This window comes from Saccostrea echinata, unplaced genomic scaffold (genome assembly GCF_033153115.1).
Source record: "Saccostrea echinata isolate AGI-Se365-2 ecotype Australia unplaced genomic scaffold, CSIRO_AGI_Sech_v1 ptg000016l, whole genome shotgun sequence".
NCBI lineage: Eukaryota > Metazoa > Mollusca > Bivalvia > Ostreida > Ostreidae > Saccostrea > Saccostrea echinata.
Window position 1 is genome coordinate 21,071,443 of NW_026889765.1, and position 71,254 is coordinate 21,142,696.

Consider the following 71,254-nt stretch of genomic DNA (forward strand, 5'->3'; position numbering starts at 1 on the left):
TCATCTTGTGGTTTTAACATAGAAAGTGATTATGTGTAGGTATATATATTGGGGATTATTCCTGGAAAGTGTATTTTACATGAACCATGCAGTAAAGTGGATCCACTGGAATGAATAAATAACTATCTATAAGAAATCCTAACATCAAAGAAAAAAAATTTAACGCAGTTTAAGACACCTCGTAACCCCGTAATAGTGAGTAATTTATACGTTTACCCCCCCCCCCCCCAAAAAAAAAAGTAGAAAATAAGAAATTAATAGCGCTGCCATTTGTTGTTAAAAAGGGGAGTGGTGTTGATGTCTTTTTCATTGCCAAAAATCCAATTTTGAGTACTTTATATGGGACGTTCCAATTTTCTTTTTAATATTGATTCATGTATCTTTAAAAATTTTAATGTAACTTCATATATAGACAATGCGGAAAATGATTGAAGAAATCATTTTTACATAAAGAAATGATAAATTTGATACGAGCACAATTTTAAAAGAAGTAGTACCTTGTCTCGTCTGTATGGATGAATCAAGCTTCATTACTTGTCTGATGAAATCGTTTGTAATAAAATTATATTTTCCTTTAAATTATTATACTCCTTCCAGCTATCAAAGATACATTACGATGAATTGAAATAAAAGTTCAAAATTGTTTTCTTGAACATAAGGCAGGTTAAAGTAAATAGTTTCCAGTTCAGAGAATTTACAGATTTCTTTTAACGTAACGTTAAAATCAGTAACGCTGTGATGACGTTATCACGTCAAAATTTGTAATTTTTAAAGAAAACTCCCCACTTTTCGAGACCTCTGATGGAAAAACGGTTTGTGATAATTAAAAAAAATAAAATGATTTTGAAAAGACACACCGTAGGCATGTTTGTAAAAAAACTGAAATCAAATTTGGAGACAGGGCCGCTCTGTTATACTTAACGTACGCAGTTCTTTCAAATAGATATACATGCAGTAATATTAAAAAATAAAAAAAAACTCGCCCCAGTTTTTAAGCAAATTAGGATGAGAATCTGAACTGAGTTTAATTTGTATGTGCATGGCCTTATGTTATCGAAGTACTCTTACCATATTTACATGTATTAGTTGATAGTCATGGTTTCCTTGGGGTGAAAAATTTTCATTGTTTTGCACCTCGGGGAACACTGTTTTGCACCTCGGGAAATATCAAATTTATGGTTCCCCTCGGCAGGAAACTATTTCCCTCGGCGGCTTCGCCACCTCGGGAAATAGTTTCCTCCCTCGGGGAACCATAAATTTGCTATTTCCCTCATTGTATACTATAGACCGACGTGACGTCATTTGGGCTAAAACGAGTGATAAAATAAACAAAATAAATAGAAGAGGTACACCTCGTAGCTGTATAGGAAGAGCAACTTTGGCCATTTAACGATTTGAAGACGGAATAAAACATTCTCTTTGATTAAGCTGTGCCGGTGTAACGTAGTTTTGACCTGGGTTGAAAGTTAACCTGGGGGACCATTTTACCTACAGTCTTTCCATTTCTTTTCTGTGATAAAATCATGCAATGATTTGATTTAAATGCACTGGAAATCATACCAGCTTGAGAAAAAGATACATGTAGAAATGCAATGTATGTACGTTTAAAAATTTACGGTTTCCACCAATTGACATTATTCGAAAAATTAATGGCATAAAACGCAATTAAAACCGCAAATGACATTTTCCTTGTTCCCATAGTATATATAGTTTTTAAGTCTTAATTTGATTCTGTATATATATAATATTCATTTAAAATTTTATTATATGGGTGTAATAAAATTACCTTATATTATCCGACGAAAACATGCTTTTTGGTCGTGCGCCGTTACATGTAGGGACGCCAGCGCACATACAAGTGTAAAATTTGCTTATAGAATGTCAAATCTTAGAGCGCTTAGAACTAGATACGGTCTTATGTCTAAGAATTTAAACATGTAAGTCATACTTAAGCATTATCTTGGACTTAAGTACCCTTTACGTTACGACCATCTGGTGAATAATATTAACAAAATTTGTTACCCCTTTGTAATCGAAAACCAAGAAATTCTACAAATTTAAGTATATTTTGAGATTAAAGAATGTTATATATTCTGTCCGGGATATTCCTATTATTTCTGATGAAATCACAGGCACGTAGTATCGGATGGGGGGGGGGGGGACTCCTCCTTTTCCGAACCTAATCCTTTGCTGTTAATATTAATTTAGAATGAAAATATTCATTCAAAGACCCCCCCCCCCGCATTTTCTGCTGAGGTATAGTAAAAACATCCCCTACCCCCCCCCCCCAAGAAAAGTTGATAGAATAATTCCGATTTGTAGACTTAAAATGCATGGTTATATAATTTTAAACCAAATTAAACAAGAACAAAGACACTGAGAGATTTAGAAGGGGCGTTGGGGCGCATCCCCTCTTCCCACCTACAATTTCCAAAAATCATGTACATATTATTTGTGTATATATATATTTAGGGAAAAAACTGTCATGATATTAAAATAAGTATTATTAAAATACGTTAAAATTTGAAATTGATAATTTTATATAAAAAAAGTTATTTAAATAAGAAATATATAAATTTAGAAAAGAAAGAAAGAAGAAGCTTTTGACACTCTTGCAAAAGCAGCATTACATGGAAAGTGATTTCCTTAAACATCTATTTACACAAAACAGATCTGCCATCGGTTTTTGATACTATAAAATTCTAAAGACAATAACCCACAAAAGATGTCGACATTTTTGTATCAGAAATTCTTTTAACTTCGGAAAGTGAAGAAGAATGCATTGATTTTGTTTACGCGTGAAAATTGCAATCGTGGATCGGCAAGAATTAAATGCATTTTCTCTTCAATTGCTGATCAAGATACATATACAGTGTAACTTGAAGAATTTCTTGGAGAAAGTGACAATATCAGTAGTGAAAAGTCTTGAGAATGTTTAGCATAAACTACTCTGAGATGAGCCGTTTTAGGAAATCAAGTCCAAAAATGGCTCAAAAATTGCATGATTGTGTAGCTCTATGACCTGACGTCTTTTTTCCGTTAATTGTATACATGTATATCAGAAAGCAGTTTAGTTTGAATGTTTTTACATTTATAAGATATCGGAATAAAGATAAAAATAAGTATATACGAAACGTCCGAGTAAAATTATACTCATTATGATTTTAATTTTGTTATTCGAAAGTTTCACAGTTTTATGAAATTTAAAGACGCTGTAGATAATTTATGTGACTGTATTATTTTCATTTTCCTCGTCATTTGCACAGAAAAATCGTCGTGACACAGAAATCATGCACTTTTTAGTTAACATTCCCTAAAATCATTTGCAAGTCTATTGAAAAACTATAAAATGGAGTAGACATACACTAATGCAAGAAGTGTCATGTCACACGCGATAAAAAAAAGGGGGGGGGTGATTAAAGAGTGTGTGTGAAAAGATGAAAGACAGGGTAGTGATTTAATTACAAGAAATTAAATCACAGCTCATAGACGGGCAAAGAAGATTGACCCCCCCCCCAAATTCCTGGATCAAGCCCTGAAAAAACTATTATATAGAAAAATATCACGTAACAATATGTACATGTATATATGTACATGTATATATTATCTCGTACATGTAATTCCGAGAAAACCTCTCGTAATTACGAGATATGTTTTAATAATAACTTCGTGCAGCTTACTTTATATTCATTCTCCATTCTATGGGAGTACATGTACATGTAGTTTAAAAATCTCAGAGTTTATGCCAAATATAAACAGGCGGTGACAATAATTATTATATAATATTGAGACATACACAGTGGTTTTCCTGAGATTTTGTCATGTGATCGGAACATTTCAAAAACATTAGATCCGCTCCTAAAACCTCTACATATGCATGTATTAATAATATATACCTACTATGGTGTTTGATCATTCCTAGATACAGAAGAAAGATCCACTACAAATCCGTCGTCCATCTTGCAAGAACACGGACTAACTTTTGTACAAGATTTCCCTATGACACCATTAAGAATCATTTCAAACAAAATGAAAAGACTAAAAAAAAATCTGCTCCAATGGTCCGCCATGATTTAAGTGATAGCGTTATTATTCATGGTCTGATAAAACTAAGATGCTAGTTTTACACTTAATCAGGGTAAACTAATACGTACTGATAATGTATCGGGGATTGTACACGTATGTATGGATATACTTCAATGGTGCAAGGTTGAAAAATCAATAGCCTTTCTTTTTTATATTTACACAATTTATTTTATTTCATTTATTGATTTATCCAGCAAAAATTCGATTTTTTAAACAAAATTTGGTGCTTTATATTATACAGCTTGTACGTTAGTCACAGGAAAGCATTCCCTATGTTTTTCAAATTGAAAAATAAATATTTTGCTGTTTATTCAATTATAAAAATGTTCATTAAAAGGCTGGTTGCCCCCCCCCCCTTCCCCTCACTTTTTTGTAGTGTAGTGAAATCTGGTCATGTTAATGTTAAGAAAAAAATTTCTTTGGTAAAAAAAAAGTTTGAAGTCCCACTTACAGTGCAACTACTAGGTTAAACACTTTAATCTTTATCATATTTTATCAGATGTAATCATGGCAATAAATATAGCCTGATTTTACGTAAAATAGTTTAAATAATATCATGTATCATGGAACAAATCATACAAATTAATGCGCATAAATTCTTGTATGACATTTTTGCACTAAAAAAGGTATCAAAGTGTATTAAAAATCTAAACAGGCAATAAAATATATATTTTCTTGTATCAAACCTTTAATGACTTTAGTGCTGATTGGTTGGAAGTAGCCTGTAGTTTAAAATAATGAAAGAGAAAGTTGGGGTCAGTGATGTAAATTTTGAGATATTGGTCAAAATATGGGATTTTCAGGCAAAAAAAAAAAGTGTAAATTTTTTATATACATATTCATTTCTTGGCAAAGTCTGTTGAGTGAATGTGTAAAATTTCTTCTGAAAATAAACACTGAATCCTATATATTTTTTAATATTCCAAGCATATAATAACGGAAAATATTCTCTGAGAAAAAATATATGGGTATAAAGTTCCAAGATATTAAATGCAACAAATGTGCCGATTTTAACAGTTTTCTTCTAAATATCCTTCCACCACAAAAACAATAGTTCCCCATAGTTTCTTTGTGACTCTGTGAGCAGTTTTTAAATCAAATGTTGGGGTGGGGTTTCTCGAAGCAAAAGCGAAAGAGGTTCTGGGAAAGGTACCCTCATCCCGAGGCCAGAAAATTTGTTTTAAATTGGAAGCACTTTGGTTGGCTCTTGTGCAATTTGCAATCTGGCATGGTCGTCATCTACTCAAATGTTAAATAAAATCCAATATGAATTTATTATGTTTCAAAAATAGTTATTTTAACAATCCCTCTTCCAATGGTCTTGAGACAAGTGCATACTTTTCTCCTTAATGGGATACAGTGAATGAAGGCTATCATTACTGAAACAGAATTTTGTGTGATGAAGCTACATGTACATATATAAAGAAAACCAAAATAGTTCAAAGATTTTTGACGTTTTATTAAATTAATTAATAAAAATAACTAACACATATACAAGCTATTGAATTATTAGAATTGACCTCAATTACTAGTACACAATGCTTTTTAAATACACGAATTGGCTTCATTTACCTCCCTCTTATTCTTAACATATATTTCATTTCTGTCTTTAGTTCTGCGATGCCAGTACAGTAGAGAATTGGATGAACAACAGAACCTAGTTTGTATGCAATGGCTGCAAATGTTTTTACACCAGGAGATTCAGCATCAGCAAAGTTTACAATCGTGACTGGAAATGTAGAAATAATTAATGTTGAAATAATTACACCAACCAGTTTCAGTGATTGTTGCAATCTTTTTCTTTTCATGTTGAGGATTCCTTGCTGAACGATAGTCGATGAAGAAGAATCGCCGTTAGATATTCCCCTGTACCGTTTGTGAATTTAACCTTGTATAAATTAAGCACTTAAGTAAAATATAACAGTGAAAAACACTAATACCATGTTAAGAGAGAAAAACATTTTGCGAAATATGTATGAATTTTCACCGAATACAGAAATTAATACGCACGTCGAAGAAGGTTGTTTTAATGAAATAAACGATCCTACATAGATGGCTGCAGCGGCCCAGCTAATTGCAAGAACAACATAACTGCGCTTACCATTCCATACCAACGTATTTAAGCTGTTTTCAGCTAGAACAAGGTAACGATTTAAACTAATAAAAAACACCTGCAGAAAAGACATTTGCAATGCGACAAACAGTAGATAAACTACCAAAGCACACAAAATGCAAGAACTAATGTTTGAACAATATTCATATTTTTTTATACGTAGAACTCCACGCATAAAAAGAGAAATTCCAAGCACAAAATCGCTTGTCGCCAGAGATATGACTAAATTGTACTGAATATTGTTTCTCAGTTTGCTGTTTCTTCTGGCAGCAAGAAGAATAAGGATATTTGACGCAACAGTTGCAATAGCCACCGATATGTTGATAACGGCTCCAAATAGCCAAGAGGTGACGCTATCAGGGGGACTTCCGGTATTCAAAACCGTTGTTCTATTAGGATACTCTAGCCGCATGTGTGCTGTTGTATACATGTGCGTAAAATTCCAAAAAAGAAAATATTTTCAGACTGTACTTATGTTAACCCTAAAGCTCTTTTCTTTTCAATTTCTGCAAAAAAAGTGTAAAATCATTATGTTAAACAAGAGCAAAGTTCAATTGAATTCGATGTGCTATGGCATATAGACATTTTTTAGCTAGGTCTTCTGTAGTAGGTGGGAGAGAGAAAGAGAGCAGTTCTTATAGCTATATATCAAATCAGTTCATCATCGGATCTTTCTTACTGTTAAACCTGATCTTATTCCTACTTTACAATGTAATTCACATTTACATGTATATTATATTTATATTATAAATTATATTTATACATTATGAACATGATTCAGTGGGAAAGATATCATCAAATTTGAAGTTTTCTAATAAGTTCTATAAAATTCATAATTTTAAAACTTTAAACAACAAGAACATGTATACAACAACATATTACTTGTTACCTAGCTATGACACACATACCTTTCAATTATCAGGTGAGAGGACCTATAACAAAAACCAGCAGAAAAAAAATAACAAGCTCATCATAAATCATTCCCACAAATTAAATGTATCAAGCTCCCTTTTAGATCATATATATATATATATATATATATATATATATATATATATATATATATATATATATATATATATATATATATATATATATATATATATATATATATATAATCATGAGATAGGGAAAAATCAGTCAATAACAAAACATGAAAGGGAACAAATGGGATAAAATCCAACAGAACAGAACAATGAATTTCTCATTTGAGGTAATTCAATCCCAACTTTAAAAAGATATACGAGAACCAACATTGATGTATATTGACAATCAATTGTCCAGATGTCTTAAAGCCATCTTGAAACAGTCTTTACGCTATCATTCATTCAAAATATTTATTCAGATACTGGTGTTTTATGTATTGTCCCTACGTAGATTGAAGTTTTCTTAAAAAGAAATAATTCTGATTAGGAACTAGATGATAGACAAGAAGAATCAAACACATACATCTTCTTTATTGTTTTGAACTCAAAATCAAATTACAATTTTCCATAGAACTGATATTCAGAAGATCTTTAAAATAATAAGGTAGGTGTTCGGTTCAAGGAATTGAAAAAAAAAATTAAGAGAAAGTAATATTGAAACAATTGGAAAAAATTGCAACGCTATAAAACAAAATAATTAATAATAAATAATTAAAGGATTTCGTAAACGATTAATGAAATAAATGGCTCCCTCTTGCCTTATTAAAAGCGAGGAGGGGAAGTAAACTATGCTAGTATCCACGTAGATATCCACTGTCAATATTTATAAAATTAAGAATGGTTATGTACTGAGCAAAAAATTTAACGGCCCATGGAATTAAACTTACAGATGTGATTTATTCATATTTTTATAAGTGTTATATGGGTGGGTCTTTTGTACACCCATGGATAATTATAAAATCACGTATACAAGATATCCTTAATTCTTGTTGATTGTCTTATATATGGACAAATCAAACATTTCATAGCTTTAACTGTCACTTCTTTTTTGCTCTTTTGCTATAAATAATCTTTTTAATCGCCTGTTTTTGATTGATAAATTGGTCACTATTGATATAAATTTGTTATTATGGAGTGATGTTAATTTACTTTTACAGATTAAAAACACTATATTTTTGCTGCTGTTCATAAATTTATTGATAAAACTTCATCGATTTTAGATTGCTATGTTATCTTACTAAATTCCGCTCGTATTTCTTGTAAAATTCAGTTTTATCAGTTATTTTACATGTACATGATATATTTTTTAAGGAGAGGAACCAATAATTATATAAGTTGTAAGATCTTTTTCCACTCCTTTTATTTTTTCAATAAAATATGTTCAAAACGATCAACCCTCTGTCTTTCATCATGTTGCGCACACCATCATGTTACACACAACCTCTTACACCATGCCCCCCCCCCCCCCCCCCACCTTTTATCGCGTGTCATGACACCTCTTGACTCAATACATATCTTCTCATTTTTGTAGTAAATGATTTACTTTAATTTTAGAAATATTAGCCAAAAAATGCATGATATCTGGGTCAGAATGACTTTCTTGAGCAAATGACGAAGACAATTAGGAAAATAATAGTCATATAAATTATTTTCAGTATATCAATAAATTTCATAAAACTGAAGCTTTCGTATAAAAAAGATGAAAATATAATTAGTATCAGTTTGGTCGGACATTTTAATTATTACTTTCATCTTAATTATGATATCTTATGAATGTAAAAACATTCGTTTGAAAACTAAATTGCTTTTTGATACATTTGCTGCACAACTCGATAAAAAAAAAAAATAGATTGCAGATCATAGAGCTCCACTTGCAATACTGAATGTGTGCCACTTTTGTACTTGACAAGTTTTCCTAAAATCTGATGGAAGATCTGTATTGTTGAAACAGATGATTAAGGAAATCCTTTCTCCGATGATGTTGATTGCTTGAAAAGTAAAATCCATGTTATGCTAACTGCTTTTGCAAGATTACCATATTTCTTGTTTTATGCATTTATCTTATCTAAATTTTCAATGAATTTTGATATACTCATTTTAATATCGTGACAGTTTTTCATTTAAATACATAGTATGTTTACACATGTAACATAATTTTTGGGATTTTTGGGGGGGTGGGGTGGATGGTGGTGGTGCTGCACCTCCTACATGTATAGATTGATATGAATTTACATGTACATACATTGTACACTTGCCACTCAAACTCAATAAATGGGTGCAATTAGTGTCGTCATAAAATTATAAACAAATGAAAATCAGTGGAATTGTGATTAATATTGTAATATGATGTTGGGTCATAAACCTTTAAAAAAAAGCATAATTTTAAGATAAAAAGAAATCATTTATTTCCGTGGAGAAATCCAAACATAACATAGCTGAAAATGACATGTTCGTTACTGTCGCCATTTCGATATTAACATTTAAGAGAGGGATATTTGCTAGAATAACTGGTCAATGTGCACAGTTTGTACCCACATATCATTTTTCAGCAAGAAAACTTAATGATTTCAAAGGCAATAGCTTAGTACAGGTTTGAAAATTATTTTACATCTTGTTAAATTCTGTCGCCAGTTTCTATGTAATGCTTACTACACCATAAGAGTTGTAAATTTTTTCTTTAAAATGTAGAAAAGCTGATTTAAAACATCATTAGGCCGTTTTGTCTCGATAAAAGTCAAAATATTAAACACAATTATTTTCATCTATTCATATCACTAAGCAAACCAAAAAAAGCCTGTGCTGTAATATTCGTTACTGCCAAAAATGAGAAAATATATGCATGTAATGTTTGAAATCGTTTACGAATATATGTGCGGATTTGGTGCCATTAAAAATTTCCTTGATATATTTTAAGCAGACTAGGGGATTGATTGATAGGTTTCAAAATGTTCGTTACCGCATTTTACTAAACTCTCTACGAATTTAATCCTAGCTCGAAATGTGTGATGCAAATGAAACATGTAACAAGTTGTTGGTACATCAACATCCGCCATTAGTGCCAAGGACGATTGAACATTGTAACTCCTGCAAAAATCACCTAAAAGCCTGACCTCGTGAGTATGCATTTACATGCATAAAAGTAACTGATTTTGTATTAAGTAAATCAAACAATATTCAGAATGTACAAAATATTCAAGTCATATAGATCAGTTTTAATACATAGTATGTATTCACATGTAACATAATTTTTGGATTTTTTTTTTTTTTGGGGGGGGGGGGGTACGTGGTGCTGCACCTCCTACATGTATAGATTGATATGAATTTACATACACTTGCAAGCATTTTTTTTTTCAAACAATAAACTATTCACCGCGTTGAGTTATCTGCTGTTTTACTTAATAAATTTTATTTCTAACTACATATAATACGTCCATGCGCGGGTTTAGAGGGGAGTCGAGGGGGAGGGGGGCTGACCCCGCCTGGAATTTGCAGAGTAATAAAAAGTACGTGAATATACTGAAGCTAATAAACAAAACATGAATTTGGACCCCCTCCCCCATCACCACCACGAAATAGGTGTTTTCAACCTCAAGAAATTTTTGATATTTTTTTTGACCGGGATGGAACCTCCCCCCCCCCCCCCCCCCGGAAAAAATTCTTGGATCCGCGCCTGACGTCCCTCATATGATGGAGGGGGGGGGGTCACAACAAGCATTTCCTACATGAATATTACATTGTACCATGATTGCCAGATACATTAACTGAAGTGCGTGTTGTTTCAGATAGTTATTAAAACTCTCAGGACTCTTAACATGTTCAACGCATAACTGATAAGAAATGTACATGTATCGCTGGGCACCAACCAACAGACACGTAAACTAACTTGTCAAAGTTTGATTGGTGTTTAGTTTTTAAGTTTAACGTATTACTACGCAGAAATTAATCACTATTTACTCGGATATTTATATTTAAGTTTATCAAAATATTTGTGAATTGGGCAGTAACAACTCATTAAATCAATAAAGAAGAACAATGGTAAAAGTGAAATCGAATTACCGCTAGAGCTATATTCTATCGCGCACATATTTCCACTTTCATATTGATGGAAGCAGTAAAGCGACAAACTTCGGTGCAGAAAAAAAAACAAGTCGGCATGTTTAGTGTGAAGTTTCTGTGGCTCTTGACAGTTGCAGCTTTGTTAATGGTTGGTTATGTGAGATCAGATGGAGACGAAAAAGGTAAATGGAATTATGCCAGGGTTGCATATTTTGTTGAGCAAGCTCCTCGAGTCATTGCGAATTTCCTCGACACAAGAAATGTGTGCAACAATCTGAAGGAAAAGAAACTCTGTGGACGCGTAGAATGCTTTGTTTATGGCAATAGAAGGCAGCTTAATTAAAATAAATTAAAGCTAAAAATTTGAAAATGTAACAGGTAATGTCTTATAGCATTCATAACAGCTTCGTAACGGGTCCAGTCTGAGGACTGTTTCACCTACGTTGCTATAAGCTTTAATCTACATAGTAGGTAGAAATAGTCTTTTGACTCAACCTGTATATATTAGCCCGTTTGGGTCATAATATCTCAAGTTGAATATAAGTTTACAGTGCCAAAATTTAAAAAAAAAAAAAAAAGAAATACTTGGGTTCACAATTAAATTGTGAAATCCTCTGAAAGATTCTTAAAAACTTGCTTGCCAAAATTTATTGCATTCAGTGTATATAATTTTAAGCATAATAGTTTTTATCATTTTGCACACTGTAAATTTAAAAGCTAAAGCAAAAACAATGCAAAGTACCAGAGCTCTAAAAGCACTGCCCGGGCAAAAAGAAAATTCAGAATGTCTGCACATTGATTCAATGGAATTTTTTTGTTTTGCCCAGTAAACTCAGTACCCATAATCCTCCTATGGCACCCAAACAAATTCTCGTGATAAGCAAACAAAGGTTTATAAATAAGGAATAAACTATTAATCCTTGATTTAACGGATATTGCAGATAAATGGGAGTAGATTTAATGTTCTTTGTTAAAAAATTGCACATTTCAGAATTCGTTATGAAAATATGCAACTAACATATGACGTCGTGACGTCACAGTCTAAACCTTTCAAATGCCCCATGTGGTTTGAAGAGGTGGATCCAAGTTACACATGTAAAAGTGTCAGTGAATAGGTACAGGCTATCCATTAATACATACTGCGCTCGCCCCAATGGTCATACCATCAACATATTTTTGTAGTTTGGACACTATAAACCTTAATATAAGCTATTATATCTCACTGGGGCGAGTGATCCCTACCAGCTAAAAGCAATATTTTAATAGCATAACCAAGATAAATTAAGAGGTAACTCTGTAAATTTATAAGGTTTGTACTAAACTGTAAGATGTTAGGGTCTTTCAGTTGCTCATATTACTATAAATGTATTTATGTTGGTGGTAATCATATTTAAATGCTTTTCACACTGCTTCATGTCCAGTAATTCATATGCATGCTACATTTGTAAAACAATTTAATACATGTCCAGCATTTCCAGTGTAAGAAATGCCAATCCGCCCGCATACCAGAGATATAAATACAGTCAAATCTCGTTATCTCGAACTCGAAAGGACCGAGAAAATATTTCGAGATAACCAAGGATTCGAGATATCCAGAGTAAATTAAATAAGGAATAAGCAGTTGGGACTTCAAAATGACTTAGACATATCCATGGTATTCAAGATATCCGTGTTCGAGATACCGAAGTTCAACTGTAGTCATTATCTTCTATAAAAACATATTTACTGTGAAGTTGGACGGAATAAGATAAAATCAGTGTGCCAGGTGAGCTGATACGGAGTGAAATTTGAACATCCTCTCTGGATTTTATATGTCTTGGGGGCATGTTTTCCATTTTTTTCCCTCATTTATCTTGCAAGGTTCTGGTCCCTGCAGAGGAATGACTTTTTCATGCCAACCAATTTTGTGATTTCTCACAACTCACAAAAGCTCATGTAGGATAGTCAAACAAGAGGACAAGTTAGTTTTTTTTTGTTATTTAATAGATTGTCTTTGCTAAGAGTCTGTCCTTTTTTACAGCTGAGGATTCAGAGGGGGACACACCAGAAGGGGACACGCCAGAGGAGGGGAAAGAGGAACCTGATGTCTTAGTCCTGACCAAAGAAAACTTTGATGAGACGATTGACAAGCATGATAACATCATGGTTGAGTTCTATGCCCCTTGGTAAATACACTCTGATTGCTCAAATGCTTTCTAGTATTGTTAATCTTTCTTGACAGTTTTGTTATTAATAACTGCATGCAGCTCTGAAAGTTACAAAGAATTATACAGTAAAACATGTTTATAACGAAGTGCCAGGGATGGATGTTTTCGCTTTGTTATACTGTAAGCGTAATTCATTATATCCGTATATAGTTTACAATATATATTGAAGTCACGGGGGAATGAAAATCACTTCGCTGTAAGCGTTAATTCATTATAAGCATGTTTGATATAAGCGTGTTTTACTGTATCGGTTAGTTTCTGCTGGATCGACTCACAGCTTTCAACTTTATAAAATCAACATCTGAATTCAAATTCAATCATTCATGTTTTTTTTTCTTTGTATAAAGGTGTGGTCATTGTAAAACCCTGGAACCAGAATATGCTAAGGCGGCAAAAGTCCTTAAGATGTGGGACCCACCAGTTCCTCTGGCCAAAGTGGATGCCACAGTAGAGACAGAGCTTGCCTCAAGGTCAGTCAATGATATAATGTCTGAGTTGTTGCATAGATGTCTGTCAATCCCATGTAGAAACTTTTATGCTGTTTTATGACCAGCAGATCTATGCATACTGCATACTTTTCTTGTACAAAGGGTGATTAATAACAGAAATAGTACTTTATGATAGGCATGCATGTATCCTCTTTACCTTTGAATAGTTACATTAAAGGTTTTGCATTAAGGACATACGCAATGTACCTTACCTACTGATAATTTTTCAAGATATTCTTAATTTAAAATTAAAGTACCATCAGATGTTCATAGACAAAAAATCGGCATGCATTACCAGGGGTTTTGAAAAAATATCAATTGATGAAAATTCTTGTATAATTCAAAGAAAAATATACAAAAATTACTAACATATATGTTAGATGTTTTTTTCATCCAATTTTGTTTTCGAAGTGTCCAGCACCATATATGGACATTAAAAGAGTAACACACAGGTCCTTCAAGTACTGGAACTCTTCAATTCCAGGAAAAAAGACAGTAGAGTTCAGACTACCTTGCGTATGTCCTTAAATTGTGTTCAGAATAAAATTGTTGTGATTTCCGTATATTTCAAACTAAAGAAACTGAGACTATTTGACTGATTTTATTTCCTCATTCCTTCTTTCAATTCATTAAGAATGTCAATAAAATTGCTTATTTTTAAAAGTGCTACAAATATGTCACATGCCGTGGCCACTGACAAGAAAATGGTTTTCCAGCATACATGTTCTTAAAAGCTGTTATGCTACAGTTTGGTATAAAGCACCAGTAAAGATCTAGATAGATATAGTCTTAAGTCTCATTTCTTCAGAAGCTTGTGCTGTCTGGATAAACAAAGCATCCGAATTACTGAAACAGACTGTATATGAACCGTAGATATAAATGTTAATTCGATTTCCCACAAATTTTGTCCGAAAGGTGAAGCATCAGGATTGTTGACCTCTGGTCTATTGAGGTTCCATTGTAAATGTATTAAGAGAGAGAGGAAACTTAATGATCTTAAATATGTTGCTTTTTTTTACTCAGATTCGAGGTCAGCGGATACCCAACTATAAAGTTCTTCAAGAAAGGTGTTCCTTATGATTTTGATGATGGCAGAAATATGGAGGGTGAGTGCTTATATTTGAATCTTTACTTTCCTTTATGGAAGTTTCTTTAATATTAAAACATACACAATAGACAGGGTTCTTGCCTCAGAAAAGGTCTACCTCATCTAACAAATGTACAATTCCCAAGTATACTTAACACAGTTTTTATTTCCTCATGCATTTAAAGAAATATGAGTCAAGTGCACTACTTGTATAAGTACATGAATTATGATGTGATGTATTAGTGTTAAAAATGTTTTCTTTGTAAAATCTGTCACCATTATTCCAAATTGCTCTTGATTTGCAGAAATACAAGAGACTATTTCAGTGTTTCAATGCAAATGAAAAAAAGTACTGTACCACACATTAGACCTTTTAGATAATATCACTTACATGTGAGCTGTGTTTTAAATGTTTTAAAAAGGTGAACTTAAAAAAAAACCCAGCTACATGTCTTCCATTAGGGCTTTTATGATATATATGTACATCAGAAAGAACAGCCAGTGATATACCGTAATAGTGTCTAAGTATACAGCCCATGATACACATCTTTGCCTGTTTAGGCTTATTACTTATGAACTGATAAAAACATGTCTGTTAGATGCTTAGGACATGATTCACCACTCAATTTATTGCTGATATGGTACACATCACATTGCATTGCTTGATATGATACACATCTAAATATAACTCATGATTTAAGATATATCATGATATCATAGGTCGATCTGCACAACGCATTTTTGAATAGGATGTAAGAGGTACCTTGATAGTGTAGGACTAATACCTTAAGATTTAAAATACTTGAATTGTATTATTATCTTGTATGTTTTAAGATATATTGTGTTGTAGGTCTATACATTTTGATACTACCAATAGATGTATCATATTGTATGTTTGATACATTATGAATTAGGAATATTGTGATATTGTTTGTTTGATAGGATGTGATGTAGGACATATCATGATATTGTTTATCTAATATCTTATGATTAAAGACATATGATATCGTAGTTTATGACGTCATATGTATCGTGATATTGTAGGTCTGATACGTTACGTTAAGGACAGGGCGTCCCCAGACTGGAAACCTCCTCCTGATGCTGTGGTGACCCTGACTAAGGACACATTCAAGGACTTTATCAATAACAATGAGCTGAGTTTAGTGGAGTTTTATGCTCCTTGGTAAGTTTTCAATGTTCAGAGGTTATAGAAAGGCAAAGAAATCTTTGTACGACATTGTATAAGATTGCAAAATTTACTAATCAGATACAATGCTAATAATGTTTATTAAAACTGCAAGTTTATATTTCTTGTGCAAAGGTCAATACATGTAGTACATGTACTAGAATGCCAATTAAATTCTTTTGTCCAAATTTCAAATATACATGTATATTTCTTTACATGTATGTATATCATAACGTCATGCAATTTGTACATTTTTTTGTCATATATGATTATAACATGTGCATGTCATAAAACTGATCAATACATTCAATATTATTAATTATAAAACTTATAGGGAAGTGCCAGGGACAGACAATTTCCATTCATTATAAATGCAACTAATTATATCTATTAAGTTAATAATATTTTTTTTGTTTAATTTTCAAACTACACAGTATGAAAATCACTGCTGTAAGTGTGAAATCATTTAGCTCTAACCGTGTTTTACTGTATACTGTAGAATCAAATTAATTTGTGGAGCTCTATGTTTGTGGGCATTTATTGCCAAGCAAAATTTTACTTGTTTGTAGGGAAGTAATTTTGTGGGTTACTTACACTGTATTTATATGGTAGATTCAATGAATCAATATGTTTACAAAATAAAAAGTTATACGGTTGAAAAATCATGGGTAAGGGTGACCCCATGAAATCCATGAACATTGGTTCACCATGAAAAATGATGATTCGATCGACAGTATATTTTTGGTTCTAATTTTATCTTGTTTAGGTGTGGACACTGTAAGGCCCTGGCCCCAGCATATGAGAAAGCAGCCAAACAACTCAGCATACAGACTGATCCTATCCCCCTCGCTAAGGTGGACGCTACGGTGGAAACTGAGCTGGCCTCGGAGTATGAGGTCTCGGGGTACCCCACTTTGTTCCTTTTTAGGAAGGGGAAAAAGTATGAATATAATGGACCCAGGGATGAAAATGGTAAATATATGTATCCTGGTTTTATTTCAGAAAATAAGAGATCTGTAATGATATTAATTCGCAGCTAGGTTAAGGACTCCCATATATACGTCAGCCTATGCAGAGGTTCGGTAAAGGTATTATGACGTCACGTTAAAACAATACAAATGAATCTCGATGAATAAATACAATATGTTCTTTTTAAAACACACTAAATACTTTCGTTTATCATAAATATTATAAAGATAAATGGATGTGCAGCTTATCTTGCCATAATAGCACTTAGCGTAGGTAGAATGAAAGCCAGCTTGATCTCGCTGTACTTATTTAGATGACGTCATTTCTTAGTTTGACACGCAGTTTCTCTGTACTTGAGGCGTGGATCAAGCTTTTATCGTAGCTTGTAAAAATAAAAATAAATACGAAACACGCGTATTCGGACCAAAAGAGAGACATATTCTGAAATATATTAATCCACATTTCATCTTTAAACTAAATTGATAATGTGTAGACTTTATATAAAGTCACAGGGAGCAAATTTGTGCAGTAACGTGCTAGAATGACAGGTCCAGCCCCTCGAAAATATCAAAAGTTCAACGATATCCGCTTCACTATAAATTCTGATTTTTTAAACGCTTGTAGCTATTATTCCTACTATTCTGAAAAGTGCTGGGAGCTGGTTGTGCATTGTTGATTTATTCCGTAATGTACCATTATTCCAATGCGAATTACATTTTTGACTGGAGTTTATAGAAAGACGGCTAAATTTTAAACGATTCCCGAGCATGAGGAAGTTGCTCCCAGCACTTTTCGTGTTAAGGAATTTGTCTTAAAGAAAACAGAATAAATTTTATAGCCGAAAAATGACCGTATATCGTTGAACTTTTACGATCTTTAAAGTAGTGCATATATGTTCTAATTTTAAAACTGTCACGTGACAAACAGCTGATGTAAGCGATGTCACTTTGACCGCACTCAGCAGAGACCCGATATATACAAGTGCAAACACCACAAATCACATTTATCAAAACTAATGCTGTTTAAAAAAATATTAAAATTGTATTCATTTTCCCTGAATATATTACGGCGTATATTTCATAGGCGTCCTTAACCTAGCTGCGTTTTTCAAGAAGACTTCAGCATGAAAAAAAGCACTTTAGCAAGTGTTAAGGACCACAGTCCATAACATTATTATACACACTAGAACTTATTACTTCATATTTTCTTTCTATAACAAAAATTCACCAAATTATATTGCCAGAATTTTTTTTGTGTGAGTTGAGATCTGCAAGTCAAACTGAATAGGTATTTTTTGAAGACCTTTTCAGGAATGAAATTAATTTAAACACTTTGTGTTTGTCATTCTAGGTATTGTGAACTACTTGATAAAACAACAAGGGGAGGCATCCAAACTAAAGTTAAGTGTGAAAGATGTTAAGTCATCCATGAAGCCAAGCGAGATCTTTGTTATGGGGTTCTTTGACAACCTAAACGATCCTAAACTCCGGATATATATGGACGCAGGTAAGAAGGTTTAATTGGTTAAAAAGAGTTATCTTTCTTGCAATTTGAGGATGACTTTTCAACACTGTAGTCATGAGGACCTCACCAACCTGTGGCTGTCGGGCAGGTTTGATCAACAGTGGCCAGATAGCTCAGTTGGTAGAGCCCCTGACTAGTGATTCAGGGGGCCTGGTTTTGAATCCCTGTCTGATATTTCACATTTTCTCCTTTCCTGTTACATTTGGGAGTTCCACTTCTGGTTATACATTTCTAATGTTGTGAGGCCCCCAAATAAAATATGCATACAAACTTATTTTTATATAGAGCACTGAAATCGATGTTTCTACTTGGAAATTCTGCATTTCTGTGTGGTTTATTCAAGGATTAAAGGTCTATAAACTTGAGATTTTTCATATGACAATACAGTTGTATATCATGAAGAATTTCATCCCCATTTGATATAACATACATGTTATTTTATGCTGAACCAAATAAATCACAATTGTCTTGTTAAGGTGATTTTAATCAATTTTGTCAATTGAAGTGTATTTTGACATTGAAACCCACTGTCGAAGGAGTAGGCTGCAGTGCTGTAATTTTCTGTTTTCAGCCAACACCATGAGGGAGGAGTTTAATTTTGGTCACACCCTTGACCCAGCTATTGCAGATGCCTTCAAGACTAACCCAGGAACTGTCCTTGTATTCAACCCGGAGAGATTTTACACCAAATATGAACCCAAGTGGCACATCATGAAACTGGTCAGTGATGTTTGAATGTGTTTGATGAAAAGGTGATGGACCTTAGTTGAGGGGGATTGTAATTTATTGATACATTTATCTGCCATTTTAGATATATAAATGAGTTTTTAACAGTTTGGATTGTGATCGATTATTAAGTCTGCTGACTTTTTTTTACAACTGTGGAAATCATTTTAATTTGTGGACATGGTAGATTCAGTGAATCAATATTTGTAAAAACTTTGTGAGGATTTAAATTCGTGGGTAAGGGTGAGCCAAGAAATCACAAACATTGGACCTCCACGAAACAATGATGATGATTCCACAGTAGTTGCAAAATTCATAAACAAATTTAATTTTAACAGACTGTTAACCTAAGTAATGACTATTAAATATCTATAAGATTAAGTAGAACATTTTGCTTGGTTCTAAGACTTGTTGATATGTTTTGATTGGTTAATTAAAGGATGATGTTGAGGATGAAGGAGACATTGTGGAGTTTGTACGAAAGAGAGAAGTGCCATTAGTGGGTCAGTACACAGCTAACAACATCAAACAATACCAGAAGTACCGCCCTCTCTGCTTTGTCTTCTACACTGTGGACTGGAGCTTTGATCACAGAGAGGGTAAGTTGTTTTGATCCTGATAGTCAGAATGATCAGGCAGCAGATACACTGCTGTTAGGGTATTTACAAGTATTACTATTACTATTGAAACTTGTCTAATCCAGATTTTGTGTAATCTGAGAGCTTGTATATTACAATGAAAACTTTTAGTCTCTTTGGCTTAATTCAGTTGGTTTAAAATGTCTAATCCAAAATTTTGTCCAAACTGTCCAATTCTTATGGAACCAGTGGTATCCTGATTAGACAATTTTGACTGTATATTAAATGGATTTGAAGCACAGAAGCACAGAAAACTTTATATCTCAGTCTGAGTGACTGTATGTAGGGACGTTGTTGCCCCTTACTTCTTCCAGTCATTAGTGGGTGAAATCAACAGAGAAAGATTTTAGAGTTGTCTCTCTTTTGACACAGTTGTGTGTGGTCAAATTGAAAACGGGTGAAATTGTTGGCAAGAGTTAGCCTGTGCACAGTATTCTGAACAACCTTACCTCACCAAGGAAAAAAAATCAAAATACCAAAATTGGAAGTAAAAGTGAATTTAAGTGTTAATTTAACTTGAGGAGTTTATGCTACAGAAATAAAAATTATTTTGCCATATCTACATGTTTGAAGAAAAAGGTTAACATAGAAAGTAATGGGAAATATGATTTTACAGCAACCCAACTTTGGAGGAACAAAGTCGCTAAAATTGCCAACAACCACAAGGAAGTGAAGTTTGCCATTGCTGACGAGGACGAACACAGCCACTTGATAGCAGAGTTTGGATTGGAGGATTCTGGGGAGGAAATCAACATTGCTTGTTATGGCCCCGATGGAAAGAAGTACCCCATGGAACCAATGGAAGAATGGGAAGATGATGAGGTGGAGGAATTCATCACTAAAATGAAGAAAGGTAGAGTGGAAGTCCATAATGGGGGATGTAGATTTGGAGAGGGGGAGGCATGAAAATGTTGTTATTTTGGTTTTCATTTTTACATCGAGTATTTACAAGGGTCACTCAATTTTTTAAAAAAGTTTTTCAAAAAACAAACATCAAAAAATTAGGTAGAGATTTGTTAATTTTAAAAATGATATACTGTACAAGTTGAATTTTATCAAGATGCAAATTTAGTGATTCCTCCCCAAACTTCTGTGTATTATTTTAGCGAGAAGTAATTTTAGTGATTTGACAATATTTTGCAAGATAGCCTTACGTCCTTAGTGCTGAATAAATTGTTAGCGATATGCAATTTTAGCGATCTCAATATCCTCTCTAATAATGCCAAAATTGAATTTTTGCTAAAAATTATGCTTATATGATATATTGAATACACAGGAAACTTCCAATGGAATCGCCAGTCACCACTTTATTCTGATTACAAATTTCAACCTTGAACTCTTGGATATCTAAAAGTTTTCTGACACTCCTATTGTTTTCAGGATATTAATCAGTCTATCCTTTATTATGAATTAAATGCCTGATTTTTCCAATTTTAGGAAAACTGACACCACATTTAAAGTCGCAACCTGTCCCAAAACGCAACGATGGACCAGTAAAAACAGTTGTTGCTAAATCCTTTGACAAAATCGTGAAAGATAAATCTAAAGATGTCTTGATTGAGCTGTACGCTCCATGGTGCGGACACTGCAAGCAGTTAGAACCAATTTATAAAGACCTTGCCACCAAAGTCAAAAAGGAGAAAAATATCGTCATAGCCAAAATGGATGCCACTGCTAATGACGTGCCCGAGCTATATAAAGCAGAGGGATTCCCCACTATTTATTTTGCTCCATCTAATAATAAAGACGCTCCTCTAAAATATAGCGGGGGTAGAACAGTAGACGATTTTATGAAATATCTTAAAGAACATGCTACTGTGGCTTTTAAAGGGAAGGACGAGTTATAACACTTGTTCCTGGAATAGCATAAAAAATGAAAATCTCTCATAGTTTAATGAAGCATATTGTCCAAGTACAGATTTGTTTCTTAAGGTTGTTCATTTGAAAAAAGGATTTTTTTTCTTTTTTTCAAAATTTCTTTTGTCATAAATTTTGGCATGATATGAAATACAGTGAAACCTGTCTAATTTGACAAGCAATGGGAGAAAATTTTTGTATCGGAATAGATAGGGTGACAGATTACACAGTGTAATAAACTCGGAAAAAAAAAAATTAAATGGGTATGAAAATAAAGGTCGGAATTCACTGTGAAACAGATTGCACAGGTTTCAGATTAGACAGGTTTTCACTGTACATGTACTCTTCTGTACTCAATTATTATTTTTCATATAACGGGATAAAAACATTTTCCTCAAGCAAATCTGTACTTGGAGGATACCTCATCAAAAATTCATGTTTATTTTTATACTGTATGTGAGGTTGACAATGTATACAATCACAGTGTAAATGTTTCATAATTTATAAAATATTTCATCATCTCACTTGATTACTAGTAATATGAAATCTTTGAAGGTAAAAAAATAAACACTTGACATATACTAATCTAATAGTAATGTACATTTTGCATCAAGTGAATGTTTTAAACCATGGAAGTGAGAGACACATACATAGATCTGTTAACTCAAATGAACAGGGAATATTATAAATTATCATTTAACTCCTGTTGTTAACGTATTTCCTTTCAAAAAAAATATGCCAATTTGTTTTTTCTCCTCTAGAAACCTTGTTATAATGAAGAGAATGATGGTTTTGCATGCTTTAATTTTTTTTTGTCTGTAAACAGGAAAATCGAAACGAATGCTTCATTTTATAGAAGAAACTTAAAATGTTACATTATTTACTGTACTTAATGGTAATGGTAATAATCTACTTAGGTGTACTAGAATTCATATTTCAATCGACTTCACTATGTTACTGTAAGGTTAATATAAGATGTACTTGATATAAGTTATTTCTGGCATATATTCATAGCTGTTGTAGACTGGGTACAAATACCAAAATCATTTTGTTTATATAATTATTTTCTTTATTAGGAGATATATAGACCAAAGTTCATGCATGTACAGCATTTTTTTTCAATGAGGTATTGTCATTTTCATGTGTTAATCACACATTTTTTATGAGGGTTTGTATGAAGTTGATTTAAAATACTAATAGTTTTTGTGTAGGCATTGAGGTGTAATTTATTGTATATTTCAAACCAGAATGATCGTGTTTCTAGAATATTTTATAGGTTTCCTTTGTTAGCTGTACATTTTTCACATGGAAATATGTTAACTCTTATAAAAACATTTTAAGATGTGGTCTCAAAAATGATTGGTAAGCTTTGATTTTCTTTTACATGCACCTGCTTTTATTTCTAGTAATTTTTGATGCAAGATCTTTTTTTTTTTTGTATTAATCCTTGTTTAAAATTTCTTATTCAGTTTACATGGACGCCTTATTACTTAATGCAAAGTGATGGGAATTTCAGTGAAGATGGGGTGTAAAAATGAATACTGTAGATTCCTAAATATACACGAGGAATTAATTATCGCGTAATTACGCGAGAAGCACCACTCGCGAAATAAAATTACTCGCTTTTATTTTTATGGTGCTTTAATGTATGTAAAATCTCCAGATAAATCACCCATTCGCGAATTATTGCTCTCGCGATTTGACGCCATTGGGTCATTTCGCGATATTAAGTACTCGCGTAAAATAAGGAATCTACAGTAACAGAATGGCAAATAAATGGATGTAAAACAAATTACTGTAGTTTTGTGAAAACTTGAGTTAAGTGAATCATGTTCATATCTTATGAGGAAAAATGTCAACTTAAAACTCAGTGCCCTAAAACTAAACGCCCTAAATATTGATCAAGAACACGAATATTCCGTTGTCAAATGTAGTTTAAAGCAAAGACCTAACAATTGGTATGAAACGTCACCTAAAGAACGACCGAATGATAGACTATATTTGTTAACAAGGTCATTATAAAGATCATAGAATTGCAAAAATGAATTGCACGAAATGCAAACCTTAAATGAGGTTGTTGAAATCCCAGTAACATCCCCTTTTCTTTCAGTAGCCTTCCTCTGTTTAAAAATTGATCGTTGCAGAGAACAGTCTTGGGTATCGATGAATTTGGGAGCCGTAAACTCCATATGCAGGTGATATCGGAATATTACCACATAAAGAAACGTTGACGATGGAAGACCTAAAGTCATCTAGTTTGTCATGCAATTTAGTTGTAACTTGAACATTTCCCAAATTCTGTAGTCGTTGTAATGACATTGTTTTTCAGATACAACCTGTTGTTTTGTCGGATGCTGAATGACGTTTTGAATACAAACTGTTAGGCCAATATTTTCTGGGACAATTTTTCTAGAGATTTCTCCGTTTACTTTTGCCTTTCATTAAACAAGCCTGAATGTCATTCATTCAAGAGTACTTTTTGCAGCTTGGTTGATATTAGTCCTGTGGTTCAAATTGTGAAAAATTAGAAGATGGATAAACGAAAGAAGGACAAACTGCGATTTGAAAGCTTAAGCCTTCAGCTCACGTGAGCTAAAAATATGCAACATTATGGTCCATGTCTCTTTTGCACGTTGACACCTATATTTTGCTTTTACAGTAAAATTACTGAAAACCAGGTGGCATTTTTAGAACACAATAAAATACTGATACACGTATAAGGCTAATTGTTAAGACCATTGAGGGCCAAGTAACCCTTGTGTACAAAATACCTGAACAATCATTTACTTCTTTGCACATTACCATTATCTACTCCACTGCATGGGAATATGCCGAAAAAGATAAAGAGATACTTCTGCCTTACTTCATTATTACTGCACAAGAAAACCTAATTTTCTGATAATATGTACATTGTATATATGAAAAATGTGTTATCTTTTTTAGGAAGTATATGACTCTGTATTTGAAACCATTAACCTTGCTCTATATATGTCAAGAAAGAAGTTTTTTATTTCAAAGACTTTAATTATTTGACATATTAATCTCTGTTCTATAATGTACGAGGGTTGTCCAAACTTCGTACTTCATATTGAATACATTGTAAATATGTAGTAGAAGAATAATTTATGAAAAAAGACATAAAAAAGTATTTTTTGACCCGGGATGTATTGGGGGGGGGGGGGGGGTCCTGTCCACAAGTACCTGTGATCTGCTCATAACATTTTCGAGTAATTCAACATATCGAGTTTGTATTCTCATTCTTTTAGTCCATTGGTTAAGACATAAACATCATTTTAAAACTACATGTACACACTGTAGTTGTAATTGTAACGCAGGCCGTTATACATGTAGATGTTCCCCAAACACTCCTCCATTTCCATTTTGTATCTCTTTCTCTATAAGCTCCATTAAAGAAGGCAAAGTATTTGTATTATAGACTTTAACAACTTATTTTTCAAATTGTTTTTTTTTTTTGGGGGGGGGGATGGGGGATGATAATGCACATATAGCAAAATAAGCATAAGTCAATCAGATAAGTACACAAGCTTTCACGTGATTTTGAAAATTCCCATGTAGGTCATCCATAGTAAAAATAAAGATCAACATTTTAGATTTCTAAGAATTTCACTGAAAATGTAGAAAATTACAGCAAGTTGAACATTAACAAATCAGAAATTATCAATAGATACATGTATGAATATAAAAGAAAACATTTTTAATAATTCATCTTCTAAAGAAACACTGGACCAGGAAGTGCAAATTAAAGTTTGTTCAAATCACGTCCCCGGGCCACAATAGGCAATCAAAATTTTACATACACATGTACGAATACCTTAGAAAATATCTTTAAATATCTTCTTCTCAAGAACTCTGTGCCAGAATTGTTTAAACTTATTATAAGTGAAAGGTTTATTACACAGTGTACATGTAAATTTTGTTCAAATCATGACTCTCGGGGATAGGGTGGTGCCAGAATGGGTCAGAAAAGTTAACACAGGAATACGAGGGGTGATCAAAAAGTTCGCGAGCTATCTATATTTACTAAACCACAATTCAGATCAGGATGAAATTTGGCACACATATAGTCATACATATGCTGTATAAATAGCAAATGTTATGTAATGTTTTGCTCCATGTTTGTGACGTCACAAAGTGAAAATGACGTCAATATGTAGGTGACTTGTGACAAAAATGGTTGATTCAGTCATACTCGAGCAACGAACGGCTGTAAAGTTTAACGTATATCTTGGAAATTCCTTTGCAGTAGCATATGATAATTTGTACAAGGTTTATGAAGACAAACGACTTGCCAGTAGTTTAATCATTAATTGGATTGATTGTTTTTGTGAAGAAAGGGAGGTGGTTAAAAATGACGTTTGTTCTGTTGCCCATTGAAAGCAAGCTGGGAAAGAGATGTGTCCGTAGTTGAGCAATTTGTTATGAAAGATCGCCAAGTAACATTTAGAAAAATAGTTGTATATCTTCACAATAGTATAATTATTAAATTCCTAAAATTTCGTTTACTTTCGAATTTAAACATATCAGATATGATAAATAGAAGGCGCCCATACTTAATCCACATTGGAGAAACGACGCTCCCGAGACAGAGGACTCGGATTGTGATGGTCACCATTCTCATTCTGGGAAAGGATATCTTTATCCACCCATCCTATTGCCGAGATTTTGCCATCTCTGACAAATGGACTGTTCTTGTTATAAAAAAACAACTTGCATGGTAATAAATATAAGACTTGGAAAAAGCTTTCAGCTTCAGTGAACAAACCGCTACGGAGCCTGTCACTTGATCGCCTGGATCACGTGATTCGTGCATTGCACAGAACGGTGACAGATGTGCATTAAAATCGGAGAGGACTACTTTAAAAAATAATGAACACTGAAACCTAATTTTATGTCTTTTATAGAAGTAATTCAATTAATTCGCAAACCTTTTGATCACCCCTCGTATATAGGAAAAAATCTTTAAAACTCGTTTTCTAAAGAAAAACAAAGACATGAATAATTATATTTATATGTAAGCATCCTTACTGTAGATTCGAATTTGGTCAAATCATGATCCCGGGTTAGGGACTGACTACAATACGCAAATCAAATTTTTACAAAGAAATTTATATGGAAAAAAAAATCTTTAAAAAATTATTTCTTCTCAAGAACCACCAGGACAGAGGAGTTGAAAATAATCGAAAGCTTCATTATACAGTGTAGATTTTAGTTTGTTCAAATCATAACCCCCGGGGGTAGGATGGGGTCCACGGTGTATGATCAAAGTTTTACATAGGAATGTAAAGGGAAACAATCTGCTAATGATGAACAATATGATCATACATATTTATGGATTCACTCAAAGAATATTTTCTCCTTCATCTCATTTTTTACGCCAATTACCCCAGCGACAAAAATTGCACATTTTATTGAGTTAGAGTTTTTCAATCTGTGGACAAATTTGAGAAAAAATAATCAATGTAACGTTCTTCTTCCTCATTTCAAAATATTTTTTGTATCATTTTGTATCACTCTATGCCCTCTTCACCATATGTAAAGACAAGAAAATTAAACAAAAATGACTTTTTATGAAGCACACAAAATAAACTTATATTCCTTAAGCAATATTTAGCACCTCTGACATAAAGTGCATGTGACATTAAATGATACTGAATGCACGCCTAGTAACTAATTGATACTAAAATTGAAAATAAGAAGGCAAAGATTCGTATTGGTTGCCAGTAAATAATTATAAAATCAAAATATCATATGTGTTTGTCACTCAAGGACTGGCTAGGTTATATTAGAAATGCAGTATATGGTTCTATTTATGTCTCAATTGATTAATGCCCTTTGAATTGCTAGTCTCTTGCAGACTTTATATATATGTACATGTTTCAATCTGCTTTTTTTGTAGGAAGTAATCTAATTTACTTGAAAAGGTAAAAAAAAATTGCTCTTCTTGGGTTAATTAAAAAGTGCGTAAAGACAAACTGACTTCATTACGAGTTAGAAATTAAAGAAATGCATCTTAAACCTGTCGTTTTCAATTGATTATACATTTCACAACACATGTCCCTAGACAATGTAAAAAAAGAACTTTCAAAATAATTTAGAAGCAGATACATTCAATACAATTTATGCCCAAAATTGATAAAATCTGCAATATTTTAAACGTTATATGAGACGAAATTACTCGAAGTTCCCAGGAATTCACAAAGAAGTCCACTCTCCTTATCATCCGATTCCCACGCTCTGATATAACATGTCAGGTAAGTTTTTTGCATCTTTTGGGACTTTCAAGAAAATACTTAAGAAACTTCAAGCACTGAATATCCATTAAGCTGAAAACAAATCTTGATTGAACTCTACAGGGCCATATTAACCTTTAAGATAATGTGGTCTTTGTATGTGAAAAGCGACAAATCATTAATTCAAACTTCAAATAGTTTATTAGATAATCAATGAGTATTGAATTATATAGAAAATCAATAACTTGTTTTTTTTCTGGACCAGATTACCATTTTAGATAGCATGTTTTTGTGCAGGAAAGATGACGTGAATATAAACATAAATTCAAACTCCATGCATGTAGTTTGATTAAAGGAATCATTTTCAGAGTGTTGTCTTTTTTGCACTACATGAATATCTTTTCATTTTTTAAAAAAAAGAAGGTACGGCTTTAGATTTATTGTGCCCTAAAAAATTAATGTTTCAAAAGTTTTGAAACTGGCTTAAATATTAGTTGAGTATATGTCTGAAATAAAGCAGGAAAGAATATGGCATGAAGGAGTACCATTCTGGAAATATGAAGTTATTAATGTGATGCATTTCTCTATTATAAACAGTAAAACCCTTAAAATGACCCATTTCAAGGGTTATTTTCCTTAAGAAAATAATGTCCACAGCCGTCGCTCACCTTAATTTTCGGATATGTTTTGTAAAATTACAAAATTGTCTGAAAGAAAATTCCATTGAAAGTTGGTGTTTTCTGCAACTTTTTAAGAAAATATGAGAAAATGCACAAGTTTCTGACGTCACAATTAGCTTTTAGAAGGTCATGTGAGTAAAATGATTTGCACGATCTTTCCGCATGGAATTTCAATGATTCAGAAAGCAGGAGTTTTAATTTTTTACATCACTTTCACAGGACAAGATTTGTATTGAAACCGTGCCTTGTTCTTTCCCAGTTCATTGAAGATCATAACGAAAATTATATACACTGTATATATATATATATATATATATATATATATATATATATATATATATATATATATATATATATATATATATATATATATATATATATATATATATATTGGGATCATCTGTTCATGTCTTTTCTTCATGGTGTTCTTTCAAAAGTATCAACTAATCCACATAATGTGTACTTTTCAAATAAAAGCAAAAACAAATTTAAATAGATGGATTTAATGAATTAATAATTCTACAAAACATACGTTTGTTGATATTGTCTACTTATGTATAATCATGTATGATACAAAAATTAAGTGTAAATATGAATAAATAATTAGTAGATTAAATTTACATTTGAGGCTTAATTGTTTGGTTAATTAATTGATGCTAAAATCATATTTAATTAAATGGGAATATCAAGGACAAATCCAGCACCTTCTTTTCATTTTTTCCAGGATTGGAGTAAGAAGGGTGGGGAAGCTGAAATTAAATGTGACCTTCTCACAAACATTTAATTACCTCAAATTTAATAAAATTTATTTAGCCATAAGGAGTTTATCAGATATCTCGCTGGAGCAGCCCCTGGTTTATAATAAGAAAAGCAACTTTAACTATCAAAGCATTGGTCTTAAACACAAAGTATCTACAAAGCGTTAAATATTTCAATTGCGGCATATTCATCAGTAATTTCCATCTGTAATGTAAGAAACTCAATCAACACTGACTTAGTCTGTCGCTGTTAATCAAACAAGTGTTTTCAGTTATGTACAAAATCTGATGACAATAAAGAAACATGATTTCAGTAAACAGAGAATTAACATAGTTATATTTTGACATAAATAAAACATCTATCAAGAATTAATACAACAAATACTAAGTATATAAAGACATATCTCTCTCTGATTAAAAAAGAATACACGTGTTAGCACTATGTCTAGGTCTTATATTGGATAAGTAAGCACATATCCATTAAAGAAAGAAACGTACGGTTCAAGTTCTTTCTGGCCACTTGAGATGTGATATGTTCTGATTTGTGGGATTATTTTTCTGCTTAACCTGAAAAGCAAGAATAATTTCATTAAAAGAGACTTTCCATAGACATTATTATACTAGTATTGCACCTAACCCCCCCCCCCCCCAGTGTTTGTCACACAGCTTTGACAGAAATACATGCATTGAAATGAATTGGAAAGAAACAACGCAAAACGAAAAGCTGACATAATTATGTGATTTAATATTTGATTTTATTCAAAACTTTAATGAAACATATTTGCACAGCTACTTGTAGGACCCTCTCTGATTCCTTATTTCGAGGTACAGTCTCTCTAATGACTGAAACATTTTATAGGATTTGTGGCATACATAGTGTCAGAATTTCTCGAAACTCTTATGATGTTAGTAGTTGATACCGTTAACTAAAATCAGGTAAAATCATTGGTTGCGATGTGTCATAGTATCCATGGCAACATGCCCTTAAGTTTGAAAAAATGGCTTTTTTCAACTTGTTCAGAGTTCTAAAATCAAATCCCTACCAAACTTTTTTTCAAACCACAAAAATTTGATCCATTGAAAAGTAATTTTACATTATTTTCACGGTTTCTGAAAAAGTCTGTTTGTAGCAAGTGGGCTTAATCAGATATTAACAAATAGACAAAATAAAATTTCTTTTTCGTAAACTAATCGTGGCGATGTTTAATTCAGCATAATAAAAAAAATTACTACACTTGTTAATTCTGAACTGCTTATCTCCGAATAGTACCCTTATTTTTTCCTTGTTATAATACATGAGGAGAAGTTCTAAAATGCATGCAATTTTTACCACGGATGTTATAGAAATGGTTCGCCTTTCTTTGTTTAGTTATTTTTTAACAGTCATATTGCACCAAATCTACGCAAGTCGTAGAAAACAGTTTTTAATTTTATATACATGCACTTTCAAATTCTCTTTGCTTCCATGCAAATATCGATCAGCTGTCTTTTCTACAAGATTATTTGAAGATTCTTTTAGAATTTCTTTTGATGAATTTACCCTTGGCCACACTTTTCTAGACAAGCAAATGCAGCGGAAATGGGAAAACAGTAAAAATATACGCTCAGTGTGACGAATCAGAATGCTTTGAAAATCAATGTAAGGTATAATAGACGAAGCAGGACAAGCACAGCAAAGCTAATCCCGGATCTTTGAAATTCCCGGAGAAGATCAATGATTTTCTGCGTTTGTAAATTGAATCAAACTGAATTTTCTGTTTTTAACAGACAAAAACCCTGGATGATCAGGGACGTCAAGCGTTCAAGTATGATATTGAAATTGATTTCGGGGAATTGCATCACAGAATGCCTTTGCTTCTTTAGAGGATTCAAATTAAAGATTGTGTTGATCAAAGACGTAGGTATACTGCGTAAAAGTTTCTATGTTTGGTGATATTTTCTATTTTATATATCAAATCTTTACTATTAAATATTCTGACGCAGACTTGCAAGGCGTTATTTTTACATGTGAGTTGCAGTTATCAATAATAATTTTTTTTTGTAGAAAACATGCACATGTAGTATATTGTGATAACATTTTAAACAAAATATGGTGCTTAGGTGATAGATGGGGAATTTTATTGAAAATATATATCTGGCCTGGACCATGCGAAGACACATTTGTGTGATTGTTAAAACTTATTATCTATTTAAAAAAATCACCTCTGAAACAAGGATAGGGGAAGAATCGAGATCCTGAACGGCGCACACAAATCCGGAGATGGCCACGCTTCTCGGAAGAGATTTTACTTTTACTTTCGTCCTCGCCCTGGTTGTCAAAGTAATTCTCACTAGATGTTGCTATCATGTCTGGGTTCAATTTTCCTTCCTCCACCAACTGTAAAAATACGAATAAGTTTTTACAAAGTTCTATCAACGAAAAAAATCTGTTAAATTTTCCCACTTTTTTTCTCAATAGTTCGTATTAAGAAGGCTTTAAAAAAATTTATTAAAGAATTGCAAAACCTCTGTCTTATATGGTTATGATCTGATTTGTCTACTTTTTTAAATCTGAATTGAGTCTATAAATAAAACAGAATTACGAGGTGTTATCAAAAAATTCGTGGACTAGAGCCATGAAATCAAAACTGCTTTGGTACATCAATGAATTTTAAAACATTTAGTTAGCGTCAATTTTTCTATCTGTAGAATAAACCATAAATCATAAGTTTTATTCTTTAATAAACTGTCAATGTTTTTGTAAGCAATGGTATGACCAGGCAGCGCAACCTCAAAAATGACGTTTTTTCTATCTGAGTGTAACTGTGAAGAACTCTTATGATATGAGCATTTGTCATCAAAATCCCGTTATTTCAGGCATTTGGTACGACACAATTGTTCTGTAAACTTAGCAATTTTTACCCCTTTCTGTAAGTTCTATGAAATTTTATCTTAAATTTTATATGGAGTGTTCAAAAAATTAAGGGCTTTAAAATGACGTCAAAAAGGGGGAAGGGTTTCTTTTTACAGTATTCTAAAAAGTGGAAACACTGGTTTGAAAAACTGTTATTTACGTAGAGATCGGAATGTTTAAACGGGCTTCAGATAAATAAAATCATTCCAGAGTACTTGATTTTTAAATGCCAAAAAGATTCAGAGAGATGAAAGATGCACAGTTAATGTCGATTTGTAGTCAGGGTGTCAAACGTCAGCTACGCCGAAAAGTGACGTTGATCATGTGTGGTAGAAATTGAACGCCAACAAGCTAAGTTTTCTGGCATAACCAAGTGAGGATCTTTCCCTATATATAGATTCATGTACAATATTATATGCATTGAAAGCAGCTCTTCGTGACATTGAAAAGTGTGATAAACAAGGCGTGCTTAAGTCCTTACTTAACTCCAGGTAATGTCATCAAGATAAGTGTATGAGGTAGAGAGAGCAGGTATTGAGAAACAATGACGTTGTCGGACGTCATGAAACTAAGCAGCGACAGCGTCGGGTGATCATATATAATGTCTTTTTATTTTAGAATAATTTGGCAAATTATTAACGTATCAAGCTAAAATTTTGAACATTTCTTAAACTTTTGTTGTTTTATGTTCCTTATAAATTTTGTAACACAGACTACATTGTAATAATTTTATCGCATCAGTCCACAAACTTTTTTGTTAAGCCCTCGTAAATATTAATAAGTATAACTTGTCACTTCAAAGTGTAGAATGTTTCTCCGTGTTCTTAATTCTAATGTTTTTCATTTTGTTCTACTTTCTAGTTGTGTCAATAACAAAATCCCCAGGGAGACAGACTCTGAATCGTGCAGAATTCCATGGAATTCATTTAGTTAATTAAATTCCTCATGCCATTAATCAGAGCAAAGAGCTATTTCTGGTTTTGCACGTTTCGATCTGTATTGCATACCTACTTACGAAGAAAGTTAATTCAGATTCCTAGGCGAGAAATAAGGTATATCAAAATTGATTATGCATTTAATTTTTTTCTTGAGAAAATCGTCTCTGACAATCGTCTGCTGCCAAAATATGTAAATTTTTGCACAGTTACAAATTACTGGATGGAATAAAACAACCCCTTCACTTAAAGAATGATTATGTTATATGTACATGTGTCTTCACAAAATCCTAAAAAAAAAAAATTTATTTCATCATTAAAATGAGTGAAATACTGTAATTTATTTATTTGATAAAAGTGATATGTTGCCACAATGTGAAAGAATATCAGAGTTTTCATTCCCTTCACAAAGCGTGTTGAAAAAATACTCTCTCTGGCATGTTAGAAGACAGAGAAGTTAAGAAACCATTCTTACAGAGACCACAACTGCCAAATTTTCTCCAAATATGTGTTGTTGAAATAAGTGTTTACAATATTTTCCATTTCACAATCGCTTAGCTATGACTTCTTAACTGCTCATCTATGACGTCACGGCCTACTTTATCATGAAAAGACAAACTGAGGCAAAGGGAAAATCAAAGAAAATTTTATATACAGGAATTGAGTATGGAATTTATATCAATCTTGAGGCAGGATTTATAATATATATATATATATATATATATATATATATATATATATATATATATATATATATATATATATATATATATATATATATATATATATATTCACTCTTGTTATGAATTCGTGAAAATATAAATAAAAGGTCCTGTCCCGCTCATGAAAAAAAATTCATATCAAACTACAAAATATTTAAAATTCTCTATTTATTAAATCTTAAATAAAGAGTATACTAATTAGTTTCGTTCAATGAAACATGCAATGACGTACATACCAATAAAATGATACTTAACGTATATTTGAAATTACTTTATTTGATTAAATATAAACAAAGTGTCTTTCTTTGTTTATTAGTACATGTATGGAAATTTTCATTGCAGTTGTTTCAGAAAAAAAAAAAAACTAGTCTAGATATCCGCTAACACAGTTATGTATTTTTTTCTGCAACCTTAAGTTTCATACTAACAATGAAAAAAAAAGCATGTTATTCTTTAAGTTAGTTCATATATAGTTGTTTTGGATATAAATGCATACGTGAATGATTGTAGTTATCGTTATGACTACATATCTCATCAGAGTATGAAGTGCTTTTAAGTTAAAGCACGTAGGTTACCTTTTTTGTAACTTATTTGTGATATTCAGCAAATATTTTAATTGTTCTTTATCGTTCAAAGATACCGCATGGATTTTCTCCACATTCCTTTCAAACCTATGATTACAAAACAATTTTCGTCCTGAAATACTTAAGTCCAACACTTTAGATTGTGCTTTTTTATTTATTTTCTTAAGAGCATAATCACCGAATCACCTTTGCTCATATTTTAAATCAATGCTATACTTCACAAATTTTAGGCACTAGAGCGTTAGCTATGCAAACTTCAATTTTTCGTTCATTAAACAATGCTAACATTAATAATTGATATTAAAGAAAAGAACCTTTTAACTCAAAATATATTTCATATACAGTAAAAAAAAAAATCATTGAACGTATATGACTTTCACTCATCGTATAATAGCACTCGATAAACCCTTTATCAAACGGTTTAATCACAGTCCCCATATCAGATAATGGAAGAGACGTCCACTTAACTGTTATTTACCCCAGACTTGTCAATTTCTAAGTGGTCAGGTACAGCAGAGACCGTTTAATTGCTTTTCACCTGATGTCAATGAAGAATCAGTTCGTTTTTATTGTGGTGATTCTCTCAATGGCTAGATGTAATGATGCTAAAAATTCCCACTTGGAATTCTAGACATGTCTTTCCTGTTGAAACAGGACATTTACATTGTACTTAATAATATAAACTGGATAAAATGGTTCACTGCCCTATTCTGATGTGGTGATTATCAAAAATGCACTGAGAGGAAAATTAATTAAACCGGGCCAGATTATTAATATTTAAGGTAGACGACTAATTAGGTTTGAATAGTGAATATCTTCTAAGAAATAAACATTTGATTTTTTCCCCCAAATATGCACTTAAATCCCTTTAATTTGATCAAATTTTAAAATCTCTTTATTATAGAACCTTTTGCAACTTTTTTTTAGTTGCTAAACAATTTTGATACCATTCCTGGTTTCACCCTGGTTACACTGAATAAATAAGTTCGTGCGCAGAGCCATACACAAGCCTAGTATCTAGGTAAGGATAAATAGCATGGATATTTGATGTTTGGTACCAACAAAGATATACAAGTAATATCATATAATACCCTTATAAACTAGAAATCTGGTGTTGCTTTCTTCTTTTAAGAGAATTAACTGTTTATTTAAACGAGCATTTTTGACTGACTTTACCTGATCTTTTTCCAAAAAATTTAGAATGTTTACCGAGGTATATGCAGACAAAGTCAGACATGTTCCTCGGTGGAAGGTACGTTCTCAAACACCCCAAGGCTAGCTTAGCTGCTGCTAGTATCTTAAACACAGCCCTAGTTGCAAAAATATACCAGAGAAGTAGGCAACAATTATTCAGTACATGTACGCTTCAAAGGATTTGCAAAGAAGAATAGGGATTAAGCAATCCCATTTCCTTCATAAACAAGATGTTGATGTTAAATTTCCATCGTTTTCATTTCTAAACACTATTTCTAAGTGACAACACAGTTTTGTGAAGATGAAACTATGAACAACACACAAAGTAAATGGAACCAGAAGAATAAGATAATGATATAGATTTTATAGATGTTATTGATACAAGTGAAGAATGAAAACAAATCCTTAATTCTGACGCCCTTCTAGGGTTAACTTTTATGAATTCAAAAGAATGTTATATTGATGTTTCCTCATGTTTTTATATGTATATACAATATACAAGAATTAATATCGTTGATTTCACAAAATTCTGAAACATTATTACTTTTCATTGCAAAACCCTATATTTTAATAAATTTGATCATCGCCTTCATAAAAAAAACAACATGAAAATAATGCGATTTCTGTCAAGGTAAAACATACCAAATTATTTTGACTGTTGTTTTTGTGTTAAATCGAATCCACCAGGAAATAGACATCCAGTCATGATATTATTCCATCATTTGTATTAAACTCTTGTATTACACGATACTAACGAGAGGAAAAAAAATTGATTAAGCTGTTTGATATTATATTTTTGTTCATTGATTGCGGTATAAGTCGCCAGAGTAAGCCTAAATAACAATTGAAAAAAGATAACGTTTTATTGAAATACGAGCAAAGGGATGTTATTATAGAACAGCAGGGGGATGCTCTATATTTTGTTGATAATTGTTCTGTGTAACATAAAACAATACAAATATAGGAATGCAATACTTTACGATCCTTTGCTATCAAGCAAATGAATAATCTGACAGTTTGATCTTATTTGTGTTTTACATGAGGTTCGTTTTTTCGAAGTCAAATATGTCACATCCAAATACGTTTCTAGTCTTACAGAAACTTTCCTTCTATCGCCATACAGAGGATAAACCGGACAAATAGAGAATTTGGTTGTTTACTTAAAATATTCAATTACTTCTCAGGGTTCAGATACAGTTGTTGAATACGGGAAAATTTGAAGGAATTGTGCAATGTTGGTTAATTCTTCTTCACTTACATGTACCCCTTTACCCACTCTTATAAATATATAGGTACAGTGTATATATTTGTTCAAATATATAAATACTTCTTATAGAAATGCTTATCAAATAGTTAAGCTTTGCATGAACATTTTCATTACAGCGGAGACAAATTATCTTCTTCTTTTTTTTGTTAGGATTCAAAATCTTTTTAACGAAAGACCTTGAAATCCAAGAAATTTGAACACAACAAAACGGTTTTTATCAACTTTTATCAAGCTTTACCAAAAATGAGTCCTTTCGCTGTAATGATAATATTTTTGCAAGCATGACAGTTTTATAAGCATCTCAATGAGAATATCAAACAATCACCATTATTTTCTATCTCACCTCTGATGTTTTTTAGAGGTTAGTGTTTGCTCTGCTCCCGATTTGTATTGGTTCAATGGACTTTTGAGCTTGATTACTGTTCACTATCTCCATATTTCATTGGTCGAATAGCATACCGGTATCACTTAGCTGGGTAGGATGATAAGCAAGATTACAAGAACCACTGTCATACAAATACATGTAATTACAAATCAGGATAAATTCCATTGTAATTTGCTGGGGACCAGGGATTTTGAGGGGTATTTGTAAGGATATATGGTCTTGGGTAACAAGTTTACAATGAACAAATATGACATCTAGGAAGCAGGCTCATACATCCATATTGAAATATTAATGTAGCTTTTCAAAACTTTGTTTTCCATTTCTTTTCAAATAAAATACTCTCTTTATGAACCAATAGTCAATAAAATAATAAAGAAAACAGTCAACGCTGACAATGATTGATTGATAATTTTCTGATGTATTTCCGTGTTCAAATATTTCTATAGCTAATTCGTGAAAATAATTTTATAATCCAAATGAGCATCGCTTTATCAATGTATGTCTAAAATGATCTGTTTCCGGATATATGTTACTTCTATTATAGATTCTTTCCCCAATTTTGAGAATAGTGATCATATTTTGGTGAACAGACCTTTATTTGTAAATACATGTAAACATGTTATGCATTACAATTTCTGAAAAATCCCTGAACATTGCCTTAAAATGTCTTAAATATTGTCTAAACATTGCCTCAACATTGTTTAACATTGCCTTAACGCTGCCTTAACATTTGTCTTACTTTACATAACGCGAGGTAGGTTAGATTCCAGTTAGAAGTATATATCGACTTTAATTATATTCGCTGCTTAGGTATATCACTACTTGTTTTATGTACATAAAAAATAAGAAAACGTGAAATTGCCTTTTAAGAAATACCATGATGAAATGTACTGTTCAAGCTTGTTCACGAAAAACCATTTTATAAAAAAAATATTTTATGTTGATTTTTTTTTAATTTAACACAATCTTGAGAAATACCAGACATGACATTAATGAAAACTAAAGAATAGACACAGATTGGAAATCCAAGGGACCTGTTTTTCTTTGTTGCAAACAAATTTATGCTGTATATGAATTTATGTCCTTGACCTTTGACCGTTTGACCTCAAAATAAATCTGGATCTTCTTTTATACATAGCAAGCTATGAAATAAAATTCATTTTAAAAGTTAGAGAACTTCTAAAAATGTCATACAGAACAATGTATAATTAGATGTTAATGGTGGACACAATTACGGACAGATGGATTGAAGAAATATTTTGTGCGGAAGACAAAAAATATAACCTAAATGAAAATTAGTGTTCATATTTTTTATTAAAATCAAAGAAGTGATTCAATTAAGATTATTTTGAGGATTGTTTCGAAATAGGTCAATGTACTAAGACTGTTAAGGTTGGTCAATATGGGCGATTTTTCGATACCAAGAAGTTAGCTAAGACTCTCGGGATGATACTAATATCAAGAACTTTGCAAAATGTTTTTTGACAAATTATTCAACAAATCGTTGAAATAAAAAAGATAAGAATTCAATTTTTGAAAAATAAAATCAAATAGTTTACAAACAGGCATATTGTAATACAACATTAATATATATATTGTAAAAATGTATATTTAAAAAAATCTTTTGAGAACTAAATAACACAGCAACAGATATTTTTTATTGGAATTGTAACCCAATGAAAAATCATAAATTACTGCAAGATTATTGCATATACGTATTTTCATAATAAGACTCCTTTAAAGTCTCAAATATCTGAAGTACAGGCTTGAGAAGATATAGAATGCCATTTTATATAAAATAAATGACATCGACTTTTTACATCATCAAATAAACTCAAATTCCAAAACTGATTCAGTGTTTAATTATCTAAATCATTTTCTATTAAACATGTTTATTTGTTCTTTTCTTGAATTCTGCAAACAGTTTCAGTATTTTATGAATTAGTCTTTGATTTTGCAGGAAAAAAAACTGCACGAGGATACAAAATATAGCTGAACTTCAGTTTCTCGAACATTGATATCTCGAATACCACTTATATGTTGAAAGGATTTTGAAGTCCCAAGCGCTTATTTTACCCTTGATATCTCGAAGTATTTTTTCGGTCCCATCAAGATTGAGATTAATTAATTATAATTATTCGCGTTTAATTATAATTATTACCATGCATATGTCTAAAAAAAAAAAATGATTTCCATGTAATTAAAATGGTGATACACATTAATTGTTCCTATATGATATGTATGAATTTAATGAGAGAATTTTTTTTATTTACTCCTTTGTTTCAAATGATCCATTTCATGATATTTTTTTTTCAAACTATGATTACTAGATTACGTGTATTGATGTTACTGACTTTATCATTCTATCAATTTTAGTAAACAAATTGCAATTAATCCCACATCTTTATATACTAAGTACTCTCAGCTTTACTGAAATCACTTTTATGCATTCTTACTCAGGACTCGAAAACAAAGAACATATTGTCCCATGATGAAATTCATAAATACATGTATGTTCATATAAAACTCCGTGCTTTTATCAACATTTTTACGATTCTTTTGCCTGTATATCTACATCTTTGTATACTATGAACACTTCAATTGAAAACACGGTTCAAATTCGTTCCTCTTCACTCAGTTTTCTCACGAGAGAACATTCAACATATTCTTTATTAGAAAAAAAATGGTGTATAAATAGATGGTAGATGTTGGAGATAGACATCAGATAACGTCCATTGGACAATATCCAATCTTTCTTATATGTTGTATTTTTTTTACATTACATTTATCGGCAGAGAATAGAACTAAGAAGCAAAAAATATTCGATCAGTCTCTTAGATTAGTATAGGAGATCAGATAATGAATAAATCATGTACATTAATGAAGCTAATTCAACATTCTTTGAACATATTTTTCTTCAAAGACTGCGAATACCATTTTATGCCTATTAGTGATGAGTGTTCTTTTTCGTTTAATTACGTCAATGACAATTACAATATTGCTGAATTCAGATTAAAGACATTTGTATTGCATAAGTAACTCAGTTAACACGGTGTAGGCAAAAACTGGTGTCTTTGATGTTTTCAGAGCCTCGTTTGTTGAAAGCATTGTGTAGCTTTTTATTCTAAAAATGTTTTTTTTTTTTACAAGGAAATATTTTCAGTGAGATCAATTTGTGTATTTCTGTTGCACAGCTGATATACTTTAAATAGTTGAAATAGTACATTTTGTCATGCATACTGTGGAATCATTTTATTCGCGGGCTCAATGTTCGTGGGCAAGCATAGTATACACTTATCCACTGGCTGTGAGTGGGATAGCTCTTTTATCAAACCCGCGACAGAAACTATTCCCCGAGGGCTTGTCCGAGGGGAATAGTTCCTGTCAAGGGTTTGATGATGAGCTATCTCACTTACAACCAGTGGATAAGCGGTTTATTATACTGATGTATATTATAATTTCTAAGGGTTGTAGACAAAACATGAAAACGTCAAAAGAATAATTATAAAACTTTTGAGGAAGTAATTTAAAGTAAGATAACACTGCAAGAATAAGCTGAAATTCCGATGACGTCACAATGCTCCTGAAGTAAAGATGACCTCATCAGTGTATAGAAGTATCGCAGGAAATAAAATTGGCGTCAAAAATTGTATGAAAATTTTCCGAGGGGTGGGTAGCAAAAACTATACCCCGGGGTATAGCTTTGCTTTGCGTGGAAATTTCCAGACTATAAAAGATAGTTATTTTACCTTCTTAACTTTATATAGGAAGCATTTTAACAGAAGTATAATAATCTATTTTACTTGTTCGTGGGGACGTTATTTCGTGGGTACTCGTTTATACGGTAGACTCAATGAATCATATATAAACAAAATAAACGTTCGTGGAAATGTAAATTCTTGGGTAAAGGTAACCCACGAATTCCTCGATAATAGGTCCCCCACGAACATTGATGATTCCACAGTATTGTATTAAAATGTCCTGAAAATCTTGGCTTATAATTTGTAACAAAGGAAAAAATAATTCCTGAAAATGTAATTTATGGACAGGGTATTTAATAGTCATTGCCTGTTGCCCAATTTAGTCAGATTTTTCTGTAGGAATATTGTTTAAAGGTTTCCTGAAAATCTAATATCTAAATTTAAAAACGACTAAAAAGTAGATAAAAGCAAGTCAAAATCCTCTTTCTTTCTTTCTTACCCCTTTTAGCGCCAGGTAAACAAGTTTTTGGAATGTGTCGAGGTCTCTTGTGTCCATATATTTTGGTCGTTTGTCTTCAAGATGTTGGTCACTCTGAAAGTAAATGTAATTAAATACTTATTGAATTAATGTCTCTTGACGACTTGAATCAACAATACATAGTACTGACACTTTCGTACCTTCAAAAATCTGAAATTATTTCAATTTTTAAATCCTCAAAATCTTTGCACCTGGTTAGAATAGATTTTTTTTTCTATAATTTTGAAAAACAAACGAAACCTTAATTTCTTTTGGTCCTGAGATATTAGAGTGTCTGATATAAAATGAATAAAAATCAATTTTACTTTTCCTAAATTATATATCTTTCAAAATGTAAGGCTATTTACTTGTATGTCTTTTTTCCCCATTTTTTTCATTCAAATAAATGATTTTTTTTCCACTTCAAAAATTTTTTGCTACATGACTTGAGTTTTTTTTTTTTTTTATTGGCAGAAAGATGTTTCTTCACATGTTCAATTTTAATATCATGCCTTATAAAATCCAATGCCTTTTCAGGAACACTTAGCACAACCTTTCTTTATATTGATAGTTAAAAAATTCAGTTTTTTGTGTTTTGCTTTGGCAGTCGAAATCCGGCACTACTTTTCGCAAACAATAGAACATATTCTGACGTAATTTAGCATCATAATTCTTCTTAAAATCTTTCATGCTCTAAGTCAGGAGTGCAAAAAAATAATAACCAATGATCAAATATGTATAAATACAAACAAAAATTCATGAGTAGAATGTTTCTGGTTGACCTCAATTGATAACATTGTTTTAAAAGATACCACAGAGTCTGACACATCTGTTTCATATTTGGATAGTTTACTTGAAAAAGACGTTAATGGTAATCTAACAACCAAGCTTTATGATAAACGTGATGACTTTAACTTTTCAATCGTCAACTTCCCTTACTTATGCAGCAATATACCTTCATCACCTGCATACGGGGTATATATTTCTCAGTTGATTCGATACGCAAGAGCATGCTCTACGTATGTACAATTTCTAAAACGAGGTAAATTATTGACAAATAAGTTGATGAAACAAGAATATCAGCTGTCTCGTTTAAAGTCATCATTTCGTAAGTTCTATGGTCGATACAATGACCTTGTCAGCAAATACAATTTATCATTGAGTCAAATGCTGACTGACGTTTTTCATACTAATTGTTAGGCCATTATTTACACACTGAATTGTCGACGGATTTTTCCGTTATTTCCCGATCATGACAAGGAGCACACAGCGGGTGTGACCGGTCGGCAGGGGATGCTCACTCCTCCATGGCACCTGATCCCACCTCTGATGTTTGGAGGTCTGTGTTTGCTCTGCTCCTATTTTGTATTGATTAATGGACTTTTGAGCTTGAATACTGTTCGTTATCTCCATATATTTCATTACCCCCAGAAATAAAAAAATGTCATTTAAAATATACTTTACCTTCTTAATATATTTTAAGCTAGTTAAGTATATGTTAGGGAGTGGTTTGTGATACATGTATAAAACCAGGTTTACACAATTTTATGCTTTTTAACAAAGAAGTATTCCACTATTAATTACGCATAATTTCGTTACAACTTGATGTTTCTAAAACTTTATGAATTTTTGTGTTCTGTGGTTTTAATTTTTAGTCTTACTGCAGTCAGGGGTGATAAAAATGTTTAATATAATTATCTATGGATTTCATCTCACTTTACCACAGAATAAATTACAAATACTATTTGAAGTTAAAATCCTCAACAAATCACAGAATATTTTGTACAATTTAAGTTAATTCATAGAATAGTTTTCATCATAACACATATATTCAAAAACGATATATGATTACAAAAACAAATAAGAATATTTTGAAGTCAAGAAAATACGACAAACTTTCTGTGAATGATAAAAATACATAACTGCTTAACAAAATTTTAAATGCGATATTCTGTGTTGTGTTATGAATCAATATAATAAAAGAAAACGTGTGATATTAAACTTACTGTTTATCTTAAAATTAAACCAACAAAAAAGTATTTTTGGTGAATTTATTGCATCGCATTTCTTTCATATTGAAACTTTTCAAACCAGGATTGAGACAATTAATATTAAATAACAACCAAAGAGCCAATTTGTTTCACATATTTATATCAGATATAAAACGATCAACGCTTAAATCTAATCGTTTATATCCCTGACACAAGTCTGAAAAATGGAAAGTTACAGTTGGCTATGATAATGTATATCACAAAGTCGTTTAAATTGATTGATTGATTGTATGTTGCTTAACGCCCCATTCGTGAATTTTTAACTCATATGGAAATGTCACCGTATGTCGGTGAAGAGCTTCAAATTCAGAGTCATACTCGGCACCCAGGGGCAATTGAGCTGTGGGGGTTCTTTACCGTGCCAACGCCTACCGTGACACGGGACCTCGGTTTTTTAAGGTCTAATCAGAAAAACCGTGACTTTCACTTCTAGTGCCGGGCGCTTGGCGAAGGAACAGTTGTTACAGGTCTTTGGCGTAACGCAGAGTGGCAAACGAGAATCGAACCCGGTCCTTCCGATTACGAAGCGAGTGCCCTGCCACTAGGATACCATGACTGGTTACAAAGTCTTTTAGAATGTAGTAACAGATACTTTTAAATGTAGTTCTACAAATAGGTCACAGATACGATAATTCATTGGCCATATTTAGAAACTATTTTGCACAGTTAAAATATTTGTTTTGCAAATGTAAGCATAAGAATGAAAATTCCTAAGAAGAGGTATTACTAATACATTAAAGTTATTAAGAAAAGTTTTTTTTTTTTTTTTTTTTTTTTTGAATCCTTGTAAAACTATGTTTCCGGGGTCAAACAAAAGAACACATGCTTTCCGTAACCTAACACATAAACCTACTCCACTCTGTTTACACAAATCTTAAAATTAGCTGTCATCACAAAAAAAGCATATCATGCCACAAATGCATAGGCAGCAACATCAATAAAAGGCTTTTCCAGAGAGCATATAAGGTGTAACAGCTAGTGCAATTACACACGGTTCTCCTTTATTAGAAAAATTAGTATAAAACGGAAACTCGGATTGAAGACAATATGCATGCCCACAGACATTCTTTAAAAAAAAGGGGGGGGGGAGAGGGGACTGGGTCAATTCCAAAAAAAAAGTTCGACAATTTAAGCCAAAAATCTCAGTAAACTACCCAAAGTTGAAAATCCTATTTCATGTGGGGAAGGGGGGGGGGTGCTAGGAAGTTGACCTTCCCATTGCTTTCATTGTATTTTTAAATGCTGGAATAAGCCGGTGATCGACTATACAGCATGACAAAGTGGGTGGGGGCAAGCAGCATCCAAATGAAAATTTCAAATCAAAGCTACAGCAAATGACTTTCCTCAGAAAAGTCGGGGGATTTCCCACACACAGCGTAACACGGCTCTTCGATGCACACTATTTAAAAAAAATCGTGTATAATCTTATAAATAGCTACAATTTGTTCTTGAAATGTTAAGAAAATAATGTGATGCCATCGAGAAAGTCGAAATTCAACTACCATATAATATTTAAGGAAACGTTATCTCCCTTGACATAAAATTAAAAACAAATCCTCAACTCAAACATTTTTTTTTTTTTTTTTTTTTTTTTTTTTTGTCAGGGGAATTTGGGGGATGGGAAATGAGAAGGGCTGGTCCTAATCAATGGTCTGCATCTGATATATTTAACTTTTCTGTATTTATGTATAGAATTGTTTACAAGCAATTTCAAGGCTACATTGGAGAACCATGATTTGTCGATATGAGGGATCAAAATGCGTAACAGCTGATTAAGTATTCATTGGATTATCAACTTAGATTTTGACATATGCTTCACTGTCTCTTGGTATTTCAATATCTTAGTAATTCTGATATAAATAATCGATTTTTATCAAAAACTCATTATTAGAGCTTGCTGTTTTAATAACAAACATTCTTCACCTTAAATAATTTCATTAATATTTTAATGGATTCTCTCAAAGTTTGAAATTAACAAAGAAATATTTAAAAAACAAACATTATTCTGAGATCGATTATGTCATAGTTGAAGAGGTTTTTCGCAAAGGATTTGAATTCTTAAAGCTTTAGATTCAAAGAAAAGCGAATCATTGACTAAATTGCAAGAACAAAAACAAATATAGTAGGCAACTACATTGTACGTAATACGGCGGGTGTGACCAATCGGCAGGGGATGCCCACTCCTCCATGGCACCTGATCCCACCTCTGATGTCTTAGAGGTCCGTGTTTGCTCTGCTCCTATTTTTAATGGACTTTTGAGCTCGAATACTGTTCGTTATCTCCACATATTTCATACATGTAGTCAAACCTTTTGAATAGAATAATTAAAGCTGCTGGACATCTAAACTTGTTTAAATTTTATTCATAGCCTAGGTATTTTTGTTAAGGTTTCACGTTCAAAACTTTTGTTGATTCCATATATGGTTGGAAATTTACTTTATTTTCCTTATAGATAATATTCTCATTTTTCCCAATTTTACATAATTTTATATATAACACTTATGTGCCAAATGTTTTTTCTCATTGAAGCTTGCATTAAATGACAAATCATATCAACAACAATGAAACATCTTAAATATTTTTACTTCTTATGGTATTCACCCAGAAAAAAAATTACGACTACAATATAGATCATTAAATACACTTATAGTACATGTACAAGGAACATAAATAAGCATAAGAAAACACAACACTTATCATCATGCATATAACTCGGGATGCATCGACTAGCAGCATACGATAAGCTATGCTAGCATTCAAATCATTATACATTATTTATTACACATTTCGAGTTTGAATAAAGATGTTTTTAAAGATACCAATTATGTCAGCAGGGGACATTTATCGACAAGCTCAAATTTAAATCCATATTGAAACAATTGTAAACACCTATAATTCAAGAATGCTAGAACTACATTGTTCAGTTCAAAATATCTACTTCATTATCGCTACATGCATAAGTACTACTTCCTGTAACATGACCCGATCAAACCAACATAGGCTCAATTTACGTAGCAAATAGATAATTCCAAAAGTCCAAAAAAACAGAAAAGTCCCTTGTACTTTATTGCTAATTCTCTGCTTCAAGTACAGCACAGTGAAAGTACAGTAAAACCTTACTAATTAGGGTACTCTGTATTCCGAAATCATGCCTACTACGATGGAAGCTTTCACTTCCTTGCAATAAATTTAATTATTGAAATCTTCTTGAACCCGGAATGTTGTCTTTTCCGGCCTTTTTTTGTTGAATCAGTGGTGCCCCCGGATCAGAGATGTTTTACTGTACATTTATCAAGCTAATTAAATTTACCTCTGTTTCCCGGGCAACATCTATGGGGACACTGAATGCAGACGATATCAGGGCCAGAACGAGACCAGAGTACAACATTGCTGACATACTGATCTCCATGTCTGTAAAAAATAATAATAAGTAAGAAACAGTGCAAAAATGGTAGAATTCCTTCTCTATGAAACAAACATAATTGGTGACGAATATTCAGTGCTGAACAATCAAAGTTTATTGAAAAAAAATGAATCTTACTGTTTCATTTAATAGGTATTAAACGGCTGTTAAGCTAGGCTAGGAAACTTTGAAATGTAGGTAAAATTTAATGTCATTTGGATTCATAATTGTGTGGGTTTTTTTATTTTTATTTTTATTTTTTTCCCTTAGACATGTACACTGTTCCATGATGATATAGTCATTACTTACACGTATGTTTTGCAGCTACTTTACAAATAAGTCAAAAAATCCTAGAAAAATTAAAGTAGATTCTTAAAACCACTCCTATAAACTGTTTAATGCTAGGAAATAATAAAAGTTCTCTTCAATAATATATCAACGTTTAAAAACACAAAAAATCCCATAATTATCTACATATCATTTGCTTAGTTTCAAGTTAGAGGCAAAAGATTGTTTAACTGAATAAAATATGGACACAGTTTCGAAGACATCTTCTTCACAAATTTCCTGGAACCTTAAATCAATATTAAGCTTTGTAACATTTGATACATACTAAATTTTTCTCTTACACGAGGTAAAACGATCAATCTATTCACTCTCTCCTCATTAACAAAGAGCCACAATATATGAATTTGAAAGAAGAATTTGAAAACTACATTGTAATTGTATATTTCTACATTTAAAACTACCCGCAGGTATGGGAAGAATTTTTCATACATACCATTTAATGTATATTTTTGCATGGTTCATTTTTACGGAATTTTACGCTTGGAACAGATCCGCAAAAATTACAATCGAAAAATATGATAACACTATTCAGTTTTTCATCTTCGATAGCAAACATTAAAGTGTATCGCACTCCGAGGTACTTTTTCGCCTGATTCTACGCGAATTATAGACAGTTCATCTTTTGAAATATGATGAGTGGTGCTTTGAACTTGTGCAAAAAGATTTTGGGAGGGACCAAAACGGGGTCAAAAAAAATTTCTACAAAAACCTAGTCTCTTGAATTCCTCGTTCATTTTTCACAGTAGTCCATTTATATTTTAGAATATGAATGGTAGTGTCATTTAGATGTGCAATAAGGTTTTGGAATTTGATTTTAACCACAGGGGCCGACTGGGGGCCAGAAATCAACATTTTCTACAAAACTCTAGGTTCCCTGATTCATGTAATATGTTTGCAGTAAATAGAACCTTTCAGGGATCAGATAGCAAAATATTTTTAACACCCTTTATACAGTATTTCAAACATTATCGATTCTGTACATGTAAAGATATCCCAGGGGTCATCATTTAAACAAACTTGAATCTACACTACTTGGGGGTGCTTTCATATCAATATGACTAAACATAGCTTTTCTGTTCTTGAGAAGAAATATTTTTTCTATATGTTCTTATGTAAAATTTTTGATCCCGCATTGTGGCCCGACCCTATCCACGGGGGTCATCATTTGAACAAACTTGAATCTACACTACCTGAGGATGCTTCCATATCAAAATGACTAAATGACTCATGGCTTTGCAGTTCTTCAGAAGAAGATATTTTCCTATATATTTCTATCTAAGACTTTGATCTTCCATTGTGGCCCCACCCTACCCCCAGGGGTCATGATTTGAACAAAATAGAATCTATCCAACATGCGGATGCTTCCATATAAATGACTCATCATGGCTTTTCTGTTCCTGAGAAGAAGATTTTTAAAGGTTTTTCCTATATATTTCTATGTAAAACTCTGATCCTCCATTGTGGCCCCGCCCTACCCACGGGGGTCATGATTTGAACAAACTTGAAAATACACTACCTGAGGATGCTTCCATATTAATATAACCAATCAGGGCTTTGCTGCTTCTGAGAAGAAGATTTTTAAAGGTTTTTCCAATATATTTCTATGTAAAACTTTGATCCTCCATTGTGGCCCCGCCCTACCCCGGGGTCATGATTTGAACAAACTTGAATCTACACTACCTGAGGATGCTTCCGCATGAGTTTCATCTTTCCTGGCCCTGTGGTTCTTGAGAAGAAGATGTTTAAACGGTGCTATTAATTTTTCACTAATTCTTTATTATCTCCCCTTGAAAGAGGGCGTAGCCCTTCATTTGAACAAATTTGAATCCCCTTTACCAACGGATACTCTGTGCCAAGTTTGGTTGAAATTGGCCTAGTAGTTTTGGAGAAGAAGATGAAATTGTGAAAAGTTTACAACGACAACAACAACGCCGACGACGACGACAACTACGACAGACAACGGACAAATTTTGATCAGAAAAGCTCACTTGAGCCTTCGGCACAGGTGAGCTAAAAAAATCTTTTAAGATTTTTGCTATATCTAGCTAGTATGTTTGTTTGTTTATTGTTTAAACGTTCCTCTCGATAATTGTTTATTCATATGGAGACGCCACCACTTGCCGGTGGAGAGCCGAAAATTTTGACCTAAACTCGGCACTCAGGGCCGTTGAGCAGTGAGGGATCTTTTTAGTGCCAGCACTTACTGCGACACGGGACCTCGGTTTATACGGTCTCATCCGAAAGACCGGTCTCCACGTCCCACAGTGGGGTTGGAACCCGCGACGTAAGGATCAACTCCTTGCTTTACGACTCTAGAGCGAACGCTCTAACGACTGCACCTCGCGGGCGACTCTTACTAGTATGAGTTTTATTGATATGCATCATGAACTCAAATGAAACGTAGTTCTCTTTATTCTTTATCATAGATCAGAATGATGTTCGCAATAAAATCAATTACAGAAAAGAATAATGCTTCTGAAACACAGTTTTATTTAATATGTCTCTGTAATTCTGATTGTGTACACGTTTTTCTCTTCTTCTTTTTTAACTAAGATAAAATAACTCTTTACAAACACTCCTTGAAATATTTTAAATTTTAGACGGATTAGAGGCTAAAACCAGAAGAATAAAGCTTACATCTTTGGAAAAAAAAAACAGCTTTTGGCATGTAAAGAAAAAAGTCTTGAGAGAATGCTTAGCTAATTACTTTTTTCTGGATACAGTTATTTTCACGCTTTGAAAATTGCTTTGTAATCAACAAGTAGATAAGTGCCACACAGACTTCTATTGAGGAGCGCCGTATGTAATTAGATTTCGAGGCACATAAAGATATATACTCCAACAGATACGATATCTAATCATCCAAATGTAGCACTTCCAACCGTGGTCAATTCTGTATCCTTGCATATATTTATTATGTAGAAAATCAGTTATTGATTATAGTGATGAATGTAATTTACTTCATCATATGATAATTGTATTTGTGCATCTAAATCATTCATAATACGTGTCTACAAGACCCATTAGTTCACAGTAAAGAATTGGGTTGTATCGAGAAGGACTAAACAAGAGACCTCTTTACAATGAATGAAATGTGAAGCTAACAAACGGTAATCATTCCAAAAAGTCCAATTAAAGAATTCAAATTAGAAGCAGAACAAACACGGACCTATGAAAACATCAAAGGTGGGATAAGGTACAATGGAAGAGTAAGCAACTCCTGTCGCCCGATCACATCCGTCTTGAGCCCTTTGTTTTGATCGGATAAACAGGGTAATTCCTAGAGAATTCAATGTGTTTTGTTTGTTGTTTAACATCCCTCTTGAGAATTTTTTACTCAGATTGAAAAGCTACACCACTCGCCGGTGGAGAGCTACAAATTTAGTCTAATACTCGGCACTCAGAGTCATTGAGCAGTGAGGGAACTTTCTCATGCCAGCATCTACTGCGTCACGGGACCTCGGTTTATACGATCTCATCCGAAGGACCAGTCTCTACGTCCCGCAGTGGGATTCGACGTAAGAATCTAGTCCTTACTCCGCGATTCTAAAACAGAAATTCTAACGACTGCGCCACGCGAGCAACGAAAACAATAGTCTATTATTTTGTATTGAATATGTCTGTCAACATCCGACGTAATGACAAGGTTGAGATTGCAAATTACATGTAGGTTATTGTATCCACCACGGAACTTGCAAAATTATGACTCTAATCGAGGTTGTTGATGTCCTTATAACAGAAATTTATTTATCAGTAGCCTGCTTCAGCGCCAGCAAAACAGTCTCTTGCATATCGAATCAGCTGGGAAACATAAATATTATATGCATGTGACAAATGTAAATTGCATAAATACATGTAAAGAAAGTTGAAAAAAAGAAAAGTTGACGTCATCGAGATAGAGTTGTTAGTTTTTCCATCAGTGTCTTTCTGTAGCAAAATCCAAATATGAAACAGATGTGGATGTTTGAGCCTATGTGGTTTCTTCTATTTCGAGTTCAGTGGAATACCTCCATCAATGGATGAATGAAAATGACGAACTTGTAATTGATAAAACGTCTTTAATATATATAAATGGCGAATTGAAGCAAGATACTTCTATTCATGTAGATATTTTGTAACAAATTATACTTCGAAAGTCTGCTATTAAAGGGTCACATCAGTACCCTTAGGGATTTTAACAAATTGTTGGCATACCTGGCCCAAAGACCATAAAATGAGAGAAACCTGAGTCAAAATTTAGATTCTGAATATATTTATTTTTGTTTGACATTTTATTTTTATCGAAAGTTTTAATTTTCATTTCAACAGTATAATATTCAAGTGTTAATAAAAACTGATTTTCTTTCTATTTTCAAAATAAATTCAAAAGTTACGTTTATTTGAAATTAAGACTCGAGTCCCATCTCAGTTTATGGTCTTGGAACCCGGACTCCAAATACTACAATATTGTGTATTGTATAGAGGAACTCAAGTGTCTTTTTAATGTTAAGTTTGCAAAAAAATGCCTTTAGTCTGGAACAACAGCAATTGGTGATAATTTGGTATTGCACATGCTGTGTTTACATGTAATAACCATTTCTTATATAAAAATCAGTACATATTCAATTACTATATTTCGAGTGATCATTAAAACAACCTAGAAGATACATTGTCCTTTTTTAACATCTCTCTCTCTCACTCTCTCTCGATATGTATAATATCTATGTGTTCATTGAATACACACAAGGAAGGACAAAAATATTGTTTCTGTTCGTTGTTTGTATGCTTTTCATTGAATATCACCTAAATGAAAACTCTTACTTCGCTTTTTGCTTTTTTTCTGAAAAGTATAGTAAAAAGATTTTTATTCAAAGATTAAGTATAAAGGATTTGATAATTCCTGTTCTCTCTTTGCTTATTTTTACTCATTTAGGTAAATATTATAATGTTGGATTAGGCACAGTTCACAGATTTCTAACTGTGTTTGAAAACAAAATATCAACACATAATGTTTTTGCAGCAAGAAAAAAAAGACACGAAACCATTATCCACAGTGAAGATACATGTATGGAAAAAAAAAATGATGCAAATACTTTGAACACTTTAAATTTTTTTTTTTAAAGTTCTAAGTAAAAAATGTCTGTATTTGGTAAAAATTTATGGAACACAGCTATTTTTTTTTTAACATATCCTGATCTATCACCTTTATATAAAAATAAACATACTTCGTTTGATAAATCAACTGGTATAACAGAATCATATTGATTGTTGTATTGGATACAATAGATAAAATCGAAGACTTTGACTTTCTAGCTATTGCACGCGTATTGTTAACATTGCAATGAACAATAGGCATGATTTTCATGAAATGAAAACCTGAATTAAGAAACATTTTCTTTAATTCTTAGTCGTGAAGTAAAACTTTTCTATGTAATTATGTTATGATTACAAATTCCTAATTTATGTTAACTGTCCCTCTTATGTATAGATATTTTGCATCAAAATATTTTTCCGAAAATCCACGGATTGTGTAATAATAATAATAATAATAATACTTCATTTAGAGAAAATTAGCCTGATTAGTGTGACACACTATTCTTCTCCAGGGCCTTCTAATTACAACAATATTACATCAAAGTAGCAAAGATTAACAACTAGCAATTGAAATATAATACACAAACGATGTCACATGATAATAATGACAATCATAATAATAATAATAATAAACAAATATATTATGATGACAAATAAATTAATTTACATTTGTAAGATTTGACACAATATACATGTACAAAAGATATAAATCAGAGTAATGAAATTCTATTGTTGAAGATATATTTTTCTACATTTCGTTTAAAGACTGACAGAGTTGGTGCACATCTTAAATCTAAAGGCAAACTGTTCCAAATATGTACACCAGAATACTGGAGGGAATTTTTAAACAAATTAGTGCAGTGTTTTGGAAGGCGAAGGTCAAAATTAGATTCTGAACGGAATGTGTAAGCATTAGAAGTTTGAAAAATATATAAATCTTGCAGGTAAGCAGGGCTCTGATTGTTAAATATTTTGTACAACAAGATACCTTTGTGTAAAATTACTAAATCAAAAACAGATAACCAGCCCAGTTTTTCAAATAATGCCTTAGATGGAGCATCAGGGGCAGCATCAAGAATAATTCTAGCGGCCCGTTTTTGGAGCTTATGAATTCTCTCCAAGTAACTAGCTGGTGCATTACCCCAGATTGTCAGACAATAATTAATAGAAGGCAGGATAAATGGCATTGTAAAACAGTTTTCTAGTTTTCAGAGGAAGAAATTTCTTGATTTTTCGCAAGGTATATAATTATGTGTTAAAGATTTGCAGACTGAGTCTACATGGTTATGAAAATTTAGCGTTTGATCTATGTGTACCCCAAGTAGTTTTTCTGTTTCAACATTGTCAAGGTGTTTGTCAGAGATATGTAAACTGAGATTTGGATTATTTAATTTCGATTTTCTTTGTTGAGTTCCCATCAGCATACATTTTGTTTTATCAACATTTAAAACCATTTGATTTTCTAAACACCAATTTTCAATATTTACTAAATCAGAATTTAGAGCTGTTTCTTGTATGACATACATGTAAGGGAAGGTCATTAATATACAACAAAAACAATAAGGGGCCTAATATTGATCCCTGTGGCACTCCTGCTGTGACAAGTAAAACATCAGAAGATAATGTGCCAATTGTCCTGTTATTCAGATACGAGTGAAACCACTTAATTGACAATTCATCAAAGTTCTAATTCTTTACTTTATCTATAAGAATGTCATGACTCACTAAATCAAAAGCTTTGCTGAAATCCAAAAATGTTATGCCTATGAGATTACCTTGATCCATAGCATGCAACCAAGCATCAGTTAATTTAGTAAGTGCTGTTTGACAAGAGTGAAATTCTCTGAATCCAGATTGAGATTTTGTTATAAGATCAAAAGTTGAGGTGAAATTTCGCATTTGGTTTGCTATGTGCTTTTCAATTGGTTTAGATAATGTTGGTAGTATAGAAATGGGACGGTAGTTACCGGGGTCTGCTTTGTTGCCCTTTTTGTATACAGGGGTGACTTTTGCTTGTTTCAACTTCGGTGAAAAAATACCATTACTGATACTAGCATTAATTAAATGAGTTACTGATTTACCAATGATACTAGCTGATAGTTTTAGGAGACGAGGTTCTGCGAAGTCGATGCCTGCCGATTTATTGATATCAAGCCCGTTCAACAAATTAACTACTTCATATTCACTAACTGGTGTAAGGCTAAAAAAAGTTTTCATTACCAAGTTTAGATTTTGTGAATTGTCTTAACAATTCTGGATTGAATCGGCAATTTGGAAGATTAAGTAAAAGTTTACTTGAAATTCCTGTAAAGTGTTCATTAAAACATTAGCAATTTCTTGTGAATTGTTCGTTTCTGAGTCATTATGAATGATATGGGTAGGAGTAAACTCTGTAAAATCCACTCCAGTAAAGAGTAGAAAAGAAGTTATACTTAATTAACATTTTATAAATCGTTCTTTATGGTTAATACAGTTAAACTGGCAGAAATCAGAAGTCTATCTTCTTTAATAATCTAGATAATACACTATAACGATCCCAAGTGAGAAACTGTTTTGGAAAACATTTCACCAAAACCCATACCACAGACGCTCTCGTTCTTGTCCCCTGGGATGTATTAGGGCTGTGTGGAGCTTATTGATTGTCTCACACATAGTTATATTAGCTCTCTGCCATAAAATCCCTTAAAAACCACCTGATGTCTCACACTTGTTGTTTTAGGAACAAATCTTACTTGATCCATCTTAACTCTATTTTAACTTGCTAATCTCCTTGATCTTTCTTAACACTCTTTTTATTGGCTAATCTCACGTGACTATTTTTATTGGTCAGCAGGATGTTGTAATCACATTTTGCTATTTTGTTTTCCGATCATCACCTGTGAGTGTCATTTGTCTTTTTCCTATTTTTAATATTTCTTTTGATCCTGAAAGGGTTCCAACTTTGAGTAAATGTCTATCATGTTTACATGACATAGCCATATATATAAACTGGTTAATGTTTTGATGAATAATATTTATATTATTTACAACTTATCAACAAAATGAATCAAAACAATAAAAAAAAACCATTCAAATACAATAAGAAGCTGGTAAAAATTGTTTCATTGTATTGAAACAAGAACACAAAAAATTAATATTTTTCAACCGTCCGTGCTCAACCAACCTTGTTTGATTTATGCATTTTGATGTTATCAAGCCTCATTACTGAAGTGGATTTTACAGACCTTTTTTGTAATCCTGAATATAAATTATTAACACATAAACACTTACTTGGATGTATGGAGACATGTAATACTGATCACTCTGAGGTTTAATGTGAAATATTGCTTAATTGGTCTTTCTGACTTTTTCATCTTTTATTCTTATATTTAAATGGATTTGATCTAATTTTTACTTCAATGAATGTGCCTGTTCAACTGTGCGAATTCAGGTTACGCAAATACTAAAAAGAGAGCTGAAAAAACATTGCTTATGGTTCATTCAAGTGTTCTTTACTTTTATTATATCGCTATAGTGAATTATCAAAAGACGATTGACTTCTTCTGGTTTCTGCCAGTTTCACTGTATTATTCAGAAAAGAACGCTTGTCTTCCTTGATATATCAAATGTTATTCTATTTGGCTCCAGTCTTTGGCACTTTTTTCCCAGCTATTCCCAGTCTTTTTTATTTAAATATTTGGATTTCCAACATTTCGGCTTGAGCATCATTGAAGAGTCATAATTTGTCGAAATGCGCATCTGGTGCATCAAAATTGATACCGTATATGATTTACTTTACAGAAGAAAATAATTACAGAAAAGAGAGAGAGAGGAAGGAGGTTGGAACTAAGCATTGTCCTCGTGAAGTATTCTTCCATTTTGGCGTTTGCAAACAGAAGGAAGAAAGTGAACTTTCGTTACTTCAAGTTGATTTAAGAATTATGAGAGTAAAACAAAATGATCCTTTTTCCTGACATTTTTTAATTCTGTAAACATATTAATTCTACATAACAAAACCTTAGCACCGTTTCTCCAAAGTTTACGCCATTTTCTTTCTTTTTTACATAACAATTTTAAAATTCCAAATTTGATTCCCTTTTTCATTTCAGAAAGGACTTCTTTCTTTGATCTCAAATAGTCCGTATCTCAAAAGATTTTGGAAGTGATGCATACGATCAATATTGATTCAAATTTATTATTGAGATGTTTTAATGTGTTTCTGACTAATTCTCTTTTAAGTTCACTTTATTATTGTAATGAACATTCTGGAATAAACATGTTTTAATTGGGTGAATAATCTTATTCTAGAATTGCTGTATAAAACCCTCTACTATTTTTTTTTTCTGAATCTTCAAACTGCATTCCGCTTACTTTGCTTTAGAATTCTTTATGCGTAAATGATGTTTTGCATCCGATGCACTGTTTGTACATTTCCAATTGATCCATAAGGCATTTGAATTGACAATCAATAATATACATTAGAGACCTAGACTTTTTTTGAGAAGCACATACGAGGAAATGCATAATAAATATTTGATGCAATGTACTAATATATCATAGAGGTGATTTGCACACAAAATAAGAGTTATCAAATAGCTTTTTTATAGAATTCTTCACTACGTCGATATATGAGTTCAAAAAGTGGGGAAAATGTACTTCTGAAAATTTCATATTAAACAAATGTTAATTTATACACATACCCTTATACAAACACAAAAACACAAACATAGTACATCAGTGAAGAAACATTTTACTCTACTATTAAAGTAATATGCGTATGATATATGTATGAGTATGGCCGAAAAATCGTTTTATAATAATGAAGGATCTAAAAATAAAACAAACTGAAGGAGATCATATCCAACAAACAACAAACCTGCGCCCCCCCCCCCCCCCCCCACACTTAAAATAATGCAAAGCTAACGCCATATCTTTTGTAGGGAGGAGAAGAATTTCACCATGATTTTTCGAATTTTTTTTGCAAAATGTAATCAAGTAGATGCATTGTCAATATGAAAATATGATTCTTTTATTTTGAATTCTGAAATACCAAAGATGACTGTGAAGTATATTTAAATAAAATGAGACGTTAAATATGTCCACATACGACATAGGTCATGAGAATTGAAAGATCTTTGCTAGTTCCGATCACACTTCGATTATACAACTCTTTTGGACATCAGTACATACATATTTGATTACCATAAGCTTCGTACTTAATGGTTTCTCATGAGGTGTTTGTTTGTATGTTGTTTAACGTCTCTCTCGAGAATTTTTCACTCATATGGAGACGCCACCACTTGCCGGTGGAGAGCCGAAAATTTTGGCCTATTGACGGCCATTGAGCAGTGAGGGATCTTTTTAAAGCCAGCACCTACTGCGACACGGGACCTCGGTTTATACGGTCTCATCCGAAGGACCGGTCTCCACGTCCCACAGTGGAATTGCCATGATGTGGGATAAGACCCTAAGGAAATTTTTATATTATAAAATGGCTGCTTATACTTTTGAATTAATAATAAATGCACGATTCATGAAAGATATATTTGCTTTTTATGTTTTGAATCAAAAACCTAATTTTTCTATGTTCCTACAACCTTCACAAATAGAAGAATATTAATATCTATGAGCACAAAGGAAAGAGACTATATCTTTTTATATATATCAAAAAAATTAAGGCAGTTAAAGACTGGTATTAAAATCTGGAAAACCAACAAATTGGTTCTAGTGGGTGCTTCTTTACATTATAAAATCACAAATACTCAGTATTTTTGAAAATACAGGTATATGAATCATAATATTTGATTTCACTTTATACGATTCACTTTAAAAGAACTTCTATTCATCTAAATATATATATATATATATATTTCATAATTACCTTTCTTTTGATTAGATAATTAAAATTATCTGAAAGTGATCTCCGTTTAAATTTGGATTTTTAGTTTATATTTCTCATTCAAAGGAAAAAGAGGAAGATAAGGAACATGATTCGATCTCTGCTCTCTTTTGATTGCAATAATGTCAGAATACCCAAGGTTCCTCTTAGACATGATAAAGTATTAAAGATAACTGTTTTTTAAATTTTCTCGTACATTGCTTAATGTGGAAGGAATTTTACAATACAACCAAAACAAAAACAAAAAAATGAATTAAATCAAAATAATTCCTAATTCTAATTTTGTTTCATACATATCTTCCAAAAATCGTACATAGAAGACGTAAATAATTTAATTAATAAAATAGTTCTGCAAAAAAAAATTCAAAGTTTGAAGTCCGTTTTGTAAATCAGACCCCTGATGTCTGTTTTTTTTTTTTCTTCCGACAAATAAAGAATAATCTTTTTCTGTGTAAGTGAAGGCTACTCATGATAAGACAGCTAGTTGTTTAACTGTTGAGATATAATAATGGTATGTTCTTAAATAACACATTATATTATGTGTGTTGAAATTTGTTGGAGTCAAGAACTATAAATCGTCAAAAGTGTTGAACAATTCCTGATTATTTGATAAAAAGCTTATTGCCTACTTGTCACTATACGAGTCTGGTCCGTATAGTCACGAGTTGATCTCATCAAAAGTCACGGAACAAAATTTGCGTGTTATATGTTATAATATTGTATGTTATATGTTATAATATTGTATGTTATATGTTATAATATTGTATGTTATATGTTATAATATTGTATGTTATATGTTATAATATTATATGTTATATGCTTTTCTGTATATTGTGTACATATATTGTAGGCATCGAGAAGCTTTATGTCGTTAGTGTTTAACAAAGTTACTTTTTCCATTTACAAAATCGTTATTTTAGTTAATTATTAATCAACTATTTACCCAATAAGTCAACTGCAGTCACTACAGGAAATGCAATTAGTCATTTAATATGTTTACGTCTGTAACATTGCATGGAATGGTTGTTCTATTATTGCGATTATCAAATACTTGCTTGGAACACAAACCTTATATTAGCCTGTTAGAACTAGTGGCACAGTAATTCATGAGGCTTTACAAGCGGAATCTTTCGCTTCCGTTATTAAAGCACTCCTAGGGGAGATAATTAAGATGTTTCACAAAATGCTAAGGTCAAATTAATTATGATTATATTTACAGATGTTTTAGAAATTCGAATCAAAGGTGAAAGTTTTTTCCCTGAAATAAATAAATGAGACTATACTTGGGCCTTTCTTCCTGTGTATTACAGCATTACTATCTTTTCGTATAAATTCTCGAAAGTTGGCATTATGCCAAAATAATTATAGTTTTTAATGTATATTTGATGAGTTGTTCATTCAAAATTATCTTTTATCTGAAAACATCAGATGTACACATGATTCTTCTCGCATTAATATTATGTATACAGAATTTTGAAAACGCAATAAATGTTCAAGTTGTTTTTAATTTCCTGCTAATAATTCCACTTCATTTTTTTCCATAACGAACTAAAATAAAATGTACATTTACATTATTTGGACTTCTCATCATTTCTACATTCTGTGAAGGTGAATTATGCAGTTCATGAATTTTGCTTTTTGCAAGCACATTAATAGTTACTGGTTGTTTTATATACGTATAGTCAAATATATGTAGAAGACCTTTTTATATACCATGTCTTAAGTAGGGGGAAAAACTTCAGCAAGTTGTCAAAGAATATAAAACAATCGGTAAATTTTAAGCCCAAAAAGCTGGAATGAAATATATAAAGTTGCTTTTTTCTATGTCATTCATTAGGTTATAATATAACATTGACTAAGTATACAAACTTTTACAAAAAGTTTTAAAAAGTTTAAAGATTTTTATTCAAATTAAACAAAATTCTATCTAACATCCAAAAAATAAACCCAGATATTAAGTAGTTTTTGCGAGAAAATAAAAATGCCTTGTATACTTAAACCAAAAAAGTAGAAAACAAATGGAAATATCATTGATTAATACGACTCTTACCTCAAAGTGCTGCTGCCGCCGTGTGGTCGTGAAGTAAATGAAAGAACCGAAACATTCGATTGGCTTTTTGTTACGACTCTGCGAGCTTTTTAATAAATTATTAACTCGTACGATGATTGGCTTTTTACGGGACGTCATCATCTGTAGTATGAATGAATTATTAACCTAAACATGATTGCGTTTCGGTGAGCAGATAAGCTATATTTGTAACAAGGGAATGGTGATAACAAGGCTAGCACATTGTCGACACCGAGTCCATGGTTAATTCATTACTTTCTAGATAATATATGGGATGTAGGGAGAGATTTTTCCTATAGATTCCTCATTCAATTATAAGGGAAATCTCACAAGAATACAAAGTCAACAGAAAAAAGAGTGGGAGTAATAAGATGTAGGCTAATTATGTGAGGGGTATATGTATATAAGTAATATAAACTTTCATTGTTGATAATTGATTCTAAATATACAACGCAATCTTTTTTGTTCTTGCTAAAAATATGGGATATGAGTTAATGAGGGCTTTGCAATATATGATCAAACATTTCAAAAAGCTAGCTAATTGAGAAAAAGTATAGCTATTTCTAAACAAGTAATTCTGCAACTATGCTTAGAGATGTCTGTACATCTAAATACCTATGAAATGTAAAGATTTTAACAGAATGAAGTTTTTGGACCATATTTCTCTCCTCAACTTTGTTTATAAAGTTTTTTTGTACATTTATTAGCTTAATTGAGCCAAAGGCTCAAGTGGGTTATTCTGATCGAAGTGTGTTTGGCACTTGTCTGTCGCCTGTCGTCTGTGTCTTCTATCGTCCATCATCTGTAAATTTTTTCACATTTTTTACTTCTTCTCCAGAACCACCTGGCCAATTTTAACCACACTTGCCACAAAGCATCTTTGGGTAAGGGGAATTTTAGTTTATTCACAGGAAGTGCAACATCTTCTTTCAAGGGAAGATAATTAAAATTTCGTGAAAAATTGGCGGCATCTTTTAAAAATCTTTTGAGAACTACTGGGCCATAATAGGTTAAACTAATGTGAGAGCTTCATTACATTCTGTAGATTCAATATTGTTCAAATCATGCATATGACCGCCAGGGGTAGGATGGGGCCACAACAGGGGATCAAAGTTTTACATAGGAATATATAGGAAAATTCATTAAGAAATCTTCTTCTCAAGAACAGCAAAGCCATAATTAGTTATATTACTATAGAATCATCCTCCGGTTTCTTAGATTCAAGATTGTTCAAATCATGAACACCGGAAGTAGAGCAGAGCCACAACAAAGGGGACCAAAGTTTATTAAGGAATATATATGAAAAATTTGTAAAAAAAAAAAAAAAAAAAAAAAAAAAAATCTCCTAAAGACCAGCAAAGACATGATTAGACATATTAATAAGGAAAGAATACTACAGTAGTGCAGATTCAAGATTGTTCAAATCATAACCCCTCGTGGTAGCAGGGACCACAACAAAGGTTCAACATTTTGGGGGTAGGGTGGGGCCACAACAAGTGGATCAAAGTTTTAAATTGGAATGTATAAGAAATATCATTTAAAAATTTTCTCAAGAACAGAGAAGCCATGATTAATCATACGTAAAATCGCAGGTAGTGTAGTTCAAATATATTCAAATAATGACCCCTGGAAATAGGTGGGGGCCACAATGTGCAAAGTTTTCTATAGGAATACACTGGAAAAATCTTTAAAAGTCTTCTTCTCAAGATTAGTCTTATTAATATAGAAGCATCCTCAGGTACTGTAGATTAACGTTTGCTCTAATCATGACACCTGCCTTGGGACCATAATACATGAACAAAGTTTTACATAAGAATATGTAGGAAAAAGAAAAAAATGTAGAACAAAAGGTCCATCTTAACACTGGTGAGCGTTGTGGCCAATGGGCCTCTTGTTATCTGATACCCACTGAAGCATATACATTAATAGTTAGTACAAAATAAAGATTTTTTTTCTTTTTTTAACTGAGATTGGTGTCTTGTAATGATTTTGTACAACATGTAGCTCTGCATTATGTGCTGGTACATATTTCAAATACGCATCAATTCTCTTTTTTGAAGATAACTTTGCTCATAAGCATAATGTATGATAGCACATTCTGGTTTACAGAATGTTCAATATCAATATTAGATTACTTTATGACATTGCTATAACTATTTTTAACTGTAAATGATTCATTTTGCTTTCTATCATATTTTCCTTTATTCAAACTTTTAAGCTTCAAAAAATCATATCAGTGTTTTCAAACTAAGTTACTATCAAAATTTTGATTGGATATTTGAGTTTTACATTGAAAAGTTACATGTTCGAGTTTCTACATTTGAATTCGTGTTTCTTAAGCAAGAAACATGAATAAAATAGAGGTCTTAAGTAAAACCTGATCTAGCATCCAAACACACAATTCCCTGAATGCTTAATGCAGATCTCTAACATCGCTTAAAACACTATATACTTGTCACAACAGATGCATATTAAATTTGCAACACATTTTTCAGGATTTACAGGTAAGTATAAAATAAGTTTAACTTTTAACTAACTGATGATTGGTGATCCATATATGCATATTTCAAAAGCAACAATAACACATCTTTAAGTTTGAATCTGATCCATATATGCATATTTCAAAAGCAACAATAACACATCTTTAAGTTTGAATCTGATCCATATATGCATATTTCAAAAGCAACAATAACACATCTTTAAGTTTGAATCTGATGAGGGACAAGTAAGAAACCTATGGGAATAAAGTGTTTTTCCGATTTTATGTCAGGCTTATAATTCCATGCTTCGACTGTCTCAATCGTCATTTTTAACTTTCATAAACATATAATTACATGTAAGTATTTATAATCTTTTTTAAAACTTGATATTTTAGCAGATCGAGTGGTGAAAACTTTCAAATAAAAAATAACACGGTCTCTATTTTCTTTTTATCGTCATTATACAGTTAAAGTATATCATTGAGGGAGTCAGCAAGATTCCAGTTCCCCAAGAGCAAGTCTGTTTCTCGAGGCGCAGCAGAGGGAAATAGGCTTGCTAGAGGGGAACTGGAATCTTGCTGACTCCCTCAATGATATACATGTACTTTAACTGTTTTATTATACCGATACCAAAATTAGACTATTTTCAAAACCCGCAACTGCAACTTTATTTCTTGCGCAGTGCAATTACCTGTATAAGGTGCGCAATGGAAAAATTGATTACACAGAATGTAGATAAAATAAATAAATTCAATGAAAGGTCTTTGCATTTGAATCAATGGTCTATAAAATACTTGTATAGATATGCAAGCAACTTTGTTTATTTTATAAACAATATACACTGTGACAAAGTTACGTGATTCCGTCTAACTCTCAGTGCACATCAGTTTACCATTTTGACGTCACAATAACAAGTTACTCTTTCCCGTATAAATATTAGGCCCCGACTCCTTATGTAACTTTAACTGAGCTGCATTATGAATATTCATGATTTTATTTGGAACATATCGGTACTTTTCATATAGTTTAAAGAAAATGCTCGGTGTTCCGAATAGGTGTGTATCAGTTCATCAAACTGACGCACCTTTTTTGCAGGGAATCAGTCTTTTAATGGAATCAGGGTATCAGCAAAATATATCGATTTACTCTTATATAGTGAAAAATCAGTAGAATTATAATAATTTCCTTTATATATGAAAACCATAATCACCTGCATATGAAAATTATGGCTACATGTACAAGTTAAATCAATGCGAGAGAGCATGTTCTACGTAAGGAAAATTTCTAAAACTAAGAAGACTATTGATAAATACATTGATAATGCAAGGATATCAACAATCTCGTTTAAAGTCAACATTACAAAAGATCATATTATAAATAACAATGCACATATGTATAGATAAAAGCATATCAATGATCAAATGTTTTAATCCGAAATAAAACTCCAAATAAATTGCTAAATATGCCTATTTTACGTACATTCACAACCTTTTCCAAGTTATATCGTCTGAAATCACTTATTTTTTTTTTTTCGGGTATCTTAATTAAGCAGTAATAATATGCTATTTATAAAGTGCTGAGTATTGAAATGAACTTTTGCCGCCAATAAGGTCACAGTTAATACGCCAAAAATATCGATTTGAAATGAAATTGTAACATAAACTGCTATATGTGCAGAAATGTATAAGCATAAAGATATGCAACGCACTTTATCCTTGAGTATAATAAACTTACATGTATTGGGAATGTTGAAGTAGAAGAAGCCATAAAAATGAAATCAAAGTTTATTAGAAGGGTTTGATTTTCGTTTATTTACCGTGACCTTCATCCAATTGGGTTACAAAGTCAAGGTCATCCTCACAATGTCAAGGTTTTGTGTGTGGAGTTCCGAAATCACAAAACCTGGATGAGTCCAGGTTATTTGATATGTTTTTTTTCCAGCAATATGTTTAACACCAACATATGACGTAAGTCCCCTCCTGTAGTCTCCTTGTCTGTTGCTAATTACACCTGTATTGTATACATCTGGAGTGAGTTATATACACTGAATAGGCGTTTAATAATGCATATATCATTTTTAAGATCGATATGTTCTTTGACTAATATCATTGTGTTGAAAAATGTTTGTTTTCCAAAGACAAAAGAAGATATATCGAGAGAAAAAATCAATCGTTTAGAGCTGATGATTTAATTATTAGACAATCGTAAATTTACAATTCATTCATTTCCTGTTTATCAAAGTACACATAACCACACAAATCTTTAGTACTTTCGTCAGATATCGCAGGAAAAACAACTCCCACAATCCGTAATGAAGAAGGTATTTCCAACTTTTCCAGCCCTGTCTGTAGACTACCTACAAGATGGATCTCTTGATTGCATGTACACTTCATGTGAACTTTTAAAATGTAGATAAAAATAATTTGCACTTTCAAAAATCCTTTCAGTGGAGGATGTTAATTGAGAGAAAAGACATAGAGCTTTATGGTAAAGGATAAAACTACAGTACTTTCAAAAAAGCTATACCGATTTAAGTTTAAATCATTCTTACATCATTGTGCACATTAAATTTTATTTTGGCTCTCGGTTGGGCATTGAAATATTCAGAGTAAAAGTTCCAAATTTTGAAAACATAATCAAGATTGGCTTAAAATAACATTTTCATTGATCTGTAGCATTATCAATCTCCGTTCATGTTAAAATCATAGAGTATTCCATACATTGTGTAAAGTTAGATCTATTTCTCTATTTTAGATTTATTACGAGTAAACGTAACTTATAGAAGAATTATTGGTGTCTTATTGGTGCTTTGGTTATTTTTGTTTTTTATATCATCTCGAATGCAAAATTTTACATTAATTGTGATGTGTTCGCTTAGAGTCATTGTAACAATGATGAATGACTTATTGACAAATGCTTGTATCTGTTTTTCATTAACAGTGCCCATGCAAATGCTAAGTAATGGCAAAGAGTTAACCTTAAATGCAGAGGAGTGTTATGTAACGCGGTCTTGACTTAATTTATAGGGTTTTTTTTTTTTTGGGGGGGGGGGGTGACGGGGATAGGGGGATAAAAATCTATAAAGAATTTTTTTTCAATGGTTCTTAATTTTGATTCTTTGTTTAACTCCCCATTCTTGAAGTAAATATCCATGCTCAAAATGCTTTGAACAAAAGAAAATCATCAATTTAACACCCTTGGTTTACATGCTTTCAGAAATTAAGAAAGTCTTACTATATGTTGAGTAAATTTCCTTATATATAAAGAAAAAAATGAGTATATTCCGAAATTTTATTGGAATTTTATTTCAATATATACCAGAAAATGTTTCAACTTTTTAAAAAAAAATCTTAACAACATATTTGAAAATTGAAATAGGCAACAACTGTGGATACTATTTTCTTAACAAAAAAAGATCCTTAATTGAGTCATTTGAGGGTTTTTTTCTGTTAAAACATAGAAATGTAACAAATGAATAACAGCATATTTCCAGAATGTTCCTCATTTATGCCCCGTTCTTCTCTGATATTTCACAGTTATCTATTCCCGTACCCACTTCTTTACAGTCTGTTTTTAATCCAGACATGCGCAGTCATGAGGAAAGTATAGCAAAACTTTGCTCAGGGATTTGATTAAGCATTTCTAAATATACATCTACATTGTCAATTAGACAACCTGCCAATTCTTTAAACTTTCTTTTTCAATGGTACATATTTCCTTAAAAGATAATGAAATACTAGATCTTTAAAGGTGACTAAAATACAGCTAGAAAATTTAACAAATTAAACAGATAGACGGTCATTGGTGAAGTCATAATCTATTTTTAATATCATAATCTATTTTTAATATCAACTTCAGAGTACTTGTATGTAGAATCAGATTAATTTTTAACAAAGTTTTGTAGATGACCAGTCACAAGATATGGAAATGTGGAACTCCATTTCTATTGAGGAAGCATTTGCTTATAATGTCAAAAACTATTATATTTAATTTATCGTGAGGAATAAATTGTATAAATTATATTATTGCCTTCATCATTGATTTTATCCTTTTGATGTCCGAAAAGTTTTGAGATATAAAATTTTCAAAAAGTTCTATTGTGTTTTCTTGAATCCACATTTGATTTACTCCACTTATGTAGTTGTAGTAGTTTTGTCTTCAAAGCAGTTAATATTTTGGTGAGTAAGGATTGGGGCTTGGTTAAATGTCTACAGGACAAATTTTCCCACATTTCCATCCAGAAGTAAAAAAAAAAATCAAAAAGACGTTATCAAAACAACAAACAAACAAAACAAAACAAAAAATACAATCTAATTTTATCTTAAATCTTGAAAAAAAAACTATTAGCTTTATTAAAAAAGTTTTAGGGGAAAAACAAAATTGCAAGCTTAAATTTAGTCATAATTACACCAAGGCTTCATAAGATGATAAAAGGAATAAAGGCTATCTCAGTTGTATCTTTTAAAACAACTCTAATGAATTAAATTGACTTCATCTGTTTTCTTCTAAACATGATTCCTCAGTAGTAGGAATAAATCTCGGTATTTCAGATGATTATGTTTTTCACACAAGTACGTGTTGTAATTAAGATTAGCGTGGAACGTCGTTTTCCATAAAAGACTAAAATACAGCTTCATTTCCCGTGATGTTCTATTTCACGTGACACATGGTCTATGTTTGCTTTTGCTCACGAATGTTCGATCGTTTCTTTCACGTGAACTTAGGAGTTAATAATATTTTATTTTTTTTATCAAATTTGTATTTATATAAAATATCATTTTTTCGAGCTTAAGGTAAGTTTTAAATCAAAAGGGTATCTGTTCAGTTAGGACAATTTTTATTATTTGTTTTGAATTAATGTATGTACATGTATTACTTTCAATGCTTATGCTCTAATGCAATCAATTGACATCATCGTGCGAAGCATAAAGAAAATTTCTCATGAAAATACATCTGGAAAACAGAAATGAACAAAAAAATGAACAAAGGAAAGTGGAAGAAGCATAATAACGTGTTCAGTACTGGTGATTTTTATTCTTTTTTTCTTTATGGTTTTGCTCGCCCTGTGATCGGAGAGTCGTGGGTCATATCCCTGCCGCGACTGACCTAAGTTGATGAAAGCAACTGTTCCTTCGCTCGGCACATTGAAGTGAAGGTTGCGGGTCTTTCGAATAAGACATTTAAACTGAGGTCCCGTGTCTCGCGGGGGTTGGTATGATAAAGATTCTTCACTGCTGAATGGCTTTCACTGGAACATGGGAGGTCTCTGTATGTGTGAGAAATTCTCGATTAGGACGTAAAACAACATACAATCAAACAATTAATCAATCCTTCATGGTTTTATTAATGATAAATGTTGGAAAATAAATATCTATACTTTTTAAAGCATGCTTTGTGGCAACGCACTTTGAAAAAATTACGCACTTTGAAAAATTTTTTCAAAGTGCGTTAATTTTGGGACAAAATCAACGCACTTTGAAAAAATTTTTCAAAGTGCGTTGAATTTGGGACAAATTCAACGCACTTTGAAATTTTTTTCAAAGTGCGTTACGAGTGTACATAATAATTTTTTACCATGTACACACTTAACGCACTTTGAAAAAAAGTGTATAAAACAAAAATTTTGGACTAAAATTTTAGTAATAGACTACATTATTATCCCCTCGCAACGTTTGAGGGGATATAGTACCGCAATTATGTGTGAAAGTGTGTTTGTTAGTTTTTCCTGTGCGAAACGGAAGTGACGTAATTTGCATCGAGATCGCTATCATATTCAATATGAACATAGACTGATTAATTTGATAGTAATAAAATAAAAGATTAGCCACAATACTCATTTGACTGGAACTTTTACAAGGGCACCGCAAAGCGGAGCATTCTTTCTAAAAAGCATATTCTATAAATCAAGGCAGCAGAGAGAGAGAGAGAAAGAGAGAGAATTTTCATGGTAGAGAAAAATCATAATTGCTCCTTTTTCCATTTAAGTCACATCCACCGAACTTATTACAGATTGAATTAAAATAAAAAAGGAAAGAAATTATGCTATTAAACAATCATTTCTTAAAGACCAATTTCCCTTTTATAAAATGTATGAGAACTGTTCGAAAGAAAACAACCCCTAAAAATCTTTAAAACGTGTATATCTCAGATCCTGAAGTGACATCATCACTGAAAAAGTATTAAACCAGGTTCAAATAATTATTTATCCTACCTAAAATTTGCAAGAATATTGACCAAGCCGTGCACATTTTTTTTTTTTCAAAGTGCGTTAATATGCTCAGCTATGTTAAGGAAGGCCTGAGTTCACATCTGTGATGCACCGTATGTGAAGTTTCATTGAAAATTTAGCATGCAACAAAAATCTATTTAACCACATGATAATGCGTAAATAAATAACATCTTGCGTTCATTTATTTTATCAATTTTTTTTATAAAAGCATGTAAAATCATAACATCTGATAGGGTGAATTCACCATGCATCGGACACCCTTGCACTTCAACAAGTTCTAGCGATATCGCTACCGACCGAATATTATCAAAATGGAACTTAACATGTAGTATGTGGTTGAATTATAAATTTTTGACACAATCGTGCCCTATTTATTGAGAAAATATCATTAAAAACCGATTTTTTCGAAATAAGTCAGAATTCACCATGGATCGGACAATATTCACCATGCATCGGACATACGATATTTATACCAGAAAAATATCATACCTTGATCTCGGTGCTTTAAAATTACTGATATCGAAACATTTTTATCTTTCATTAAAAAATTAAACTTCTAATTAAATTTGAATGACTATTTCGATCCACAAATATGAAGAGATTTTAGTTGCATCACATCGCCTTAGAAAGGCTTTACAATGCTAGTAATATGGCAACTCGCGCCTTTGTCTCGTGGGTTAAAATCATCTAGTTTAAAGAAGTAAATTGAGTCCACTTCTAGTCGTCATATATCGATAATTTGTATTTTCACTGAAAATTTAGAGTTTCTATTTTCAATTTCCGTAAAAAACAGCTGTCATTTGGGTTTTACATGAAAATGGAAGTGATTACCCATGCATCGGAAAGTGTCCGATGCATGGTTAATTTGTGTCCGATGTACGGTGAAATAAACATACTAGTAAAAGACAACTCTAAAAATTATTTTACAAACATTGAAGTAAAATTTTTGAAAAATTTCTGTAAAATTATCAATCATTGATAAATTTTACCTAGGTCCGACTCGTTCCGTTGAAGTCTATTTAAAAGAGCGACAACTCTAAAAATTGCAAAATTGTAAAATTCTGGTTACTCCCCTTTGATGATGCAAAATATGACGTAATTTCAAGGCCATTCTTGTGGTATTTTTATCACAACATGGAAATAAAAATCGGCATCATTAAAAAGTTTATATCTTTACCTTTAAGACAGAAACAAGTAAAAACACGGGGAGACTCGGGTTCAATGAAAGTTTATTGCTGAAAGTTGTCCGAAGCAAGGTATGTGTCCGATGCATGGTTAACTCACCCTAACTATAGAAGCAAATCTTGCTTCATAAATGACGTCACTAGCCTTGACTTGACGCAGTACAAGTGATCTAGAGGTGTGGATCCATTGGTTTAATAATTACAAAAATGCTTATATAAATAATAAACCATTGCCAATGTTTACATCTAATCAATAAAATTAAAAGGAAATGATTTATTTAAAACAATAATGTAGATTATTAATATATCCAGGTGCTATGGAGCTGCACAAAGACAAAGAATGTTAAGAATATCTCTAACACGACGAGTGTATACCTGATTAATCTCAAAAGTGCAAGGGCATATACTAGACTGTTTGAGCTGAAATATGGAATATCAATTGTTTACAGCATGTATATTTTGAAAAGTGCTGGGAGCTGATTCTGGTCGGCATAACATTATTTTTATTCATGACATAATTTAAGCGAAATGGAAATTCTGGGCTATTAAACGCATTTTCGGCAAAATTACGAGTATTTCCGAAACAGCTCAAACTAGCTCCCAGCACTTTTTGGGAAGCCGATGTTAATCTTTTTTAATATGTATCAATTTTTTTCTCTAAAAACATGCGTATGCCCTTGCACTAGCCCCATTTTCTTAAAAAGATTTTTAAAAATAATACGTATTAAGTATGTGCTAAGATCACATTTTCCATTTCCTTCCTTAACATAGCCGAGTGGTCGATATTAA

At 32.1% G+C, this 71,254-nt stretch overlaps 3 protein-coding genes across 3 annotated transcripts in view; 1 reads left to right on the forward strand and 2 right to left on the reverse strand.

Annotated features, from left to right (window-relative positions):
* Positions 1-4,037, reverse strand: part of LOC133189000 (cation-dependent mannose-6-phosphate receptor-like) — an 18,266-nt gene extending 14,229 nt beyond the window's left edge. Inside the window, exon 1 of the mRNA XM_061324451.1 lies at positions 3,901-4,037. Coding sequence (XP_061180435.1) covers positions 3,901-4,019 — 119 coding nt within the window. The 5' untranslated portion in view covers positions 4,020-4,037. The remainder of the gene's footprint in view (positions 1-3,900) is intronic.
* A 7,229-nt stretch (positions 4,038-11,266) lies between these two features.
* On the forward strand, positions 11,267-23,655 carry LOC133188545 (protein disulfide-isomerase A4-like). Its single transcript, XM_061324016.1, has 11 exons — positions 11,267-11,363; positions 13,202-13,346; positions 13,736-13,858; positions 14,900-14,982; positions 16,008-16,146; positions 16,916-17,121; positions 18,469-18,624; positions 19,214-19,362; positions 19,808-19,967; positions 20,623-20,859; positions 21,444-23,655. Exons 1-11 carry the CDS (start codon positions 11,279-11,281, stop codon positions 21,851-21,853), a joined length of 1,893 nt encoding a protein of 630 aa, XP_061180000.1. The 5' UTR covers positions 11,267-11,278; the 3' UTR covers positions 21,854-23,655.
* A 6,215-nt stretch (positions 23,656-29,870) lies between these two features.
* On the reverse strand, positions 29,871-60,601 carry LOC133189001 (uncharacterized). The gene is made up of 5 exons (XM_061324452.1): positions 60,555-60,601; positions 47,113-47,213; positions 41,733-41,825; positions 31,755-31,929; positions 29,871-30,119 (listed from the first exon to the last, which is right to left on the reverse strand). The coding sequence occupies exons 2-5, from the start codon at positions 47,209-47,211 to the stop codon at positions 30,115-30,117; spliced, it is 372 nt and encodes a 123-aa protein (XP_061180436.1). The 5' UTR covers positions 47,212-47,213; positions 60,555-60,601; the 3' UTR covers positions 29,871-30,114.
* Between the last annotated feature and the right edge of the window lie 10,653 nt (positions 60,602-71,254).

Coding starts and splice junctions, on each gene's coding strand:
- LOC133188545 (XM_061324016.1), top strand. CDS start 11,279: ATGTTTAGTGTGAAGTTTCTGTGGCTCTTGACAGTTGCAGCTTTGTTA. Junction 16,147..16,915: donor GTGGAGTTTTATGCTCCTTG/GTAAGTTTTCAA, acceptor TATCTTGTTTAG/GTGTGGACACTGTAAGGCCC. Junction 18,625..19,213: donor CCGGATATATATGGACGCAG/GTAAGAAGGTTT, acceptor TTCTGTTTTCAG/CCAACACCATGAGGGAGGAG.
- LOC133189001 (XM_061324452.1), bottom strand. CDS start 47,211: ATGGAGATCAGTATGTCAGCAATGTTGTACTCTGGTCTCGTTCTGGCC. Junction 41,826..47,112: donor ATGTTGCCCGGGAAACAGAG/GTAAATTTAATT, acceptor ATTTACTTTCAG/AGTGACCAACATCTTGAAGA. Junction 31,930..41,732: donor TTTACCTGGCGCTAAAAGGG/GTAAGAAAGAAA, acceptor GTATTTTTACAG/TTGGTGGAGGAAGGAAAATT.